Here is a 72,089-nt window from a genome sequence, read left to right as displayed (position 1 = left end):
CACCCTGTATACCACCTGAGAAACTTTCTCAAAATGTCTTTAATTTGTACATTGATTTTGGGGTTTTTTCCCTAATGGGATATAAAGCATTTTCCAAATTACCCTATTGATTTTTTGGTTTTTTTTTCCCCACAGAAACACAGCTGGCTCTGGAGATGTAAAACAGTTATTTTGGCAGCAGGTAACAGGAGTTGGACAAGAAGTAGGGACAATGTCCAGTCTACAATAAGAAAAGAAGAATAAGCACTAAGATGTAAATTTGGTCAAGGTCTTTGGACTAGTGTACTACTAATAAGCAAAATGCTTTGAACTTTTGGGGGACCAAGTGGATAGTAGCACTTATTCACAAATACCTTCCAGATGTGCTTCTGCAGAAAAGACTAACTGGCTTTCTTGCCAGTCAAGTTTTAGTACAAAAGAAGATACAAAATCATGCTTGAATCATCTTTGCTGGCTTGAGTAAAATTCAAAAGAGAGATGAAGTTTGATTGGTTTACAATTAAAAAAAAACCAAACAAACAAAAAACAACCAAACTATGCTTCAAAATAAACTATTCAGCCTAGAACTGATAAAGGCAAATTTGTATATGTGAGAAATACATTTTTATTATTCTGTGTTTTGTTGACATCAGGTGAGACTGTTTGAGAACTGTTAGTTCCCGTAAAAAATGTGGAATCGAAACTAGACTGATGGGACTATTTCATTGAAAACATACTAGGAGAGAAAAAAATGTAATTCTATAGACTTTAATCTGGTCAAGGAATATTTTTAAGGCTTCTATCTAAAGTAGAAATGTGTGAAGTTCAATAGCTGAATTTAAAATTCCTGTGAGGACTCAGAATAAAAAAATTTTTCTGAAGTCACTATAGTCTCTAGATCCATCAACTACATATGTTTTAATGTATATATATAATATTATATACAGAATACATTACACGTAAATATATATCATTAATATCATCAACATTAGATATTCTGATTAAACTATTTAAATGTACTTAATTAAAATTATTTTATTATACTTTTTTTTATATTACTACCTTTTGAGGACAAATTACTACAAAATAATTTCAAAATTAGCATTTTTGGCAGAATAGAAAGGTGCACACTTGTTGTGTTCTGTTGCATATCTTTCTGCTGAGACACTGTGGCTTGATGGAGGATCTAAACTATGGAGGTGGGATTTTTTTTAAAGTAGACTTGGACTTACACCACTTTCCACTGAATTTTGATTGCATTCTGGGTCCTTGCTCTGTATCTACCATATCAGTTTCCTGCTCATACCTCACTTCTGCAGACAGGTAGCAGAAGCACTACAGAGTTTTTGCCTATCACTGGTTTTCCATGGTGAAAACTCAAGGAGGAAAAGCATGGATGGGTCCATTTGCAGTGTACTGGTGACTCCCCATTTTTCTAGTCCCTCTCAGAGAAAGAAAGCTGTTTAAAGTGGTATGCTGGCAAATTTGACTTTGGGGTTCAGTTCCTGTCAAGGTGTTGGGAACACTGTCCAAAAAACCCAACCATGCAAGTTTGTACCGCTTAAGTGCCCCTGAATACTCTTTGTTTGAAGGAAAATTTATACACACATTAAAAAATAAGAATTTTATGCATAAAAAGCTTGGGAACCAATTTCCATATACCATCCCACTGAGCAATGTGTCATTACTGAATTCTCATAAAGATACATGCTGAGCTATTTACAGGATGAACCAAAGTAATTAGCTCTATCTGTTGTAATTAGGAGTCAGTCAGTATGTCATCTGAGATAATTATGTTTCAATACAGATAATTTTCCTGAACAGTAGATATTGCATGGAATTATTTGTCTACTAGTATGGTGATACCTCTCCGGATAAAAATTTCAATGATGGCTGGGAGAATAAGATGTTGCAATGACTGATAAAAATTTCATTAAATTGAGTTAATTTCAACATTGTTTCTATTATTCATATGATTATAATAATTCTACCGTGGTTGTGGAGGCACCGGGCCCAATTGAGGTCATGGCCCTTCTCTGGAGGGAAGGCCTCTAAGCCAAAAATCTCACAGCTCTTCCCTGAATAGAAAAACACTTAGGTGAGCTCCTTTGTGGTTATGGCAAGAGAAAATCTCACCCATAATGCTTTTCAGTTATATGTAAATACTTTGTACCCCATTGGCCCTTTCCCTTTGTTCCACCCCTGAACCCTCAGATCATTGGCCCTGGTGCTCTACCCCATCCCCTGCTTTCCCTATATAATCCCTGCTCCCTCACCCCATTTTTGGAGCTTTTGACCCTGATATCCATCTCAGAGTAACCCCTTACAATGAGGACTCCAGCCTCTGTGGAATGCTAAGGCTCCCGTCCCTTCTTCTGCAGTGCCCAGGAGCAAGACTCTCAGACAAGCTGAAGTCACTCCAAAGTCACCCCAGCGAGGGTGAGACGTGCCAGTGTGCCCAGGAGTGTCTTTCTCAAGGTGCTTCCCTGGGAAGATTGTGGCACCTTGACCACCACTCGCTGTGACACTTGGTTTTACGTTTTTATGGTTTTGTTAAAGAAACACAGTTGCAGTATTTTAGCAAGATGAATGAAAATTCATCTTTTTGTAGAATTTCACTGAAGTCAGCAGAAATACAAGCTTGACTTTTTTCAAATTTATTACTTCAAGTATGGGATCCTAGATACACCTTGTTTGTTGTAGTACTAGGAAACATCATCAAGGAAAAATCAATTTGAAAACACAAATTATTTGCATGGCAATAACACTTAATAGTTTTCATAGGTTCTTATTGAAGGACCAATGAAGATTTTGCATGTAATATGACTTGATTAGATCTCTCCTGCACTAAAACATTTATTTGCATGAAAATCAGATAAATTATAAATGATTGTAGTGGGTTGACCCTGGTTGGATGCCAGACATGCACCAAAGCCTCTCCATCACTGCCCTCCACAGCTGGACAAAGGAGAGAAGAAAATATAATGAAGAGCTTATGGGTTGAGATTAAGACAGAGAGAGATCACTCACTACATGCCATCTCAGGCAGAACAGACTCAAACTAGAGATATTAATTGAATTTATTGCTAAAAAAATCAGAGCAGAATAATGAGAAGTAAAAATAGACCTTCCCCCCACGCCTCCCTCCTGCCCAGCTCTATGCCCTACCCCAGTGATGCAGGGGGATAGAATGAAGGTTTTGGTTAGTTCATCACCCCTGGTTTCTCCCCTGCTTAGGGAGAGAAGTCCATCCCCCGATTCAGCACAGGGTCCTTCCAATGGGATATAGTTCTCCAGGAACTTCTTCCAGTGTGAGTCCATCCCACAAGTAACAGTACTCTGCAAATTGCTGCCATATGATTTCATCCTCAGGGCAACAATTCTCCGCAAACTTCTGCAATGTGGGTCACTTTTCCACAGGGTACAGTCCTTCAGGGACAGGATGCTCCAGTGTGGGTCCCCCATGGGTTTACATGTCCTACCAGGAATCCTGCCCCAGTGTGAGCTTCTCTCCCCATGGGTCTGCAGGCCCTGTCAGCAGCCTGCTCCAGCACAGACCTCCCACACATCACAGCCTCCTCCCAGGCATCCCCCTGCTCCAGTGTGGGTCTCCTTCCTGGGCTCCAGGTGGATCTCTGCATTCCCGTGGTCCTTCCCATGGGCTGCAGGGGCCCAGCTGCATCACCATGGTCTGCACCACAAGCTGCAGAGGACTCTCAACTCTGGCACCCAAAGCACCTCCTGCCCTGCCTTCTCCACTGACCTGGGTGTCCCCAGAGCTGTTCCTCTCCTATGTTCTCACCCTGCTTTTCTTTGGCCACAGTTACAACTGTTCAATAACATCTTTTTTCTTCTTAAATCTGTTATCACAGAGGTGTTACCACCATTTTTAATCGTCCCAGCCTTGACCAGCAGCACATTCATGTTGAAGCCACAGGGACTGATTCTGCTGGATATGGGCATCATGAGGACACTGTGAGCTGGCAGAAGGATTGTCTCTTGAGAAAATTCTCATCTGTGGGCTCTGCTGTGGGCCTTGACTTAGGCTCAGCCTACTAACAGAGTTAATGCAGAAATAGTTCTGCTTTTATTCATCTGGGCTGTCAAATCCCTGGCTGATGGTGGCAGCTTTGTTTGGAACATGGTTTATTTTCATGGAGGCTCTCCCTGGCTACTCTGAATTAGGAGTTCCTGGTTCCAAAGCCAAAAGGCTTTTCCTCCTGCCATCAATCACTACTTTAAATAAAACATTTCAGGGTTGATTTCCAGCTAGTGAAGACAGACACCTGTGGCAGAATTCAGCATTTAAAAGTAAGACAATTATTGCAGCAGCAGGGTGTCACAGCCCAGCTGAATTAGATGCCTGTGTCTGTGGCAAAAATGAGGCCCTTCTTACAGGGGGTTGAGGAAACTCAAGGTCTGGACAAGAAAATGCCAAGGTCTCCAATGAATTCATGAAGAACCAAGCTAAAAGTTATGTACCTTTGTATACTTCTGGATGTTCAGTGATGAGATCTGCAACCAACAGCTCAGCAAGGAAGAAGGCAAAAACTGGCACCTCCTATTTAAATAGTCAAGCAATGGCCAATGTATGATGGTACATAACAGGAGGTTCTCCTTCCAAAGTGTTCTCTTTTGGGCTAGGAAAGCATGAGTCTTCATCTTAACTTCTATATCCTAAATATTAGACTGGCCCAAACAAGCAAAATTATTGTTTTCTTTTAAGACAATTATACAGAGAAGAGATTCCAATAGGAGCTACCTCCCTTTAGTTTTAACCATTCATCTTTCACCAATAAGGAGACACAACTGAGAAAAGACCTAAGTGAAAAAAAAGAGTTTACTAAGAAACAAAAAGGCAACAAGAAAGATGACAGTAATGAGCACCAGATACAAAGGTGCTGAATCTCATGGACTCCCTGGGAAAGAAGAACATAAGATGTTGGCTGCTGTAGAAGCCAAACACATGATGGTGGAGAAGCCTTCTCCAATCTATGTGGTGCACAGAGAAGGTAAAGGAAAAATGACACAGAAACCAAGCCTCCACAATGAGAGAGCCCCTTCATCACCTAGAAAACGACAGGGACAAAACTGAAAGTCTGGAAGAACTACTTTTTTGTCCAAAAACAAGAGTCAATGCTGCTGGGCTGCCTACTCCATGCCACCTGACAAGGGCTCTCCCAGTGGTGGCGGTCCCATTGGCAATGGTGGCTGCAACTAGGGAAACAGCTAAAAAACACGTGGAGCTGTCCCGAGTGGCAGTAGCGAAAAGGTCCAGAGAAAATATCTTCCTCTAGTCCAGGAACAGAGTTGCCATGGCAACAGTGGCCAAAAAGGTGTTTAGAAATTCTCCAAAGCCCAAAAGAGAGCCTCTGCCTCTCACTGCCTGGGCTCGAAGAACCTGCCCCAGGCAAATATCTTGGCAGCCCAGAGAGAATCTAAAGAGACTGCCTTCACTCTGAAGCCAGGAGGAAATAAAAAGAGGGCTCTGTGTGAGTATTCCCTGTCTCACAAATGGACTCCGGACCAGTCAGTATGAAAAGCCCCAGATCTGCTTCCAGACCCTGGATCTCAATGGGACAGTGATAATCTTGAGCAGGTTGGCACAAAGATGTGGAATACAATACCTATTTTTGATGGGTTATCCAGGACAGAGATTCAAAAGACTAGAAGAAGCCAGACAGGAAGATGTATATCTCTCCCTTTTGGGCAGGGACTTTTCTTTTGACTCAATTTGTCTCTGTGCATTTTTATCCAGTTTCTGTATCATTTGACATAGGCTTCCCCTATTCACTGACGGTTCACCCTATAGCTTGGTAATTGTGACACTTCTCTATGGTAAGAGTGGTTTGGATCCAAAACTAATATGCTTTGGATACTGAAGACTATTGTGAAATAAGGTGAGAAACTTTCTGTGTTTCATCACTCATGGTTTGCATCTTATGGGAAATTAGCATTTAGGTGTGTTTCTGCACAACACTGAATTGCCACAAAGCTTAAAACCAGTCAAACTTGAAAAATTCTATGCAACAGAACCAAGCTCTAATAAACAATCTTTATGTTGATGAACTCAGCCAGGAGTAGCAGAGCATGAATGGGGATGTTGAGTACCTAGTAGAATGATAATATTGCCTCTAAGTAGAATTATTTCTGTAGCAGGAAAAAGTTTTAAAAAACTTGTTCCATTAACAAAAAGGCACATATGGTGGGGAATTTTATCTGTCTTCTAGAATGGCATTTTTGCAATGTGATATTAATGGACACATAAGCATGTATCCCATAGGCCTGCTTTTAGCTTTTAAATGCACTTCTCTAATACCATGAAGAATTAAAACTACATAGAATAGGTTATAAATCACATAGCATCCTTATTACATTGTTTGGCTGTTAGACTTTATGGATATGCTGCTCTTATTTTGGCCTACAATAAAGGCTGATAAGTATTTTGGTTAAAAAAAAAAAAAAAAAAAAAAGGTGGGGAGATTATATGTAACATATTGTTAGGTCTGACAGATGGTTCCCAGCTATTCAGCTATATCCTGCCACTCTGACAGGACTGTATTTTGTATTAGCCTTGAATTTTTCTCTATGAACCCAGTGAGAATTTCCAGTAAGATCACAGCCTACTAGAGAGCAGAATAACATTTATCATGTCATCTGTGCTTTATGTGACCTTTGAGGAAATTTACTGACCTTGCCTGGATTTCTTCTGGGTTCAGTTTGTAACAAAATAAGCTCTAATTTGTTTAGGATCCTCATAACGAACTGCACCCCATACTGTTATTGTTTTCTTTCTGTCACCTTCGAATGTGGTGCTTGATACTGATTAATTGCCTCTCTTTTCTTTCTACCAGGTGCATTTGCCAGGTCTCATCTCTGATAACAGATGCCACTATCTGTGTTTTTTCAATTTTTGTGATGCTGAGTTAACTGTTTCTTCTCTATCCCCCTCATAACCTAAATCTTAACTCAGAATTTAACAGACCCTGTGCTGCACATCTGACTGGGGGGCTGGGCATATAGCCATTAAGGCCCATTTAAGCCACTCCCTATATAGCATGTCACTTTTCACCCCACAGGAGTGGGATTAACTTAGTAAATTACAAAAATGTTGTATTGATGCAGGCAGTGTATGGATCAAACTTAAAAAATATGGTGAAATTGTAGCTGCATTGGCGTGATCCTCATCTATTCACTCAATCCTCATAAATTCACACCACGAACATTTACAGTACATGCATGGTATTTTTACTTCCACCTGCTTCCCTCAATGTTATGCTGAGAGTAGGTCTGAAATTGATTTCTGTCAACTTACAGTGTTTCTAGGGGAAAAAAAATCTAAATATTTATCAAATATGTACTATTTTTTTCAATTACTTAATAATCTTCATTACTTTGACTCTACAAAATATGCATAAAATTGAAAATTAATCTTCAGATATATTATCATCATGTCAAGATTCCTTTTAGCACAGAAACTTGAACTGGAAAATTATGTACCTTTATTATAAAAATAAATAAATCCGAGATTACAGATTGCAATGGACATACAAGGAAAATAATCTGCATTCTCCAAATCCTATCTGTAGCATGTTCTAATGGGATTTTCTCTCTTATTTCTCCTTTTCTTTGTTTAAATGAATGCAATACACTATATTATTGAAAACAATAATTGTAAAGGATGCCATTTTTTTCCCCCACCTAGTGTGGTTTCTTTTACTGTGTCACTGGCACCAATTTCTCTATTAATGACTCTCAATTGTTGACCTTGATAAAGTTATTGATCAGAAAAGGTTTTTTCAGGTGTCTAATTTTGTGGCACTAACAGACTGGAACTTAGTAACCATGTTTTTCCCTTTCCTTTTGTGAAACATTAGGTAGTTTAAAAATAAAAGTACTGATCCCCCAAATAATTATATTTCATACGTATTCTGTCCTGAAAAGTGGGATTAGAAATACCCTGTTTATCCTTTTGACAACTTCTAGGCAAATCTACCCTATTTACAGGGAAGTAGGTTTCAGTTATTATTTGTAAATGTGATGCCTGGAAATTTGCCTGCAGTTTGAATCCAGGCTCAGGAACGAAAGACATTTTTCCATGGAAGCTTAAAACAGTGTCTCAGTCCTTTGATATTCACCCCTCCAAACTTCTGCAAGATTTGCATGCCCAATTCATTTTGGCTATTTGAAAACCACCAGGCTATAATAATTAAACTAATTACATGAATGATGTGGGTACCAAAGTAGCTTTCTCCCAGAGATACCTTGTCTATTCAGTGCTAAGAGAAATAATATTTAGTATGCTCAGTCACATCAGCTGGGCCACGATTAAAAAAAAATTACGAAGATGCCATTTTGATAAAGAGACTCTTTGGTTCTTTTGGGGTTTAGGTTTCATTTGGGGTTTTTGGGGGGAGGAGTGTGTTGTTGCTTTCTTGCTTGTGTTTTTTTTTTTCTTTTTTGTTTTGTGTTATATTGTTTTATTTTTTTTTCTTAGTCAAGAGACCCCTATCACTGGAATTATTAATTGGAAATAGTGTTAGAGGTGGCTCTGTGGTATTTCCCCTGAGTGAGGAATCAAGATAAATTTATCAAGCTTTATCAAGAACAGGATTTGGGGATAGTGGCTGCTTCAAATATGAGTTACTTTCTTGTTTCTTCTGGGAGAATGGGGAGAGCCTTTGAAATCCTACTTGGTTTAAAAAACAATTTTTAAAATTATATTATCTCAAACATTGAATGTATTTTCTGAGAACAAAGTGTCATCACTGTCTCACTTGTGGTTACAGCATTTACCCCTATGTATCCCCAAGGCTTATTTTAAACCTTTCTTCACTTCAGTCAAGTGAGGCTACAAAAAATTAAGAATGGAATTTACCCCATTCTGATGTTGGTAAACACTAGACATCTTTTTTTCTACGTCTCTTTGTGACCGTATGTGTGTTTCTGTTCAAATAGAATAAATTATTTAAACTCTGTAGATGCTCTGGGAACAGTCAGATGCAGGGAGAAGACAATGGAGGGGATGGAGATATTTGTATTGAACATCAGGAAATGTCAGCTTTTCTACTGAAAATGGCAATATGAGAGGGTAGAATTTCCCATCCCAGGAGTCACTTATGACTTTACCTAAATTTTATGGTTAGATTTGGTTGAAAATTCATCAGAAAGTAAAGACCAAAAATTACTGCTTTAGCAAAGCCACCACAAAGATTCAGAAATATAAAACTTTTGGAAAATATGTCAGGGATCCAGTATTCAGAGTTCAAATCCAAATTCAAATCCAGCATAAACTGGGAGTCCCTTGTGGCTCTGTCAAGAGGGGACTTGGCATTTTTTGGCCTGCAAAGAGAGTTATGACATTAGTTGCTTGAATGGATGCCCCTGTGAGGCTTAGCTAAACTGTTTGTTAACAAGGTTAAACTGTACAGTTTATGACTAAACATTTGGAGATATGGTTTGGGTTTTTTTCCCTCAAAAGCTGAAGAATCCAGGCAAGTCTAAAAAGAATATTTTCTTGCTCTAGAAGCACTATCATTTTCCCTTAGAAGTGAAATTACCTGCTGTCTCATTAGGAGTTAGGTGTCTCTGGAAGCTATGCAAATGTATTCCTCATCTACAACAGGAAACTTACAGTATAAAACCATACCTTGCAACTGCTTTCTTTCAAGAGTCTGAATCAAAAGTCTGAGCACCCAAATTTGCACTTGATCTCCATAAATCAGAATTACATCTGTCTCTGACCTTTGCTAGTTGCCAGCAGGGTAACTTACTTGAGGTCTGACACAGTAAGATTTGAATTAGCTAAACTTCTTGGTGTCTCTCCACTGTAGTTTGTCGTTCCTGCATGGCTCTGATATCTCCTGGGGAATGTCAAAATCCAATGGACCTTAGACAGAGACAGTTCTGAATCCACATACATTTTTCTCAATATAGGTTTTAAGTTCTGAAGAAAAATTCCAACCCAACAGCTTCTGACCAGAGCGAATAGAAAACATTAGAAGTAATTAGCATATTTTACTTATTTAAATCAAAGCTTTTTTAAAGAAAAAGAAAGTTGTAGAAATTCTCTGCAATAGAATTAATAAATATGATAAATATAAGAAAGTTGAGGCTGTTGTGGGAACAGAAATAGAGGCCAACAGAAGGAGAAACATATAGACATTGAGGTGAAAGAATGAAGAAACAAACTCCTAGGCACATTTTGAAGTACTTATATTTGTAACAGATACTCCCCAGCTATACTGCATGTTATATGATTGAACAGCTTTAATTTTGACTGCTGATCAGTGCAGTGGCATGTTCAGTTTTATACAACAATCAGGTAATCCTAAGTCAGAAGCACTAGCATGAATAATGATGTATAAAGCCTGTTAATATATTAATTATTATAGTGCCTCAAACTGTGAAACTTTACACAGAGTTGATTATCACCATGTTAATGAGTGGTGCAATGATAAATACAAAGTGGGTAATTTCATTTGTTCAATGCATTTGAGGAGTTAGGTATTCATTATAGTGTTAAAATTAGGAGTGAATAACCTCAATTCTCCCACAGTTTCTAACATCCACACTATTAATGCTAGTGTCTGCACTGCACTGCGGATACAAACAAGCTGCTCATTAACAGAAATTAGCTCTGTCTCTCTTCCATTTTGTCTTAAGGTGTCTGAGAATAGTGCCATTATTTTCTATCATTTCTATATAGGGGAAGAAATTTTTCATTGCCTAAATATTTGAGAAAACCACCCAGAGTGAAAAAGTCAAGAAACTTTACAGTTACTTGTCCCCCTTCAGTCTTTGATGCTTACAAACCATCACACCTAGGAAAATAATAGCAACCTGGATCTAGAAATACCTTATATTCAGTAGCCATGGGCCTGCTGCTCTAATTATTGTTTTCAGTACCCAAGATCCAGTTTACAAAATCAGCTCCAGCAGATTACAGGCAGTAGAGCCTCAGTAATGAGAAGGTAAAACACCATTTCATGGCAACCCAAAGATAAATCTGGCTTCATATTCATACACTGACTTTTGAACACCATGTTTGTTATTTAGCAAGGCCAGACCAAGAAAATAAAGGCTAGAACTGCTGGGGTTGGGAGGTGAGAGTCCCATTGGGAGTGAGCACCTTAGGTGACATAAAGGAAGGGATAATCTGAAAAAAGATTCGTTCTTTGAAAACAAAGTGCGATTGCAGCTCTCCCTGAGCTGGTTTCTTGACCCTTGCCCAGGTTTTCTGCTCCATCTAGAGTCTCCCTGTTTTCTCAAATTATTTAATTCCCATGATTTGTACCTTGTTTCACAACCTGTTTTGTATGTGTATTCTATGTTTACTATGTATCTAATTTTGGTGACTGAATGCAAAATTAAATGCACAGATGTAAATGTTGCATAAGCTGCTCCTCAGGAAAAAAAACTTTTTCAGCATGTCAACTGCTTCCTCTCAATACAAACTTTTATTGCTTGTTTTTATATATTTTATAAACTCTCATGCATTCCCACACTGGCTTACTATCTGTATTCCACTCTGCGGAGCCTTTTCTGGAACTTTTTATGAATAACACTAACTTGGCTGTTGTGTCTACTTTTGCATACAGCTCTGATTTGCTTACTGTTACCAACCAGACTCCAGCCCTTTGTGTATTGTGTTACTTAATTTTGTTTCACACTGAGACATTTTGAGAGTCTTTAAATCATGAATGTTTTGCATGATCCCCTTTCAGGATGACTTAGGACAATGAAACTTTTCAGTCATTACCAGAACTTTAGAAAGCAGATTTTGCTGTAATTTCACTGCAGTCCTTTAAATGATTATGCAACTGATAACCTGTCACTGTCAACAGGTCATTTCCTTAAAGAGATTTATGACATATAAAATCAAATGCCACATTTCATTCATTTTTCTGCCTGATTGATGTTTCCCATGCAGCTTGAATATGTACACCTGGATGGTGGTGCTTAAGCCTGTTCTTGATAGCAACTGAGATATTTTATATATATGACTTGTAAGGACTTTATTAAGAATATTTCAGCATTACCTTAAGAATAAGGGAAACAGGAACTCCAGGAATGGCAGGGCCAGTGAGTACAATTTTTGTGTTTAATTAACCTGAGCTTGATATGAACTTCAAGTAGCAGGAGGAAAATCCTGTGATAATACTGAATCAGGAAGAGCTGGTGACTCCCTCAAAGGCAGAAAGACCCCACAGAGAGACAGGACAAATCAGAGGACTGGGCAACCACCACTCATATTACGTTTAACAAAGACAAGTACTGGATTCTGCATCTGGGATGGGGCAACCCTGGATATTCAGACTGGGGAATGAGAGGCTGGAGAGCTATACTCTGGAGAGGGACCTGAGGGTCCTGGTTGATGGCAAGTTGAACATGAGTCAGCAGTGCCCTGGTAGCCAGGAGAGCCAAAGATGCTCTGGAGGGCATCAGGCACAGCATGGCCAGCCAGGCAAGCGAAGGATTATTCTGCTCTGGTCTGAGCTGGGGCAGCCTCACCTTAAATATTGTGTGCAGTGTTGGGCACCAAATTATAGAAAAGATATTATGCCATTAGAACACTGAAGGTGAAGGGTCTGGAGAGGACACATGACTAGAGGCTGGGGTCACGTGGCTTGTCCAGCCTGGAGAAGGGGAGATTGAGGGGAGACCTTATAGCAGCTTCCTCATGAGGAGAAGTGGAAGATCATGTCTTCCTTTTGGTGACCAGTGAGAGGACCCAACAGAACAACACAGAACTGTCAGGGGAGATTTAGAGGTTGGACATTAGGAAAGGCTCTTCACCCAGAGCGTGGTTGGGCACTGGAACAGGCTCCCCATTGTCACAGCACTGTCTAAGTACAAGAAGTGTTGAGACAAGGCTCTCAGGAACATGGTGTGACTCTTGGGATATCCAGTGACAGTCCATGAGCTAGACTCCAATGATCCCGGTGAGTGCCTTCCAACTCAGGATATTCTATGATTCCATGGTTACACAGGATAGTTTTATCTGAACTGTCAATCATAAAAGAAAGGAATCAATGGCTCCACTTAAATATTCTCAAATGAAGTCTCTTGTGTTTATCAAAATTAGTTTTATATGCCTTCACCTTCAAAGCAGCAGAGAAAAACAGAGTAAGGAGCACTGAAGCTGACAATGGTTTTGTCAGATGACTGTTTGTTGGGGAGCATTATCACCTTCTCCGTGTCCCACTCAAACCACCTTTCAGCCCAGATGTACTCAGTTTAATTCTTTGGGAGTAGGTTGTAGCATTATGTGAAAAGGGGTATGTAACTATTTCCTCAAGGGTTATGAGAAGTAAACACATGGCTGATTGTCTAAACTCAAGGATGGTGTTGCCTTGATATTAATACAATATTAATGAAATGAGCAATTTATAACCTTTGAGAAATGGTTTTTCAACTTCACCTATCTGTACATCTTTCTATATCTATCTATTGAGATATACATATTAAAAAACATATCCAACGAAGGTTTTCCTATGTCATATAAATATACACCATAACTTTTTTTAAAAACTGGGTTGAGACAGAAGAGCTTAATGGTTAATGAGCAATTATCTTCTTTTTATGGCTCATGTCCAGCATTGTGCTCAGTTTATCATGTTCAGCCCTTTTTTGGTGGACTGGATGAATAAAACACTCCCTGCTTCTTTGGAGGACAATGCTACTGGATGAGGTTTTTTATTAAACTAGCTTGAATACATTGATAAGAGAGTCTGTCACTCTTAAGTCTACAATTAGAAGCATGGCAGAACTCTGATGAAAGACAAACAAGTTACTGAAAAATGTGAAAAAAGAAGAAAGACAGAACAAGACAAGTCCACACATGGTCTACGCACATGGAAATGCACTTATTTTTGAGATGCACACAACAAGGACATTAATAGCAACTATTTGGGAAAATGGACTGTAGAACCAAACAGCAGAGAAAGAAACTTTTTTCCTAGAAATCACTGATGTAACACAGTTCATTTGTTGGGACAGAAGAAATATTATATGTGTATGAGATATTATATGTATGTGAGTTTTCTGAAGCCTTCAGAATGGGCTTCATATTAATCAAAACTCCAGATACTGGTCCACGCTACCTGTGCTCCTAACAGTGCATAGCCAAGGCAATTTGAAATCACATCTGGCCCAACTATAGCAACACTGTATTTTACCACAAGATTTTAAGGCATGATGCAGATTCCTTTAATCAAATCTGGCACTTTTCTGACTTTTTGTTTCCAAATTTAAATCACTATAACATTGTAGAGAAAAAAGAATTTAAGATAATTCATTAAAAACCAAAAGAAGGGCTTTTCTGCAGACAGAAATGATAAAAAAAACCCCTGTTCTGATAATGTAAAGGAGGCATTGAACATTTGTTTCTTTGCAGTCCAGTATCAGTGTATGGAAGACAGAATGACTACCAGAGAACCCAATAGCTGAAATAACTGTTCAAGAAGAATAACGTTGCTAATGACTTGAGATATTACACACTAGGAAGTTCAGACAGGATCAGGTGCAGAAATGAACCACAAAAATTTTAAAGGAATGGAGATGATTTTGTTAGAGGAGTCCAAGAGAACCAGGCTCTGGCAGTTGAGCCCAGAGCTGGCAGAAGAGATAAGTCAGCCCTCCAAGGATGCCTGTGGAAGAAAAGAGAAGGAAAAAAACCAGTTCTGAACCACTGCACAATATTGGCATGAAACCAAAACTGTGCAAACTACTCACAAATACATCACAGCTATAAATCAGAGAGGCTGTGAATTACCCAACCACTTTTGCTCCTTAGGGTTTCTATCACAAAGCAAGAGCAAGGAACAGGTCTAATCCTTCAAACCAATTTCTTCCTTCTGTGTGTGTTTCCTAGCATTTAGTAATTAAGATCCTGACCCCTACTCTGTTTTTTTTTTAGTATATTGACACCACTAAATGGCACAATGTGGTGGTTCTGCTGTAATACCATCATTAAGTCATTGCAATCCTGAAAGATCCAAGGAGAAACTACACTCCATTGCATATATCATCAGTCAGGATGTTTTAGTCCAGCACAAGACTGAAGTTACAGGCATAATTCTAAAAGCTGGCCCACAATTTAAAAAACACAGAGTAGATATAACGTACACATCAGACTGTCCCACTGCCTATATTACCAAAGCACTAAGAAAGATAATTCAGTGATTTTTTTACACCATTAGTCTCAACAATAAATCTGCAGGATATCTTTTTATTAGAAGTAATATATTTCAGATAGATATTCAGAAAACACTTAAGGCTTTCATTATGTGTGTACAAGAAGCTGGGTGCTTTTGTCAACAGTGATAAGTCAAACAGCTTACAGTGAAGCAGCATGGCAACAACACATTTTGGCTGTACAAAACATTTTGCTGAATGGGAATTGTAACACTTCATAAGCAAAAAATAATGGGACTATTTACAAGAAAAACACTCAAATCCTGGATTGACGAGGCAGCACAGAGGGAAAAATAAAATGCCATTGAAGTAGTAGACAGTCTGGAAAATGAAGCTGTGTTCTCTGAAGAAAGACTCTGTGTGCGGGGTGGGGGTGTGTGTGTGTGTGCACATCAATTTCTGAGTGATAGAATTTTCAAATGTCCATCACTGTCTTGCAAACTAAGCTAAATATATTACTTTGTTCTAAATTTCTGGACTTAGTGGTCTTAGTACAGGAGAAAAAATACTCTTCAAGTGTGTCCATTCTCTTACAAAAAAACATATATCCTTCCTGCATGATAAATAGAAGTCTTACATGAAGACATTCTTAAGCAACACATGTTTATCAGAATATATTGTTGATGTTATTACTTACAGATGAAACATTTATTTTCCTTCATCAGTTTCATCAATGTATTCATCTCTTCCACAACTACTTGGACTGCAAGATCTTTGGTACAGAAACTTGATTTTCTTTATTTTACTGCTGCCAAAGCCAGCAAGACTCCACCTCTGAAAATCTTACACGGCACAAAACATACTGGTATCTTTAAGGTTTTCATACATTTTAGGTAACTCATGTCTCCATCAAGTCCTTGACTTTAATATAAAATGTATTCTCAAAAATATTATTTTCTTTCCAGCGTCTCAGAACAAACATGAATTATTTTAACTTAGTTCTTCCCACATTTTTGCCCACAACTGATAACCTCACCAACCAGCATTAGCATTTTCTGTGGAATAAAGCCAGTAAGCTACGTGTTTGGTAAAAGGAAAATTTGTTCTTCAGCTCATTAAAGTAATTTAGTTTGGATCTGCACCAGAAATAGCATGATCAGAATTTAGCCTGATATACTTATTTGTCAAGGGTATTGTACATTTGAGAACAGGCTATTACAATGCAAAAATAACACAGCCAATACCATTTGGTTTATTTGGCGTCTTCCCAGTTAGCATTGACTTTCATGCAGCAGTGGCCAGGTGAAATTGCTGATGCAATTTCAGATTGTGATAATTTTCTTGATGTGGGATGAATAGGACATGTTAAATTTAGCACTAAAGTAGAGAATTATTTAGTATCTGTTATGGAAGAAAATGTTAAAATAAAGTGAAAAAAATCCCAGTTAATGAAGAATTAACTTGTCAGAGCTGTAGCTGCCTATGAATCATGAAAAGGGAATATGATCAATTCATATCAATTAATATCATATGTCATGTCTAGATGAAGCAATTGAAAAACAACATTTTTGCAAAGGCCTGTGGCAAGCTTACAAAATATTCCTCTTCCCTTTCTGATGTCTTTGCCCAGGTATGTTTTGCAGTTTTCTTCTTAATTTGATGGTGCTTGCCCTGGATTCTGACTCACGATTCAAACACACCCATTGCCTGAGTAGTTTGTTGGTTTATCTCTAAGTTTGTCTATATAAAGCTGAAGAAATGAGGACCAAATTATAGTTTCTGCATGGAGATGTTGCTTTGCTCTCATCTCACCCAACCATCATCTCATCTTGTCCTGGCATTGCAGCTCTACTTTGCATATATTTCATTTCATCCTTTAAATCATTCATCCCTAACCCTACACGGTATGTCCTCTTTATTTAATTTTGTTTCTAATGCATGAGAGAGATCACTTGAGTTTCTATTTCCTACACTGGTATTTCTGGTCCTGCTGAGTGCTTTCATATTAATGGCAACCCATGGTTCCACAGTGACAGCAAGATCCCTGGCAAATACAACAAAAGAAATCAGCACGTGCTTTATGCTGTCTGAATCTTCAGAGCTGATTGCAGGTGCTCTGCAAAACTCAGCACTCTCTGGGACTTGCCTTTTCACAGCCAAGAACCTGCATTCTTTTCCTTAACTCTCAATGCCCCCAAAGCTTCTTATAAAAGTAATACCTTTTCCTTCCTCAAATACTGAAATATAACCATCTTTATTCAAACTACAGTGTAAGCCTAGGGGTGCAATGATTATAATCTTTATGTTTTTTAAATCCTGTATATGCTAACTTATACTGTTAATCCAAATGCAGTTTACAGAGCTGTATCTACCTGAACTACACATAGAGCATGAAACAAATAATCTATAAATAAGAAATCTAGTTCTTCTGTGGAGCAAGAAGGTGTAACTGACTTCATTTTGAGATACTTCTGTATTATCTTCAAATTCACCCAGTGCAGAGAACCACCTGACTTAGGAAAATTTGGAGTATAAACCAGGCAAGGCAGTTTGACATCAGATGGCAATGTATGTTTTTCATTAATTAACAGTTGCAGTTGCAGATGCTTCCCCAGAGCAGCGGTCACAGCACCAAGCCTGACAGAGTTCTAAAAGCTTTTGGACAATGCTCTCAGGCACATGGAGTGACTCCTGGGGTGTTCTGTGCAAGGCCAGGAGCTGGACCCGATGACTCAGACAGGTCCTTTCCAATTCAGCATAATCTGTGAAGAGATGTGAAACAGGACTTTTAGGACAGTCACTTCCCCAAACTCATGCTACTCAAAATAAAAGCAAATAGAAACCATATGACAGAATATTTCAAGCTGCTATGTAGTGACAGGGAAAGATTCCTCTAGTGATCTACTGTTTAAAACTAAATTCTCCAGCTAATTTTCATAGATCAGAAAAATGTTCTGTTCCTTGGCTTCCCCATCTGGAATAGCAGTGCAAACCTTTCTTGCTGGGAAACTATGCACTTTAATTAATCAACAATTGTAGATTGCTATATAGAGCGGAGCAAACAATCTGGAGTGAACAGTTTATTCAATGAATTCAGTCTGCTTGCAGAAAATCCTCGAGCAGATGGTGTTGCCATCAACTGCAGAGGAAAAGAGTGAAATATCACCCTAGTCTGACTATTTCTGATTTGTTTTATTTCACTTACATAATCTTTAGCCCCAGGGAAATGTTTCTCAAGGATGAGGAACCCCTTCTTTACAACAGTCTAAGAGCTGCCTCCAAAAATCCAGTGCCCATGGGACCACTGGAGCTCCCCCTGCACAACTCCCAAGGATGTAGGTGGAGGGGCCTTCCATATGCAGTTTGACTGATGGAAGACCACAGGGAACTGTTCCCACTTCAGGGAAAATTTTTACCATATCTGGAAAGCATATTTATCCATCTTGTCTTGGCTGAAGTCTTCTGATAATTGGATAGCCTTGCCTTGACATCAGGAACTAAAATGTGTATTTTCAAGGATAACAGAAAGATAGCAATCCAGAAAAATTTTTAACTTTGAAATATTAAAAAATTCTATCATGCAGTTTAACAGTGATGCACCACAAAAAAATCACTTATTCAAGAGAACAGGATTTTTTTATTGTAGGATTCAACTAATTTCAAAATGCGGTGCCTAAATTTATTTTGCTTTAGTTTTTATATGTATTCCCCTGGAGACTAAATTAAGGTGAATTTTCAGAAAGAAATTTTATAAAATACAATGCTGTGCTATCCACATAACAGCCAATATAACAAAATTATGACTGTGTATTAGATTATTAGCCTTGCAAGGGCCCACTCACACAGTATTTGACAGCCAATGGTCAGTGTGATGATGTGGACTGCTACTCAATCTCTAGTCACACACAGAAAGTGGACAAAATATTAGCTTAAAACTAGACGTTATAAAGGATTTTTCTGCTGAGTCAGAACTCAGATGGCTTTAGTTTTCTAAGTGCCAAGCTGAATTTCCTGTACCTTTTTTTGTTTTTTTTCTTTCTTTTTCTGTTTACAGTTTAAGAAGTATCTAAAACCCACAGAAGTCCTTATGTTTGATATATGAAGCCTGGGAAACTGCTGCTTTTGGGGCTTGTTTTTTCTTCAGCAGCACAGAGCTCCCCAGATCTTTTTTAAAGCAAATCCTGAGCCTCTTTGCATGTCAGCTCCTGATAATAAAGTAGAAACATCCTTTACTGTTCCTACTTGACTGGAAGTAATATCAGAGATCATGGCATACTTAGTGTCTATGGTGATACATGTTACATTGAGACATAACTGAGATTAAGAGTGAATGTTCCTACAAATGGCAAGGCAAATATGCTTATTTGGATTGTAGATGGGAGAAGGAGTTACTTAAGGACAGGTCAGTGAAAAATAAGACTTGGAAATGTGTTTGGACCTGAAGTTCTTCCTCATAAATCAACTGTAAAGGAAAGGTTTATTAGTAATAAACATAATTAACAATTATGAGTGAAAGTAAACAGATGTTTTTTTCCACAGATTGCTTGAAAATAAAGGCCTCATGGCCAAAAACCATCGTTTATTTAAAGAAAGCTTAATGAATGTAGGTATGCTGTCTTTCCTGATCAATGCCACATATCTTACCAGAGCTTTATGTAGCACATGTTTAAAATACAGTCTGATAAAAATTTTACTTATAGGAGTAAGATGCCATGGAGCTGGGTTTCTTTAAAGTAACTTATATTTTTATATTGAAAATTATACTGTAGTAGGTCACAGCTTTCCAAAGCGAGGCTCTTTTCTGCAGAAATTACCTGAATTCTGACAGACTATGAATCCATTGGGACTATGTTATAGAAGGCTTTAAAATGTGCCTTGATTTGCCCCTTAAAACTCCTGATGAAGTACATTTGATTAGTCTAAATGAAGCAAAAAGAAAACTTTTTTATTTATTGATTTTTGAAAGATTTATCCTACCACCACTCTCTAGGAAAAAACAAAAACCAGTAGAAGAGATTAGGACATCTTTGGTTTTCTGCATAGTCACATAATACTAGACAAGAATTAATTCTTTGCAACCACAGTCTACCGATTTGTCCTCATTTTGGCCAAGACAGGGTTAATGTTTTGCAGTAGCTGGGAACAGTTTCAGCATTTTCCCTCACACTGCTGGCAATGGTGGCAAATACACCAGACACAGAGGTGAAAGCTGATTTAACAGGAAACTCTGCACAATATCCAATTGTTCGCTCCTGTCCACGAGAAACAGAGAAAACAATCTTTAATTGAGCCTTCTATCATGACCCATAGGAGATGAAGCCCTGCTCCCCGAAGGAAAAGTCATGACTCTATCCTGCAGCTGACAGCAGTCATCAAGATTTTTCACCAAGGTGCCTTTTATTTTCTTTTCTTCTCCTTAAGCTTCTTTTTTTTGTCCCAGTTTTTCACCATAGAATTTGACAAGGTATGTCTTTCATCCTAATTTAATCTTAAGACCATTTTTTCTGCATTTTAAAAGATGCTCAGAAAAAAAAAAAAAGGTGTTCTGTATCACAATGAGAAAAGCTAAAAATAAAGGTAATTGAGGTATTGAGGTAATTGAGGCACCTTCTAATGGAGTGGTCACTTCTTTAATTGCTAAATATACATATACCAAATAGACACTGTCTCTTCATGCACCTTAATTAAGATAATTATTCCTTGGATTCCAGATGTTCAAAGAAAGGCTCAAAGCAAATTTCTGGGTTTGGAGAACTTAATAACATTAAAATTTTGTTTGAATCTGCGATTTAGTCATCTTTGCATAACTAAATTCAAGTTCAGCAATCCAACTGTCAGTCTTTGACCTTTTTTAAGTTACTGTTATTTTATATAATAAGACACAATTTTCCAAATGGAGGCCCTTTTCTGCAGAAACTCTAGATTCTGACTGACTGCAAATCATTGAAATGCTTTCCTCTTGTGAACACAGATCACTTACAAAAGCAAAATAGTATTGCCTAAAAATTGCAGGAGTATTTTAAAGTATCAACATGCACTTAAAGTGTGCTAGATTTCAGACTATGGCTAGAGAAGGCCTTGCTTCACACACGTTTTCACTGGAGATGGAACTTACCAAACAAACTTGGCAACTGAACTTTGTAAAATATTTGCTTGCAGCATACAAGTCACCTTTTGCTTTCATTTTGAATTTTACCTTTTGAAATAATATGGAATATTCTTCTTTCAAGTGAGAATTAATAAGGCTATATAAAACATCTATCTGTGGGTTCTTTCTGCATGCTTCTAACATTTCATGGATAGATAAGTAAGAATGAAGAAGCACATTTTGCAAGCTTGTTCTATGACAAGATTGTATGTCAAATGAGAAGACATTTAGTGCTTTGATGTTGAATGAGTTTTGTCTGGATTTTATGAATCATGGTTTGGTTTTCTGAATGACAGTTAAAAGGGCTGTGAAGGGAGAAGGGAAATAGCAGACAGAGAGTAATTTTCTCATTATTAGATTTTCAAACATGAGCATAAAAGCCCATAGTGATCCATGAAGGTTTATTGTTGTGGGAATCTATTTATCCTGGAAGTTTTGCAGTTTTAGGCATTCAGTAAGAAACAAGCTAAGAAAAAAACTTAAAGGCATGAATAAAATTGGTAAGGAAAAAATGTTTATCATCAATCTACTTTGTCCTGAGATTTGAAAGAAAAAGAGCTATTGTTCGAACAATACCCAGAAATTTTGTTGGAATTGCATTTCTGCTCAATTTCAGTTCTGCTCACTTTGAGAAACATTTCCCAGTCCTCAGTGTGACAATAGCTCAGTTTCTCAGGTGAGGTAATCAGGCTCGGTCTCACCAACATAAAGTGCTAGACTTTTAATTACTAGGAGATGATAGAATATATTCTGACAGAATCCAGTGTGCTTATCAGAAGACAAAAACATATCTACATTGCTAGCTAACAGTCAGCTGGCATGTGGCACTGGTGCTGCCAAGGAGTTCCTGCTGGCATCATGCTTTCTATAAGCAAGTTTATTATTTAAAGATCTATCAGAGAAGAAAGAACTTATTCCTAAAGGGAAGTAGGACTTTGCCTTCTGTCTCACCAGGGCTCCTTGAGGAGGATGCCAGCCTGTCCTCTTCCATGACGAAGAGGGATTAGTCCATTACAGCCTAAAAAAACTACATAAAAGAATCAAGTTTACAGTTTTCTTAGTGTTTGTCGTACTCAGGAAGATTAACACTGTGCAAATATGTTCTTTCTTCATAAATAATGTCTTTTAAGTACTCAGTCCAATTTAAACTTTGATTGTTTCTTTTTGCTTCTGCTGCTTGTAACTCAAAAGATAAATACAGTCATGCAGTACCCAAAGTGTCAAGCCCATATTGAAGAGTGTGTGGAGTGCTACTCTCAGATCATTAAAAACTCCCTTCTTTACAAATTGCTTCAGTTTATTTTCTGAGGAAAATAATAGCTGTAATAAAGGAAGTGGTAAGGAAACCAATGTTACCAGAACCATACTTTCATTATTATCTGATATACAGACAATCTCATAATAACAACAGTTCACCTCTGTATTTAGCCACACTCATTCTATATTAATAGGGTTTGCACAGATATTATTTGCAAATAAGAATTCACGCAAGTTTTACTTCCCTTTCTAGTCATGCCCATACACCTAAACATAATGTGTGTGGAAAGACAGTGATTGTTTAAATTCATGGTTGTGCTACAAAATTGCATGAATCTCGAAGCCTCCCAAAATCTCCGTCTGCTGAGACTTTGGAGCAAATACTCACCAAGGATTTTCAGGCATTTATGAAAAAAAAGATATTTAGAAGGGCAATGTTGCATTGTAAGGATCAGTAGGGTGCACAAGCATCAGCAGCATATATAAAGAATGGAAAACACCCATGAGAAGTAACAGAACTCATAAATTATAGATGAAGGAGAGTTCAGTTAATTTTTAGTTGGACAGGTGTGAGTGTATATTAGAGAAATTACGTTAAAAACAGCAAAATTAATACCAAAGTCTGTCTCAAATATCTTTAATTTGCAAGCCGGGGTTTTTTTGTTGTTGTTGTTGTTCTCTAATATTTCTTGCTAAATAGTAATTTATGTCCCACATATAAATTACCCATTTATCTCTCTGGACTGTATACGCTTAAAACTGTTCTCTATTCTATTATTTCTCATACAAATGTCAACAAATTCTGTGTTATCTGCAGCTTCTGTGTCAATTCCCAGGGGTCAGTTAAGCCAACACAAGCTCTGTTACACTAAAGCAGTCGTAAAGAGGTGTAGTAGAAGCATGATCTGTTTTACTGGTTAGCACCATCCTTCTCACACTTCTCCTCACAAGGAATTCCCCTTTGCTCCCATCTGTGGGCTAACCTGGAAATTCAATGCAAGACCTTTAAAAGAGAAGCAAATGAGATGCTTTGGCAGATTACAATTGTGCCTGCCATGGTTCTGATGTGGGTAACAGACAATATGAATTTCATGCTAGTACAGGCAATTGATGGCCTTGCAGTGAATCACAACGAACACTCAGAGAGGGAATGTGAGGACTCTTTCCAACAGTTTCTTAGCAGAAGAGCTCACCCAGCTCTAATACGCTCAGTTTAAAACAAAAATGTATTTTCATTATAGAATGGGAAATGCCTGTCACTTCCCAGGTATAATGCTGGAAAACTCTTGTTCCTGGTTCTTCCATTTTCAGTGCCTTTAAAAAAACTCACCAAATAAATAAGTAAATAAATTGAAATTCCTCAAGAGGTCTTTTAGAAATTGAAAGATAGATGCATTAATGTTTTGGTAAGAAGTAGATGAAACTAATGTATACTTGATTGCTAAAAGCATACTGGGAAATTGAAACAAGTGATCTGCACAGAGGTGAGAGGCTGATGATACAAACAACTAAATTGCAGGGAGATTAAGCAGTTTGTGTATCAGTGAGCACTGAATATGTGAAAGACTGCACAGAGATTAGGACCACATAGTGAAGTGGCATAAGGGAGGCATCAATAAGGCCAACAAAGGCACCTCACTGATAAACTCTGGCCTTGACGCTAGTTCCACATAGTAAATGGATGTTGGCTTCCTCTCCAGTACAAGGATAGTGTCTCTGTGAGGACCAATAAATGCATTTATGAGTAACTTTTAGCATTTACTCATTGGATTGCTTACAAATGGGATTCTGTCTCTTACTGCCATTGGCATTCATGTGAGCCACACAAATTAATCAGCTTAATGGCTAGGGATGACAATTAACTTTTGGATCAAACCTTAATGAAGGCAACACCACATCCACCGAAGTAAAAGCCAAAACTGCCATTTTTTTCAGTGGTGACAGGTGTTTCTCTCAGCAGGCATCTCTGTGCTGCACTGGGATCATGCTGAACTGCCTGCACCAAGGAAAATATCTCCTTATGTCCTCCACTCCCTTTGCATGGAAGTGAATGATGTGGGAGAGCATCCATTCACTTGATTAATAAAGGAGATTGTACAGTACAGACTCCAAAAGCTAAAACCAGATAACAAAAGATGCTACATGGACGAGTGAAAAGACTGCAGAGCTCAGCAGAACCCATGTCCTTTATTCAACAGAAACTGCGGCAAAATAATTGACACCAAACATTCACTCTTGAGGAGGTTGTGGAGTCATGGGCTGGAGAAAACTGAGGAAAGACTTGAATTCTTTCAAGCTTGTCAAATGTTTGGAAGAGACAGCAATAAATCCAACAAAAATATCTTCTGACTTATGTACAATTTCAACCTCATCAGAAAGAGAAGAGGAAAGCATTATTCTGTAATGTAGTAGCAGAATAACAAATGGAATTTTAAAAAGGAAAACTTTAATTAAAACAAAAAAAACCCAACATCTTAATTTTAAGTTATGTAACGTAATTATTTGATTTGATTTTGTTCTGGTTTTGATATTAAAAGCTTCTTTAAAATGTACCCTTTTCTTAAAATAACTTCAAATACTTTGATTTTTTTTCCTATAAAAGGAAATTTTATTGGTAAAAAAAAAAAGATATTATTCTAGACAGAGATAAAGAACCTACAACAATTGGAAGAACAGTAAAAATCAAGAGAATATAACAGTATTGACTTGTACAGCCAATGTGGCTAAAAATAAGGAACAGAAAACACAAAAAATCAAGGCAATATGAAAATCTGTTAATTAAGCATTGTCATATGACATTATGAAATGAAAATCATTTTCTTTATGTCAACCACTGTAGTAAAGAGAAAGAAAATCTGAAGATGAAAAATATGAAGTTGGCCTTTCAAAGAATCACCGGAAGATGCACACAAAGCTCCCTATCCCTTTTGCCATTAAGGATGTGGAACTCCTAACATTTAATTCACATTTTATCTGATTTTTATTTTGGAATACATCTTAATTAGATGAATCTGTTCTGCTTTGCATGAGAGCTGAGGAGAGGCCTGGGCGTCCCTGGTGGATGCCCAGACTAGAGAATAGTTCTCATTTCTGTTTAACTCTCTAAATATTTGAACAGCTTGAGCGAAAATAACAGAAGGGTGAACCCCAGAATAATAATTGTCTTTGAGTAGTCATTGTAGCTGGGCAGTTCTTTGGGCATTTGTTTAGGATGGAGAAGACCCAGATATTTATGTTATCAGTCATGAGGCAAGGTGAGAAAAAAAGTTGTCTTCCCCACCAGTGAACTTTATCTGCCTTCAAGTTTGTGACACTCTGAAGACCCAGAGCAGTACCTAAATATTGAAATTAGTGAATTTAACCCAACAAGGTATTTAGGAATATCCAAACTACATGACAGGATACTCCGGTCAAGATCTTTCAAAAAAATCATCTGTGGCAGCTGTTCTCTCACACACACATACATGTAATGTGAAAATATGTCCTTCTGAAACTAGCAGAATGTAGTAATAGAGAGCTTTTCCATAGTTATAATATTTAAGCACATACTTATTCACAAAATAAAGGCCACAAATATAACTTTAAAATCACATAAAGGAGAAAAAAAAGCTGCAATGATTTCAGGAGAAGGGAGAATTTTAAGGTGCTGAATTAGAAAAAATTAATAATTCTTCATAATTATGGATACTCCTTTTTAGGCAAATTTAGAGAATTTTTTTAAGATGGAGTTACTCTGTTCATATTCTTACCCATTAAAAAATTGTGTGAAGTTTTCATAATTTTGTTATTCATCTCTGGCAATTACAAGTTTTCTTAATGCTCCAGCTGCTGAAGCCATTATAAGAAAATATGGCTTTCATAAAGCAGTAAGTTTTGTGCTTTGTGGCTTTGCTGGAAAGAACTGAAAATTTATCCAAGCAGTGTAACATAGGGTAATTTTTCTTTCTTTTTTCTTTTTAGCTGTTTCTTTTAGTGGCTTCAAGTAACGGCGTTTTAATACAAGGTAGTAGGTGCCATAAGCAAGAGAAGCATCACATAGAATGACAATCCAAAACACACTGAGGCAGATTACACAGGCCAAAAACAATTCAAACTCCAATTAAATTCTTACAAGGCCAAGAAATCATGCAGCTGCTTACTGCTCATCATGTGGCTGTTTCTGTTGACATCAGACTCCTTTTCCTTGATCTCAGCCTTTCTAACCTGGGTCAGTTTAACCACTGCAATGTTTCACATCCCTGGTTCTTCTCAAAAAAACATTTGATGTAACCCTGCAGAAGATGGAGTTAACTCAGTCATAACAAGCTTAAAACCCATGTTTAAAAACCTGTGCTGATTGCACAGGAATTCAGAGGTCTCTATGCTCCCAGAGTGCAAACTTTCTGCTGATACAGATTTAGGAGTTGAAGTAAGTACTTTGCTGACGCGGCGCGCCTTCTCCACCGCGCACCGGCTCGCCCAGCGCCGAGAGCGGCCCACTGCCAGCATTCAGGGGACCCGGAACGTGGGAAGGGCTCTGAACCCTTCCGGAACGTGTCCGGGCAGGAGCAAGGGATCGAGACAGAGTCCTTCTGAGGTTCCGGGGAAGCAGGAGTTATTGAGGGAGGAACGACAACCGGGATCGAGAGAAGGGAACCACAAAAGGCAGGGAACACAGCTGTGCAGCAACTTAAATAGGGGCCCTCCCCCAAGGGCGGGTACAATACAGAACCAATCGCTACAGTTTGGGGTGTAACATAAGGCAGGGCTGATTATACACACAACCTATAGGGGAAACACAGGCGGGGAAATACAGGTAACATCAAATCATATGCTAAGAAGGGGATGACTGATACAGAAGATACTAGAAGGATAGGAGGGGCTAGGAGGGATTGACAATCTCCGGGGCAGGGACTAGAGTGAGGGACAGGGAAGGTTCTGGAAGGTGGGTTGGGACTTGGGTTGATTGATCAAGGGAAGGCGGGAATTAGAGCAACTGAATTATAACGGGGGGGGGGGGGGGGGGGTACAAACAATGGAACAAACCATCTAATAACAATAAAATACAACACTTTGCCTTCTGAGCACAATGAGATTTGAAGACCTCGTGGGTTCCAGCGCACTAGTCAAAATCCCCTGCAGCATCCTGCTTTTTTCAGAGGCTTGGAGGCCTTGCCAGCAACCAGATTTCCTCAGCTCTGCTTCCATCAGCCACAGGACTTCCCTACTGGAATCTACCACAGTTCCAAGCAATAACAGAAGGACAGCAGGATATAATTTCATCAGCTACTGAACAGATTTCAGGATGATTCTTCACACATTCTGGGCTCTCAAGTTAAATGTAAACTCAGTGTAACAAAACCTCAACCACACAAGACACCTGATGGGAATTACAGCCTTCTCAATGAGCTTTTAGGATATAACCATATCTATTCCATTTTACACTACACGTGTATAAAAACTATTGTCCTTTAAAAATGTATTTCTATTGTGGCTAAGATCCTCATCTTGCATCTTCCTCTTTGTGGGATAAGAACTAAAAAGGATCACACATGGCTGCAAAGGATTTTCTGCTGAATGTTGTATATTGTCATGAACATTGTGGATACATATTGCAGTCAAACCAATGGTGTGAAAAAAAGTTTTGTCTCAGGATGATGCTGAACTGTAGCCTGAGTCTGGTTTTTTTAATGAGAGATCCTAGGTTCGTACATTTAAAACTTACACATCAGAGTTGCTGAACAAAATAAACAGGACCATATTTTACTATCTCAAATGCAAGAGTTAAAAAGATGTTCTATTTGGGAAGGCTGGACTCAGAGTAGTGAGTTATACTAGTACATTACATTTTCCTTATTTTGTAAAAGCTATTGCCCCTGTCACTACTAGGGCATTATTAGCAGAATTCTCATTAACAGTTGGATTGGCATTAAATCCATGATTTCATTTAGGCGCCTGTAGTATGACCTAATCACATATGCAAAGATCTGCATGATCACTTCATTGATCTGTCTACCTATTTGTTTTTCATTCAGCTTTGACTGAAATCTGTTAAACCTGCATTGATTGCAATGGCAGCTGATGCTGCAGAGTTTTATAAAAAGCCAAGGAGACAGATAAAAAACCAAAACAGCTGAGCCCCATAATTTCACACACGCATGTAGACTTCCCAAGCTTCATTCCAGAAGCTTCTAGACTTACATGCAGTCTCCCACAGGCTCGAAGTAACAGTGACTCTGAAAATCATGCCATTATCTTACCTGGGAAATTTAAACCACCTAAAGCACACAATCGAAGGGAACTGTTGATGATGTACCCAATGCTTCACATTTAGAAATAAATTAGTGTGCCATGACAGTCCCCCACTGGAATATGATTTTTGTAAATATTTTTAAATTTGGGGTAAACACATGAGAAACATCAAAGAGTCTGAATCACAAAGGAAAGTGAAATTAATGCACTTTTTACATTAGTAACTACCAAAGCAAAATGTCTACTTGTACATCTCTAGAACCAAACACTAGCTTGCACAGAGTAATGTCATGCAGAGCAGGCATTAAAACAATGGAGAAGGAGCCAGCTGAGTGTGCAGTGAAAGCTGAGAAAGATCCCTCAGACACATCAGCAAATATAGAGTTCCAGGTAAAGAGATTCTTCCTTTGTTTAATGAAAGGAAGTTGGAATAATGTTTAGCTCTAGTGGAACTAGTCTAGCAGTTTAGTTCTAGTATTCTATTTTACAGAAAAAAAAACAAAACAAAACAAAACAAAACCCATGGGTTGCTTTAGCTGTCAGTTAGTCACAGACTTTAGCTACCCTAGATTTATTCCCTTATATTAGATCCTGGTTTTCATTCATCTACTGCTCTGTAACACCAGCAGAGGTATTATGCCATGCCTCCAGCAAAGTAACATGCCTGCTTTGACATCAGGCTGTGCTGGATGTGTGCAGTATTGAATGGAAGCTTGTTCAAGCTGTACACGTTTTTTTGGGGGGAAAAATACTTACCTAAGTGTTTCCTATTTAGGTTTACTTTTCACAGACAGGTTTCAAACACCACTAAGTGAGGAGCCAGGATCATCATTCTGAACTCCTTTCCTGCACATTAGCATATCAGTGTGTAGACACTGAGCACTGCCATCTGGAAGAATTAGACTCTTCTCAAATCAGACTTCCCTTTAAGATATTTATATGAGATATGTACAACAAGTGGGAATGCAAATCATTGCTTTTAGCTTGCTTTATTTCAGTCTTATCAAGTGCCTAAGAGTTGTTAGTCTCATAACTGAAATATTTTTAGTGTTAGTTATACAAAACATATTTTGTATTTTGGCTCTCCAGGATTGCATGAAGTACCATCAACTTGATGGGGTATTATTCAGCCAGAATGCAGTTATAATGTTTGCTTTTAGCTTACATGCCCACATTTCTTTTCAGGGACAAGACAAATAAAATGAGTTAAAATCAAGACATGGAGAGAGAAAATTAATTTATTGGAATCTCACCAAAAGTCTCACCATGGATATTAATTTTGGGAATATGAATGAATAGGAAGAAAAACCCATTTATTATTTTGGAATTTATATTTTAAAGATCAAAGGATTTCCGTAAATAATATTGCAACATGACTTGGAAATCGTCTTTAAGTTTTATGGTATAATACTTAAAAGTATTCAAAATGCTTTGCAAGAGACTAATAATAATGGTACAATGCTTATCACAGAAGTCTGAGTCAGCAAAATATACTTGGTCAGATAAGTTATTGTTTTAACAGCACACAAATCTCAGAAGATTTTACCATCTCTGGATTCACTTTCAGCCCTGCTCAACTCCAAAACTCTACCCTGCCTAAGTATCCATAAACTGGACCTTTGTACCAGGCTGATTTAACATGCAAGGATTATGACAGTTGTCTACACATCGCATCTCTAATGGAACTTCAAAACTTTTTCATGCCTGTTACTTTAAATCAGAAGGTCACATATTTTTCTCCATTTTTCGGGGCATGAGATTATAATAAAAAATTATTTTGACAGAGGTTGTTAGAGATTTCTGATGATTTTGTACAGACTTTGTTAGATACCATTTGACAGCTCTTAACCCAAGTATTTCATCTGCTGGTGGGTCTCAGATATGAATGAACAGGATTCTCTTCAGAAAACACACTGTAATTCAAATGCCTGGTTTTGGTTGCAACACATATGAGTTGTACTCATGCCAAGATTGTTGTACAATGCCTGGGGGTTTCCTGACTTCTGTTGTTTATTTCATGCCAAAAGGGTGCTAGAGATAAACATCTCCAAACTCAGTTATTACCTGAGAGCTTTAAGGTTGGGGGTTCTTTGCTTTGTTATGCTGGTTTTGGATTTGTTTTGTCAAATTAGGACAGATGATGAGTTCATTCAGTTTTGTCTGTGTAATACTCTAACAGCTCCACCACCTGAGCATTGAAAAGTGCAATTTGGTCTTTCTCTCCCACTCTGTCTGACCCTGTCACACATGCACACACACACACACACACACACACACACACTTAAAACTACTTTATTAAAGCTTGTAAGCACTTGCATTGACAGTTTTGGCAGAAGTGCACTGCTGGCAATCAGTCTGATAAGCAATGACTTGTGATTGCGCTAACACCAGTGACATGTGAAGGTAGTGACAGCTTGGGACTCTAAAGTGTTGATTGAAAATATGCATCTAAAAGATGCAAATTTCCAAAACAAGTGACAGTTGCTGCCTTGGAAGTAATTGATACAGCACTGCTTACTATTAGAGCTGGTTAAACAGCAGGACTGCCAGTTCATTGGGAAATTATTTTTTTCTAAGCTCCCCAGTAAATGACCCTTTCTTTCAGTTGGTGACAAGCAGTGTTTATCAATTTTATTGCTAACAGCAACAGTAGAGTGCATTTTAAAAATTTACTGAAGCTTATCAGGGACAGACAGGGTAGTTTGAGAGACATAGCCTCTTTTGGAGCCCAGCTGGCTGAGCCCTCCCCTGAAAATTGTGCTTCTTGTTAGTGCCTAGCAGGACAATGGCCACAAACTCCTTTCCTGCTCCTCACTTAAATCTCTTCTGCCTTATGTCTCTTCCTGGCTCTCCTTGCCCTTTGCATTTTTCCATCAGTGTTGCTCAAAGTAGAAATTACAGGTTATTGGAGCTACACATTCCTGCAAACATCTATGGACTATTTGGTGTCTCTCTCCACTACCACAGCTTAAAATTCCTTCAGATTCTCAGTGAACTAAAGGTGTGTCACTCCACAATTCTGGCCCAGGTAAATAGCAAAGGTAACAAATTTCCCAAGCAGTCTGGCTTGTTTCTTTTCTCCAGGTCATCCTTTCCATCAGAGGGTCTGTCATGTGCAGGCTGTGGAGACTCTTATGACATCAGAGATATTCCTGGATTTCCCTTATATAAATATCATTGATTTTCACACTCTGCCCTCCCTAGAAATGGGTTTTCTTCCTTCTTACTCAAGTATATGTCTTACCAATGCTTTTCCTATATGAATGTTGACAACAAACAACACTGAAAATCATTTCTGGCCATTATATGATGTATGAAATCAGTTCTGGAACTGGAGACACCTCAAAGGGCACCTTTTAACCCAGCTGGAAGGCTCTCAAAGCATCTGCTACACCTTACACATAAGTTATGCTTTCTTGTATTTCTCTGTGCAATTATAGGCAGTAAGTGTTGGTTTTTGGAAGGGCAGCCACTCTCATTTGTCTTCTCACTCAGAACCTTCAGGTTCTGGTGACACTGTGATTTCTTAGCCCCAGCAGAGTGCAGAGCCTCTCGTCCATCTGAGGTACCGGAATCAGCAAGGGTATAGCGGTAGAAATGGAAGGTACAAGATGCCCTTTCCTTCCACTAAAACCCCCAATCAATGTGTCACTGACAGACTGTAGCTGGTTTCTCATGGCCTCGGGAAGGCAGTGTCACAACCATCCTTAGCGTGTTGATGAACAAGAGTGGCTCCTCCTGAAAATGCCAATCAATCAATTTCCCTGATTTATTTCAGTCTCCTTCAGCCTTGGCAGCATTTTAGACACGGGGAGCAGAAATGGCTGGAGATGATTTAGTGTGATAAAGAGAAATAGTAGATGTGATTGGTATAGGAAGCATTCCCAGGCACTTTCTGCAGCCACATCAGAGGAAGTAACTGCACAGGTGGAAATGTTCCCTTCTGCCTTGCACATGAGTTAAAGTCGAATGAAATAATGAAGCTGAATGTATGTCTGAGGTGTCTGTCAATTCAGATTAACTATTAATTATATTATAAATTTTATATAATATATATTATTCTGTGTTATATGTAATATATATACATGTAATATAGGTATATATTATATTATATTCTCATTTTTAGTAATTACTGATTTTATTAGTGTTCCAGTGGTTCTCCCACTATGGTCCAGGCTGATTTCCTGGGTTAAACCACCTTCTTTTAGCTATAAGAGAGTTTAAGCAGTGCCAGACAGCATGTCTATTCATATATTAGGATTTAAGTTTGCTGAATAGAAAAAACTATAAGGAGGACAAAATTAACTAACAAAGTAACATGTCCTGAGAGTATTTAGGTGTTCCACAATTGAATTGGTACAGGTATAATGCTCACAAGATATGATCTCTGTCTAGTGTATATATTAAGATAGGTTTCCCTCCTTTATCTTAGATTATTACCACCATCACATACTCTTCATAAAAGACATTCATGTGAACACAACTGAATCCAATAACCTTTTAATATAGCTAAAAAAATATCAACTTCAGATACAATTATATATACATCCATATACCTCCTGTATAGATCTCTAGCTGGCTCCTTGGGACACGTAGCAATGCAAGCCACTTCCTTCATCAGTGAAATGCCCTTTGAGTTTGGTCACTAAATGAAGTATCAGAGACTAAACAATACACAGTGATTCCCTGTACTGAGCAGGCTTTGAATCACTATATTCAGATGCAAAACTGCATACAGTTTGCCTTTAGTCACAGAAAAGAATCTCAGGATACGCTGCAGATGTTCTTAGAAAAGCTGGGTAACAGTGTGGACTGTGTCTGTCCCTTCCAGGACAAACTCTGCTCTCATTTGCATGCATATGTGCACTTGCAAAGAAAAACAGGTCAGTGTTTTCAGAAGTGAATTTGAGCATCAAATTGTTTTCAAATGGGTAAAGTGTTCTGCAGTGTCCCTGAAGGCTACATATTGCATGTGAACTGCAGGAAGAAGTCACCCTATGAAAATTCCTTGTCTTTCATTTTTTAAACTACTTATTTGCTAAGTAGTTCCAGGATGTAATCACACCTTTATGGTAGTTACCAAACAAATAATTCCAGCTGTGTAATCTTGCCTCTTAATTTTGCCAGTCTGTTTAAATACAACTGTACAGTGATATATTCTTGTAACCTGCTCTACCAAACGCAAGGGAACGCACTGAAAGCTGCAACACACCCTTGGAAATGAAGCTGTTTCAAATGTTCTTCTTCAGTATGAATGCATAAATAATCCCATATCTGCAACTTTGGAGGCCATGCATAACCTCCTACCTCCATGGAGATGCAGAGGAGAAATGGGCTCATACAGACAAACCTTGTGGCAGCTGTGATTTGCAGTCAAGTTTTCAAGGTGTGTTTTGCACCTTCGCAATAGGCCTTGATGGAAATTATTATCCATGTACTCCTAATTCCTTCTGAGATTTATATACACACACGGGTGTGTCGAATGTGCACCTCAAAGGTCTGTGGGTATGTCAAAGTCCTAAGAATGTACCTGCTTGAACATGTGCACACCAATATCTGCTGTTGAAGAAGATTTCAAAAAGAATACGTATGAATTCTCAGATTAATAGCTCATCTTCATTTCTAATGCTACTTAGAAAGAAAATCAGAAATGAGATCCACTGGGCTGTTGAACAAATTCAGTTGAAAATGCCTATACTTGCTTTATGTGCTTAGCATTATAAACAGTGGGCAATCGTGAAATAAAGCAGTATGTTTATGAATGAAAGAACAAGTGAAAAATTTTCTTCATAAAACACCTTTCCTCTCAAAATGCACATTTGATTAAATTGTATTTTGCAGAAATGTATTGCTTTTGGTGCAATCCAATAAAATTGTCAAGACTTAATTTTAATTGTGTTGAAAAGATATCATTTTTTTCTCAGAGTGATATCAAACTTCTCAAGTCAGTTATCATGGATTCCTCCATGCACCTGTGCAAGCCTAATGTCTCAAGAGAAGGCAGTCTTCTCACAGTTTGGATTCCTACTCCTATTCTGCTTTTCACATGGGAGGCACACCCTGCAGCAGTAACCAGCCTCCATGAGTGTTCTGATGCACATCCCAGAGGACAGATTTTCTGGAAGGTTGGCTTAAGTAGGAATACTGTAGGGACTTTATCAATAAAGCTTGACGAGATATCTCAGTAGCTCAGAAGTCGGAATGTCATGGTTTACCTCAATCAATATTAAATATTTTATTTCCCATTGTCATCCATGAGTGAAGCCTTTCAAATGACAACCCATGAAGCACCATGAGCATCCCAACATATCAGATATAGCTTCCTGACAAAAAAAAAGGCCAGGTGAAAGGAAGGGGAAGTTCATGAATATTGCAACAGTTGTTTGTGAATCAGCTTTAACTCTTCATGTAAGTCCAGGTGATACTGAGGTAAAATTAACTTGATAGACATTGTGTTCTCTTACAGTGGTGAACTCATCAAGGTGCTAAGTAAAATGTTGCTAGGTATTCTGGTAGTTTTGCTGGCAGGATTTCTCAAAGACATGATCATTGTTACACTTTTACTGATGTTCTTCACTTCAAGTGTGAAGTTTAAAACCTATGAGAGTGTTATTTTTTATGCAAAGCCATGCCTTATGAACTAAAGCATAATTTGTTATATAGTGTTCTCAGGCTGCCCAAACTTTGCCAGTGTAGAATTCCAGAAATACTAGTAGAAACTTTCTATTATTTTTAAGCAAGTCACAATTTTCCCAAAACTCTTCACCCAGAAGTGGTTGATGCAATATAATGAAGCTATTTCTACTGGTATAAGTAGATTTGCCTAAATGCTTTTAAGTCTATAGAGCCCATATAGGATAAATAGGAACAAGTGCAAATATAATGTGCAGATATAAAATTGTTTGCCTCTTATATAGAGGCAATATCTTTTTTTCCTTTAGCAGCTATTGAGAATCATGCATACATCAGTCAGTCTGTGTCTAACCTCTGTTCATCATCATTAAATGTTCTACCTTCTATATATTATTGTAATGGAGACTGTAATACATGCATCAGTATGTAGAAGTTTCTGCAGTGTTGACTTTGTATCCCAATGCATTTTATAAGTGGATTTATGTATAATAAATCTATGAAACAAATGCATGCAGAAACACATTTCTGAATTTATTACTTCATTAAGTTAAGCTTCAGTAAGGTTGCTGAGGTAAAGCTAATATCAGGGCATACTGTATTGTACGGGCTTTCTAGATTTTTCTAAGCAATAGAAATAAATCATAGAAACATTTCTTGCTGTGCTGTGAAGGCTTATGGGTAATTACCAATGTGGCCATTCTCCCAAACCCCAGTGTTTTAGGATTACTCCTATATTTCATTTTTAGCACTAAAAATCTTTCTATTAGCGATAAAAATGTTGAATTTGAAGAAAAATGTAACAGTCCATAAAAAGAAACGGATGGGGTTGGGTTTTGTTGAAGCAGTAATTTTTACTTATCATTTTGCATCTCTAAATATGCCTTTTTCCTTATAAGCACTATGGAGATTGGCCCAGTCTGAAAGCTCTGAAATCTGCAGAGAGCTTCTTCCTCACAGGACAGAAGACAGGGGTCAAAATATACAGAGAAAGTCATAAGTCCTAGTGAGAAACCTAACTTTTATTACAATCCTACAGATTTTAAAAAAAAAAAAAAAAAAAAAAAAGACATTGCTATGTCATTGTTCTAAGTTCTTGATTTTTATAAATGGATAGTGCCTTGAGGAGAAAACTTCCTTTATTTGAATTTGCTAACTGTGAACACCATCTGCAGAAGCTGATGATCATGTTGCTGTGCCTGCCACTACACATCAGGCCTTGCAGGCAGGGTTATCAGCACAGACCAAACATTACTGGCACATATTTGTCCAGCTCAGAGAAGAGGCAGAGCTCCCCAAGAACTCTACCCTTATAGACATACAACCTATGGAATATCTCCTCATGGCCAGCTATAGCAGTATGCTCCAATGCTGAGTAGAATGGAAAGATTACCTGCTTTGGCCTGCTGGCAGTGCTCTGTCTAATGTAGGCTATTGGACTTTGCCTCAAGGGCATATTTCTGACTTCTCTCCAACCTGGTGTCCACTCGGACCCCTGTGTTATTTTCTGCAAAAAATTGTTTTCTACTCTCCAACCAGTCTGGCACCAGCCTGCCCAAGTGCATGGGATTATTTATCCACAACAGCAGGATTCTTTTATTTCCCTCTGCTGAAGTTCTGAACCTTTACTGAAGGTTCTGATCAGCCCATTTCTCCAGACTGTTCACACCCCTCTGCATGGCAGTGAATCCATCTGGACACTGACCATTCCTCCTGATTTTATACCATCTGCAAATTTGTTGAGAGTGCTCTGCCCAAGGTATTTATGACAACATTAAATAGTACTGGCCTTAATGTATTCCCTGGGGCACGCCACTGGTTACTGACATTACCTGGATTTCATGCCACACATCACCATCCTGTGACCCTGAAAGTTTAGCTGGCTTTTAGTTCATCCCACTGACCACTTATGTAGTCTGCACTGCATCAGTGAGTCTAGAAGGGTGTGCTAAAATCTGGTTGGATCTCTTGATTTTACAGGATAGCATATTCTGTGAAATTAATCTTTATTTTATGAGTTCATTAGGAAAGAAAGCAAACACCAAACAAGGCCTGAATCCCACCAGTAAAGATTAGTATGTGGATTAACTAGTTCCTCTCCTTGCTAATTCATTAATGTACTTTTAATTTCTGAGTTCTCTAATCCTAAACTCGGAACTCGCAATTCATGACTTGTGCACCTATGAGCAAAATAATTACCCAGTCAACAGAGAGACTGCTCATCCTTCTTCCTCCATCACACTGCAGGGTGAAGAAGAACCAGTAGGACACTGCAGAAATCCACGTGATAGTGATAACATTCCATGTGCCACATGGACCATTAGGCTGTGGTGCAGAGTGGATCTCCTACTACATTAGTTAGGAGGATGATCCCACAATCTTATTCATGGAGTTCACGGCTTGAATACTTTTTTTGTTTGTTTTTTATTACCCCTTCTTCCCTTTTTCAGATAAAACATTAATTATGTTTTATGACTTTTGTGTATGGGGTCTTACAACACGGCATGATTCAAGTTTTAAATATTGTGTGGAAATATGATTGACAGCTACTTGAAGCTTTTAGCTCACTATTAGAGATTATCTGCATTTCTAATGCTAGATCTGTTTCAAGAACAATTAATCGGCTTTTTTCTTGTTCCTATGCTTCTAAACACCCATCGTAATATATTGTTGCATTTTCAAGATCAAGAAGATTAAAACTATTCATGGAAACCCTATTTATCTTTCTGTCCTTGAAGACAAAGTTATCAGAAGTTATGGATGTTTGTGAATTATCAAAAAGAAAAATGCCTATAATGAAAGTTACAGGAAAGACATGTAATGAGTAAGAAAAAGTAATTTAAATTCAAAAGAGTGAAATTAGATCCCATAATGAAAGATGCTGTCATATTATAGGGCAATACTGTAAGTCACATAATGACAATATATTCTTATTGCAACAGAGTGATCTGAATTGTGAAGAAATGGAAAATATTTAAAGAAAAGAACTGTGTAAATGTGATGATTCATCATGTTTCTTTTTAGATAAAGACAACTTAGAGCTTTGAGAAGGAACTGATGGTTCTCTGCTTATCTTTCAGCTGGGTTTTTCTGACAGTTACAAATTTGACAACTTATAAATCCAGTTTTTTTTTTTTTTAAATCAGAAGATGCTTCCCACAAACTGCTTATTAACCTGCAAGAGATTTCTGCAGTAAAAAATATTTTTTTTGCTCATTTGTTTCATATCCTATGCTATTACTTGTCTACTTTAAATGGGATATAACATTAGGAAGATTAATTACATGCAGGGTTTGCACAGCATCTCAACACAGTGTTGCATTTGGGGGGGGTAATGTATATTTAAGCACAACATTGCATCTAAATGTGTCCCACCTATGAAACTGTGCATCCACTGAAAGCTGAAGAAAGATGGAAACAGGAAGTCAGAACCTTACTGTTCAATTTGGGCCACTCTTTCCCAGGGCAAATTCACTGCCAATACAAAATCAGTGGTTTAGGTAAAAGACGTTAGATTTCTGATAATTCAAAATTCTCATGTTTACAGAGGTTTTTATTTAAAAACTGTTCAAATAAGCATTTTATTAGGGCATGCAAAGAACCAAAGAAGTTGAGTGTATCTTATCTCTCAGCATCTAAATTCTAACTGTTTGGGCCAAGCAAAATTCCCATGCTTTTTGGAGAGAATTCCATTGATGTATATAACTTGATACATGTAGAATTATGCATTTTTAAAAGCAACATTAACATTCTTCAGCAAGAAACTCATGGGTGACATGCCATCACCATGCCTTCGCGTCTAGGTTAATGCTGATTATATTAAAATACTTCACCTAGCACAAGCTGATGAAACCCACACACATGCACTTATTTGCATGAGGAGAATGTAGCACTTTTAACTGCAAAGCTGCGTGTTCAATATGTGTTTTCCCAGCACTACTGAAACGGAAGCTAATTGAGTTGGAAAACAGTTCAGGAAAAGGAGGAAGCTGAGACCTCATGCACTCCACAATCCTGATGGAGCTCCAGATGACACCCAAGTATGATTTGGAGGTGAAATGGGGCACGAAGAACCTGATAAAAGAATATAAAATCAGACCCCTCAGGGATATTTTAATTAGGGTTTATTCAGTGTCATGTGATTTGTGAGAAAGCAGCTCCTTCAGAATATGATTGTGTTTGCTTGCATTTCTTTCTCTATCCTCTTTTTCAAAACAGTAGATAAAACAGTCCTAAAGTAGAAAATGAAGGAGCAAGGGGAGGACAAGGATTTAGTTCCATCATTATTGTAATTATGTTTCAAGTATTCATCACATTAGCTGTTCAAAAATATTAATAATGCTGACAAGAAAAATAGCGATACACTGCAGTGTTCCTAAGGCCATTGAGTTTGCAGTGAGCATTGCATATGAAATGTTATGGACTGTGTCATGCTCAAGAGGTGGTCTGACTTGAAGATCAGCTTCATCCCACAGCCTTAGAAAGCAGGATTTTCATGAATAAACAGACTGTTTTGATGCTAGTCACCTGTCTCATTCATCTGCAAAGGAAAACTACAGTTTGATCCCAGATGTAACCAGCTATGTTGAAGCTAAGTGCTGAGTTGCTGAGTTTACAGAAACAATTTTAAATATTTTTGTTTGTTTAGCAAAATAGTCAGCAAATAAATAATTTGAGCTCTAGCTCTAAATAGAAGTGTAAGAGTCTGAGTTCTGTTGCCTGCTGTATTTTCAGTTAAGGAACTAGTAGTGAAATTTGCCTCCGTAATCAATTATTTCACTTACTTTTTTCCTGTTTTAGCGAATGACTATGAAACTAAGATATTTATTGACTAATTTGATGTGGAAGTAATATCACTATACTGCGATAATTTGAACTAAGATGCATATAGCAGCAGAACATATGCCCCAGTATAAAAGTCAGCTGATATATTAGTGCAGCCAACTTCCTACATTAATAAAGGAAACATGTATTATATTTAGGCACTTCTTTGCCAAATGGGACCTGATACTGATTTTTTTATAGTAATTTATTTCTTTATATAGTACAGCAGTTTTATTTATTTACAAACATCATAGCTATCAATACCAATAATTTTTCTAAACATTAACAAACTGTGATTACAGACACAGACATTTTGTAGGTGTTTACTGTAATCTAAGCAGCTGATCTAAACCAGCAGGCTAACCTGCAAAAACATGCTTAGTTTCATGTGTTAGTCATCAGTGCCTAAAGATTTTGCTTTCTATCCCACAGTAAAGAGTCTTAGATTTGCCCAATATAATTTACTAAGGGTAAGATGAAGCGTCTTTTAAATTTCACCACATGATCTAAAGCTGGTGATGAGAAAGAAATATGGAGGCTCCACAATTCTTAAGAATCTATAAAACACTGTGCTGGCTTTAGCATTTATCAATTTTTAACTACTGCTACAAGGCTTCAAGCAATCAATTATTTCCCAGCTCAGTGAGAGACTCAGAGCTACACCAGATAAACCAGAAATCAATTTTACTGCCCTGGTAGCTGGTTGCTAAATATGTTTCTTCATACCACACTTAAAAACAAACAAAGCTAGACTTTTAAATTCTTTTTTATTACAGACATGGCTGAATATTCTTAATACTTCACTTGACATTTCAAATTCAAAAAGGGACAAACCTTATCTTTTTTTGGGATATAGATACATCGTCCTTTTATTATTGCTTTCTGAAGAAACAGAGGAACAAATTATTATTTTTCATTTTTGAGTCTGGCAACATATCTGGGAACTATTTTTCATAGTGAAGGGTCTCTTGGCTGTTCTTGTATATCACCCTTCTGGGGCTGTCTGCCATATGGGAAAGACTGGATTGTCATAAAGGGCACAGTATTCTGCTAAGGAACCATGAGAAGTATGATGGAAATTACCAGCATGATTGTGAAAAGCATAGTCTCCCCCAAAGAATGAGCAAAACATTTCATGATATCCAAACAAAAATTTTTATGGATGCTATCAAAGGTAGAATGAACAACTCTTCATTTAGGGGAAATCTAGGACACACAAAGGCCCTGTTCCTCCTCTGCTGTGTTTATCAGTTTACATGTATGATGTACCTTAGCTTTAATATGAACTTTAACTCCATGGAGATTGGTTTTGCATTAAAAAAAACCAAACCAAAACAAAACAAAAATAAACCCACAAAAACAACCAGCTATTTCTACTTTTGAAAGATTTGAAACGTAGACAACTTCTAAGGAGAATTCTTTCTTTTCTTTTCCTGTTATGTGAAATGGAAGACACTTGTGTATGTGGCCGTACTCAGGTTCTGGTGGATTGTTTTCACTCCTGCATCACAGAAAAACTTTGAATGGTTGAGGTTGGCAGGAACTTGTGGTCCAACCCCCTACAAAAGCAGTTGTACAAGACAATGTCAAAACAGATTTTGAGTATGTCCACAGATGGAGGCTCCACACCCTCTCTGGATAACCTGTGCATGAGTTCAGCAGCCCTCACAGTAAAAGATTGTTTCCTGATATTCAGATGAAACTTCCTGCGTTTCTGTTTTAGTCCATTGCCTCTGGTCCTTTCCCTAGGCACAACAAGCAAGCCTGAGTTCATAGTCTCTGCATACCCTCTTGTAATATTTGTATATGTTAATAAGATTCCCACTCAGATACTATTTTAGCTTCTCTGTGAGGATCTTATGGCAAACAGCATCGAAAACTTTTCTGAATTCCAGGTAGCCAATATCTGTTGTTCTCCTCCCTTCATCTAGTAGGCCAAACATTTTATTGTTGCTGGTTACATAGGAATAGATCCTCTGCATGTATATGCTAGATAGAAACCTGGAAAAGTAGAACATATTCTACTTTTCCAGTCTTTTGCGGCAACTGCTTTTTGCCTATATCCAAATAAAAATGTTAAAACATTCACTTACTTAGATGTTAACCTGTACAACATGTCTCCTTTTCTTAAAAAGTATTCCTAATTTATTTTAAATTATGCAAATATGAAGGCTGGAAAAAAGACAGCTCAATTTCAAAACCTGTGAAAGTCAAATTCCTTGATATATATAATTTCCTATTGAATCCTTTCCTGTTCTGAGCAGCTCAACCTGGACAATGTCTAAAGGCCAATGAAATTTTGACCACCAGTGAAAGCATAGGTGAACAGTGGAGAAGACCGTGTACAATTGTTGGAAACGGTTTCATTGGAAATGAGTCAAATGTTCAAAGCAATAGTGCACTGAACCCATTTCAAATATAAACTAGGCTATGCTCAACTGTTTGGGCCTGTCTTATCAGGAGATTTATGGCTACTAGAGGGTCATTATCTACCTCAGGATTGGCATCAAGCACATGTTGTTTGCCTGCAAGTGTTCCTACAGCATTTTGCATTGAGAACAATTCTGCTTTTACCTTTTTACAAGCTGAGCCATTTGCCTATCAGCAATAACTCATTTGTATGTTCTTTCCACTCAGCATATACATAAACAATCCCCCTCTGGTCTGACTTGTAAAGATATGTTTTGAGGCTTTGCCATCTTATTCCAAAATAAGTTTATTTTCCTGAATAAATTTTTACCTATGAAATCTTTATTCAATAACTAAAATACAGAGAGAGAGACAGTAAAGACATATCTATTTATACTTTTCCAAATGTACAGAGAAATGGTTTAAAGAGCTTTATGCAGTCTGTACCCTATTGGATTTCATTAAAATTTAAAGTAAATGCTGGTGATTTACAATTTCATATATAAATCCTTTGTTTTCTCCGAGAGAAATGTATATACTCCTTTATCAGATTTCACACTATATGAAAAATAAAATCTTTCAGTACATTGTAAGCTCACAGTGACAGCAGCTGTAGCTGCACCATAGTTAGACTGCATTGTACCGCACTGCAACCTGAACAGGGCCACCAAGGACAGAGGTTTCAGTTCAAGAAAAGATTATATCTCTGACAGCATTTTGCAACCTGGTTATTCCCATAAAGTTACAGGTGCATAAACAAAAAAAAAAAAAAAAAGTATATGTCAGCTCAATATTTTTATAGATTCGTAGACTGGTTTGGGTTGGAAGGGGACCTAGAAGATCACCTTGTTCTAGTCCCCACTGCCATAGGCAAGGACACCTTCCACTAGACCAGACTGCTCAGAGCCCCAGGGATGGGACATCCACAACTTCTCTGGGCAACCTGTTCTAATGCCTAAAAATCTTCACAGTAAAGAATTTTTCCCTAATATCCAATCTAAACCTACCCTCTTTCAATTTGAATTCCTTCCCCTTTTCCTGTCACTACATGCTCTTAACAGTCATTCTCTATCTTGCTCTAAGTTCCCTTCAGGTACTGGAAGGCCACAACTAGACTTCCAGTAAAAAACCAAAGCCTTCTCCTTTCCAGACTGAACAATCCCAATTCTCTCACCCTTTCCTTGCAGGAGAAGGATCTCCAGCCCTCGGATCATCTTGGTGTCCCTCCTCTGGACTCACTCCTGCAGCTCCACGTCCTTCCTGTGCTGGGGATCCCAGAGCTGGGGCACTTCACGTGGGGTCTTAGTGTTTTTTGGTTGTTGGTTTGGGTTTTTTTGTTTTTTTGCCATGCCTACATAGTACATAGTGTGCACATTTTTCTGTCAAAAAAGACTGAATATTTTACATGATATGTAACATGATAATAATTGCTTTTCATGCCTGTTAAGGAGAACTTCCTATCACAAACTTTGTTGACTTGTTTAAATCACACTAACAGAACATAAAACAAAGAGTTATTCTATTAAAATTAGTTATTTCTATATATATTACATATATATAGTGTATAATATAATATTATGTATTATTTATTAGATGAATATGCAGACCTACCACCTATAATGATATTTTACACCATGCATAACCTGCATAAACCAGAACCTGGGAATGTATGTTATACATACACAAGAACAGTCAATGGAGAAGGAAGAGACTGCATAACCAAAACCAAAAAAAATAATGATGATCCCAATCTATTTAATCTCCTTTAATGGATTACATATATAAATAAAATCTATTTTTAAATATATATATGCATATATATAATTGGTTTGGGTTGTTGTTTTTTTTTTAAAAAGTGGGCCAAAATCTGTTCTCATATGAGTGCAAACTAATTTCAGAGAACTAGCATTGTGTGAGAGTAAATGAAGGCCTAATTTCACCCAAAATGAACACATTGGATCAGATCTTAGGGAGATGGAAACTTTGCACAAGCTTTAATACCATCCAAATAGTTTTAACTAATATATGGTATTTATCTCAAAGTTTAACTTTGCTTCTCTTTTGAGCAGTTGACATGATACTCTTGTTGAGAGAAGACTTCATGAAAAGTTATTAAATTCAGAAAAAAGAAATGCTTTTCCATCAGGAAACATTAAGCTTGGTAGTGATGCATAGAAAAGGTAAGAGCTTGTCAACTCAGCTTTAAATCCCCTCTGGTCTGTGAGTATCCACTACATAGGTCCATGAACACTGCACACATGGACATTGTTTGGATTACATTGTCACCTCCTATTTCTTTCCAAGAACTCTAAATGGGATAAGAGGCAACAGGCAGGAACTGATGCACAGGAAGTTCCACCTGAACATAAAGAAGAGGTTCCTTATTGTGACAGTGCCTGAGCACTGAATTCAAAAGAGTTCCCAGAGAAGGTGTGGAGTCTCCCTCACTGGAGATATCCAAGAATTATTTGGACACTCTCCTGTGCCATGTGCTCTGGCATGACCCTGCTCAGGCAGGGAGATTGGAGCAGATGACACACTGAGGTCCCTTCCAATCTGAACCATTTTCTGATTCTGTGATTCAAATCAACTCAGGGGGCAGAGTTTTTTCACCCAATGAGAAGACACCCACCTCCGGTTTTATCTCCTTTACTAAATATGAAATCCTATGTTTTCTTCTCTTTCCAGGATTAAAATCCTGTTACAGAATTATTAATTTCCTCAAGGACTTTCCACTATATTAGTTGCTATTACTAGTTCATAAATACACATTTACTTTGCAACACCAGACCATTGCACTATTTTATAGAAACAGTGAAGCACAAAAATACCACATTACTTTCAAAAATGGAACTAATCCAAAATTCATAAGGCCCGAGTTTGGGAAAAAAAAAATTAATGTTAAAGTGTAAAATACAGTTTTTATATTTTATTGGCTTGGATAAAAAGGAGTTTATCTTCCATCACAAAGTCTTATCACATCTGCAATTCAGGACCATGTGTCCATCTAACCTCACATTAAATGAACTAGACTGCTTTGGAAAAATCAACTTGTCTCAAGATATGACCATATAATAAAGTGATAATTCAGGTTGGAAGAACCTGTCTGATACATCCTTCGGTTCAGAGCACAACAAAAAATGTTGTGACTTGCTCAGGATCATACAGAAACATTGTACAAGGGGTATAAAAAGTGATCTTGGGCAAACATCATATTATGTTAATGTTCCTATATGGAAATCTTGCGTATTTACTACATGGGACCTACAACACTGGAAAATATTCTTGGAAATAACACTTTGGAAATCAGCTTATATTCAGTCTCAGATAAAAACCACTGTGTCCCATAATATAGATAAAGTGTAGAGGAAAATAAAGCAACATAAAATCTATTAAGACTATTGTAAATTTTTATAATCTTCTTTTAAAAGCTTTTCTGTGTGTTTCTTTTCTGTTTTTTTAAAAAGCTAAATTTCCATTATATTCATTTCTGTATGGTTTATCAGCCACTCAGGACCTCAAAACCTCTTGAGAGAATTCTGCTTCTTTTTGGACAATATTAACTACAAAAATACTGATCTCTGTCATTCAGCCTTTTTCTAGAATTATATGGAAAAATACATGTCCAGTAAGGAGAGGTAAAATGCTTTAGTTGTTATTGCCTACAATCTCAGCCCCTCTAAACAGGAAGATCAAGACTAAGAATCTCTTTTTAGGCTCCCAGATTTGAACTGGCTAGCATTGACATTAAAGAAAAAATAGCTTTGCTGAGAGCAGTAGCATCCTGTGTTCATTTTAGGACGCTGAAAAATCAGGACAACTATGAGGAAGCGAGATTATTTTTCAAGGCGGGCAGTGGCCTTGGCCTAAAGCCTAAAAGGTAAGGATGGCATTGTAATTTGCATGTTTTATTTGGAAGCTCTACATTGGGCTACTTTTTAATTAAGCAGTACATTCTTTTACCTGACAAGGGTGAAATTAGTTCTGTACTGCAGCAACAGTGTCTGGTCTGTGGCAAGAAAAATGCATAAAAAAGCTGATTTTTCTGGTGGGGACAGACTCAGCCTTACCTGCATATGCAGGAGGGGAGAATGCAGAAAGTGTAAAGAAGAGGAACTTTTGGGCATTTTCCCTTAAAAAGGAACAAAGACAAGGTCAAATATCAATTTGAAGAACTGACAGCTTCAATAGGAGAGTAAAAAAGGAAATATTACCCAATTTCATATAGGAACCCTCAAACTAAGTTGCTGTCACATTTCTGCATCAAGAGATTGGGATTTGAGGCAGCTCAATGCTGTGCCCAGGAGGTCTCAGGAATTTGAGCAACTTCCACACACTGTCCTTGATGAGTAACAGTTCAAATTACCTTCCTCACCTGTTGGGGAATATCCTTCCAGCACAAGATGTAGAGACCAGCCTTAGGTACTACCTAAAATAAGAGGTAGGCAGAAGCAGAAAGAAGACATAATAGATTCATTAGAGCTAATTTGCAGCATAGTTCTTGGAGTTCAAGGCAATGAAAAAGATTTTGATTTTTATTACATATATATATAAATATATGTCATTATTTTGGTAGGAGAGATCTAAAAAACTCTTATTTCTTGAAAAGAAAGAATGCACATGTAGGTAGTTGTGTATATTAGTGCTAATAAGCCTACACCAGTTTGCTACTGCTATCATGTAACAGAACTTGAAAAGAGAGTATATACAGTCACCCACATATCTATTTTTGATCTTTCTGTCTGCTTTTAGCTCTTCCGATATTCTACAACTCAAAAAGAAGAAAATGCATTCAAGAAAGGACAAGATTCTTTTCTGGCATTTTTAGGCGCGAAATCATTTTTTCTCTGTCAGCCACTGAAGCAATGAAGCTTCCACCATTAACCCACATGTTCTCAGGTGGTAGCTGCCCAGGCCCTGTAACACAGGGACTTGGACTTTTCTGGCTGAGCTCTTTCTGATCATCACCACTTCATGCCCTTGATTCATGGCAGTGATATCATGGTGCTGACAGGAAATAAAAATGTGCAGGAATGTTGACAGTTGAAAATACCCTGTAGGGTGGAAAAAACAATTTTATGAAACAAACTTCAAAGAAACTTCCAAATTCAGACATATCAGTTTCATTTATAGTGCTTTTCGTGGCTTTGTGGAAACTAATCTCTTTGCCTAACTAGATTTATATGAGCCTTTTCTGCTCCATGTGTTCAAACATACCCCCAAGTCAAGAAGTATCTGTACTCTTTGATTGCTTTTAATCTCAGTTCTCCAAGAGCTGTTAAAAAGATGCTTTGCTTCAGCCTATAGTGTTTATAAGAGTTAGTGGTTAAACCAAATTTTTGTCACACTGATCAGTTGAACTGTCAGTGAATTAAAGAACTTACAAGGAAAAAAAGCAGGAAGACTGAGAAAAAAAATCCATGCTGTTTTGATAGGCAGAGCAAAATGATCCCATGGTATCAACATCCCAGTAAGATAACTCTAAGAATTTCTTATCTACCGCAGTCCATCCAGTAATACTGAAGCTTGCAAAACGGTTTGAAAACGGCCAGTTCTTTGAAAAATAAGCAAGTTTGAGCACTAAGAAGTTTAGCAATAAAATGGATGGAAAAACCCACACAATGTCATGAAAAGTGCATACTCTGAAGGTAAATTTCTGGATCTCAAACAGAATAGAAATTGAACAGAATTGATAAAACACTGGGGAGGAATGGTGTTCTTCACTCATAAAAAATGGGTATTGAGACAATACTCTGCACAGTGACACCAGTGCAGTGACAGCGCGTGGAAGAGCTTCCCAGGTGTTCTGACACATTCCTTGAACCCAAAACTTTGTAACAGCAGTATGTAAATTTACTTTGCAAATTTCTCCTCAATCTCATGAACAGTGACAGAACTCGAGGAAATGGCAGGAAGCTGAGTCGGGGGAGGTTTTGGTTGGATATCAGGAAAAGGTTTTTCACTCAGAGAGTGACTGGGCACTGGAACAGGCTCCCCAGGGCAGTGGTCACAGCCTGACAGAGTTCAAGAAGCATTTGGACAACAATCTCAGGCACGTGGTGTGACCCCTGGGATGTTCAGTGCACGGCCAGGAGCTGGACTCAATGATCCTGATGGGCCCCTTCCAACTCAGCCCATTCTATGATTCTGTAATAATTTAAAACTTCCTGAATCTTTATGGCTGTCCAGGTGTTTTCATATAAAATATAAAGAACAAAGTAAGACTAATTTATGCCAACATTCAGTGGTCAGACAAATCCCCTGAATAATTATTCCCAGAAAAACCACTGAAGGGGTCAGTCCAACAGTGCCAGAAAGTAACATCTCTGAACTCTTTTAATAGGGATAACGTCTTGTCTGAAGGCAGGACACCACATAAACAGACAATGATGCTAAATACAGGCTGAAAATCTAAGGCACGCTACAAGAAGGTGACAAGACAGCCTCATTCCATAGATTATTACTTCCCATTTCTCTTTGTTAAAGAAAATGGGGTTAATTTCACCAACATAATTGATGGCTGTAGTGGGTTTAATGCAGGCCAAATGCCAGTGCACCCACTAGAAATTATTTACTCATTTCCTGCTGTGAGATATGGATTAGGAGGTGGAGGGCAAAACAGACTCAAAACTTTAAAGGGTATAAAGAAAAAACTTTATTAACGAAATTAAAAGAAAAATTATAAGAAAATCAGAATAAACCTTCAGAACACATCTCCTCCTTCCCCCATCCTCTTTTCTTTCCCACTGATAACACAAAGAGGCAAAAACCTGGGACTTGGAATCAGTTTGCCATCTCTAGAATAGTCTTTCTTCAGTTCTTTTAGGGAGAAGAGTCTCTCTTGCCATGCTAGGGAGACTTCTCCACAAGAAACAGTTGTCTCGTGGCTTCCATGTCATAGCAAATCAGCTGCCCAGGAAAGGAAAATCTGTTCGCTGTGTGAAAAGTCCTTCCCATGCCTTGATGCTTTCCCACAGCTGCTTTCATGGGCCATGCTAACTTATTGGGGTGCAATTTTAAGGATGAGTTGTTCTAGTATAGAAACAAAAGTTCTCTTCTTTCATCTCTGGGAACAGGTTTTCTGCTTCCATCCCTGGTGGCAAAGTTTCTCATCTCTCTCTGTTCAAGCTTCTCATTGGATTAGAGCTACTGCAACATCTGGTATTTCAGTACTAGTGTTAGAACACTAGATAGCCCCAATGCATTTCTATGAGTTACAGGGAAAAAGAGTCTGATGTATCAGTTTTACCTTCTCTATAGCCTTACCAGAAAATTTCAGCCCAAGACTAAGGCATCTCCTGAAATATCCCCCATCTAGAATTTGACTCTTTCTTCACCGACAACAGAGTCCTATGTTGTTTTCTCTAGATGTCTTCACCCTTTCCTTTACCTGATTCGGAAGATAATTGGTCCATAGGTTCATTTGTTCTCAAGCTTTATCAGTTGAAACAGTTTTTATAGAGTTCTGCAGCGTTGAAATGTTGATCTTGTCCAGGCTCCGCAGCCGAGGAATTGCTGTGTCCCTCGCTGCTGACCATGTGGTGGCCCTCGCCAGCACTGTGCGAGTCGCGCTTGCTGCCCGCGCCTTTCCTTCATGTGGGCTGCTGGGAAAAGAAACAGAACTGCTGCTGCTGTTTTTGTCTTTCTGTCCTCAGCATGGCTGGCTAAAAGAGGCTAAGCAAACAAAGTCCAATGCGAGTAATTCTGAGATAGGCACGGCTGTGCAGCGCTGCCCCAGTTGTGCCGGTGTTGGCCGCACAGTCCCGGCCACGTGGCCGCTCCCGGTCCAGGAGGGTGGTGGCCATTCCTGGCCCCGGCCACTCCTGGCCTCGGGGCCTTCCCCAATGCCTGCCGTGGGGCCACTCCCGATGCTGGTCCCGGAGTAAAAAAAGTTAATCTACGAGCTATGCCGACAATAGCCGCGGCCGCACGGACCTCGGCCGTGTCCCGGCAGTGCAGGGACATCCCGGCGGCCTGGCCCGGCGGAGGCAGAAGCCCCGGCCCAACCGCGGGCCGAGCCGAGCCGGCTGCGTGGGGCCGGCCCAGGCCTGTCCAGCCATCTCCTCAAAGGCCGGAAGCCAAGAAGCTTTCCGGGATTTGTTCATCTTTAAAAGTGCTTTTCCACAGAGGCGTAACGAGTTCTTTTGAGTGGTCCAGCCGGGTGTCAATCTTCCAAACGAGACAGTTCTGCCCGGTCCCCACAGGGAACCCCTTCCGCAGGTAGTGGACTCCCTCCCCGGCCAAAAACCAAACCTACGTTAAACCTGGACAATGTCTTACCTGGCTGCTGCATTAAGCCAATGCTGAGTACTTTTAAAGCTAGAGATTTTCTGGAACATTTTAGTTTTGCACTAGGAAGAAAAGCAAATGAGGGAAGGACTAGACTCACAAAACAAGAGAAAAGTAGAGGATAAAGCCAGCGGTTAGAGAAGACATAAGAGGGGAATTTTCAACAGTTTTTCATTTTACTTAATATATTCAGAGATCTCCAATGAGACAGAAAATCCTTAATCAGTCAAGCAGAGTATTTTAATCCTTACCTTGCTATAAACATCAATAGATCAATCCATTCTTTAAAATGATCTAGCATTAAATAGTAAAGTAGCTACATACACTGTGGAATTATCACAGCCTAAGGGGATCAAACAAATGGACAAAATGGTCACATTTAATTGTTTTAATCAACCAGTCTTCATTAAACATGTTTCTTCTGATTTGTTTCACCATTTATACGTTTTAGCAAACAAAGGAATTAATGATCATTGGCTGCACACTTCTCGTACTCTGTTGGTTAAATTAAATTAAGGGGATGGTTTTGGTGGTCATAGATGAGCTGTTCCTTCTTTACAAAGTTTGCCACAGTGGGAATTTTTTTCTGGATGCATTACCCAGGATGTGATAGCCAGAACCTCACCAGACCTGGAGTCAGTACTATCCCGTCACTCCATTTTTTGCCCATCTTGTGGCAAAGTCCCTCAGTGGTAACTGTGTTTGAGACAGGCAAGCATGATCTTTAAGTCTTTACAGCCTCTCAAAGTGCTTCTAATGTAGATTTAAGATGGAGAGGGAAAGAAACATCCAAAGACAATGAAAACCCCTCCAGAATTTTTGGCCCGTCTGTATTTTGGCAGAGCCACATCACAGTACAGGATCTTGCAGAAATTAAGCCACTGGTCACACTCCTCTCAGTGCTGTGAGCTGTTTGCAAGATCCCTGTCACTAATCATCTTCTTGCTCACAGTTAATACACAATTCAAAAATAAAAAGAGAGCTTAAAAAATATCGAGTCTAGTTCAAATTAGGAGACTACTTTTTACACTGCTATTTTGATTGCAGCTGTGATAGGAATAGGAGTTTAATGACATAAAGGCTTAGCAGAAGGGAGGTTGGCAGATCTAGGACAAATGAAAATGATACTTGTGAATTGCATTCACTAGTCTTTATGAAACAGTAAAATACTGCTGTCTCAGAGGTTTCAATAGTGTCAGAATTCATCTTATTTTTTGAATTAAATATTTCAGCAAAGTTTAAGGAAAACTCCCTCCACAGCCATATTCACCCTATGGTTCTGCATCCATTTTTCACAGAGGGCTATATTTTGGGCCTGTCTCAGTCATTTGTGACATTTAAAGAAAATAATTTTAGGTAAAGCTGGGTTTTACTGCATAAAATGGTACTGACAACAGAATGTGGGGCTCTAATGGCTTTCAATCTTTGTTATATATATCACACCCCTTTGGAGCTAACAAAGCAGAACCAAGACCCTGAAATACAGCATTAAACCTCTCCCAATCCTGTGCAGACGCCATTCCTGGAGACAAAGAAAACAGGAAGTAAATTTGGAATTGACATTAAGCCAATTTTATTTAAGGCTGCATCTAATCCACAACCCACTTTTGTACGTTGGAGATTGCTGGTGGGGGCTGGAATGTAACAGGATTTTTTATTGGAAATCAAAAGACAAAGAGAAAGCACAGAACACTGTCCTGTTACTGTATAACATGGGCACACACGAACCAAATAAGTATATGGCATCAGTCTGCAGCTGCTAAAGACAGGCTGGTGAGAAGCAGTGCAGTGCTAGAGAAGTGCATGTAGCAATAAACATTTGTATAAACTAAAGACATATCGCCTAGAATGTGAAAAGCCAGAGGCCATGGCATGTGCAGAGTTATGATACTCTCCCATATATAAGAAAATAAGTACTTTTTTTTTTTTTTTTTTTTTTTTTTTTTTTTTTTTTTTTGGTCTTGTTGCACTGGAGTCAAAAAACAAGCTTGATGGAAAAGTTTCTTGAAATAAAGACTATACCCCTAGTACTTCCCATGGACAAATTCATTTAGGAAATCCTTCAATTGACAACAGCAACAGAGAGGCATTTACTTAGACAACAAAGTTTTTAGCAAGTAGTTGGCCTTTTTGTCATTTTTTTATCTATAGGTCGTAAATGTAACGGAGATTGCATTTCTGCTTTTATTTTCTGCAATAATATATTTAGCACCTCACATCAAGAGGCAACAGGCCCAACCTGAAACACAGAGGGGCCTGTCTGACCATGAAGGAACACTGTTTCCCTGTAAAAGTGACTGACCATTGTCCCAGATTGTCCTGGGAGGTTGTGGCTCTCCCTCCCTGGAGATACTCAAGAGCCATGTGGACCTGATACTGAGTAACTAGCTCTAAGGAACCCTGCTTGAGCAGGGGGATTGGACCAGAGTGGGTCCAGGGTATATTCCTATTTTTTAATCTGATATGCCAAGACAGGGTCTCATTTACAAATTAAGTGTATCACTCAAAGATGGTAATGTGCCATGAACAACCTGCGCATGTGCATGTTTAAATTGAAAATGAGCAGTCTGACAGAAATTTCAAATTAAAAGGTACTTAGAGTATATATATAAGATTTTATTGAATGAAAGACAGAAAATGTGCAAGATAAAGATATTTCTTATAAACACAGTTATTCTGATGCAAAATCCTGGGACTGAGCTATCACTTCATATATCTTATAAAAAATAAGAAAAACTCAATAAAAGTCTAATGGAATTGTTTGGCAAGTAAATTAGTGTGTTTTTAATCTTTCTTTACAATCACATTTCAAACCATTATGTAAATATCTGAAAATGCCACAATGAAATCCCCATTATTTATTGTCAAATGTACAGTGAACAGTGAAAGAAAAATTTCTTCCTTTTCAAATTGAGATAATCTCTTAGCATGTGTCCCTCCCACTGAGAGTACTTATGGAAGTTTCTAAAGACAGGTCGGTTCCAAAGTATTTGTCACACGTAATTATGGCTTCTCTCTGAAACTGCAACAAAGAAAAGCTGATTATTATTTCAACATCAGTCATCCTGACAATTACAAATATTTGCTTCATTGGGGAAGTGGATGCATCATGTCATATTTATACATAGCTTCATGCTATTGGAAATATAAGGTGTTATCATTCTCTCTAAGTTTCTTGTTTAGTCTTCCTGTATGAAAATTTTACTAATTAAAAAAAGAGAAGAATCCCAAATGTAATGCACATTCAACACAAGTTAAGTCTGGGAATGTGGCTGCTAATTTGTCAACTGTGAAATCACTGCAGTAATATTTCAATGACTTCAGTAAAAATTGCATTCCTGGAAAATTCAGAAATACTGCAGTGTCTTACTGCATGTACTAAGGTATGACAATGGAAAAATTAAGTCACTGAAAGAACCTTAGCTCTATCTGGGATAAGAAACATTAAAATTTCCAGTTGAGAAAAAATTGTCCTTACTATTTGTCCTGGTTTCAACTAGGACAGAGTTAATTTCTTCTGAGTAGAGATTACAGGGCTGTGTTTTGGATTCAGAATGCGAATGGTGTTGATAACACATTGATGTTTTGGGTTTTGCTAAGTTGTGTTTCTCCTAATTCAAGGACCTTTTTTCTTGTCTCATGCTCTGCCATTGAGGATCCAAAAAAGTCTGGGAGGGATCACAGCCAGGACAGGTGACCCAAACTGACCAAAGGGCCATTCCACACCATAAAAGGACATGCACCGTATATAAATTGAGGAGAGTTACCTGGAAGGGGGGACAATTTGGGTTTGGGAAGGCAAGTCTGGTATTGGTCAGCAATTTCATTGTGCATCACTTGGTTTTGCTTCTTACTGTCACCATTATTATTCTAATTTACCATTATTGCTGTATTTTATTTTCAATTATTAAACTGTTCTTGTCTCATCTTACAAGTTTTACTTAGATTCTCCTCATCATCCCTTCTCCTTTCTCTGGGGGGAGGGCTTAGGGAGGACAGAAGAGAATTGGGAGCATTGAGTAAGTTGCTAAATTTCCAGCAAAGTTTAAACCTCAACACCATTGTTGAATTTTTTTTAAAATCTGATTTTTTTTTAATATATATTGCTATAGAAAGTACTACATCCATATTGCATAATGTCAAAGTAAATTTGTTAGGTGTTTCAAAAATGTGTTTCCATCTGTTTGAAACTTATTTTCCTATTTTTTTTTTGTATGGTTTGGCTTGGGACTAATGAAAGGGACCCATAAGTTATTGAGCATATCATAATGGCACTGCACTAGAAACAAGTGTCCACTGTACTTTTTGTTTGCTTGTATTAAAATACTTACATTACCTGAGTTATTCTTTTAATCTAATCTGCGAAAATTTCATTTTCTAACTTCTGAAAGTTCAGATAGCTGAACTTTGACTTGCCCAAATTCACATTATTTATGATGAAAAACCCAATGTACAAACCTCAGTAAGAATGCAATATTAGATTGCCCTTCTCAGCCTCTTTAGCAACCCTGCACACACAGCTTAACTAAATCTAGTACAGAACTGAATTTTAAGCATATTTTCTGTTTTGAGAAAGTAAAACTTTTTAACTTTTCGCTTTTCTATCACAGTCATTCATGGGCTGTAACTCCAGCTCTTCTAGAACTGCTGTAGTCCGTTTTTTTACTGTGGCTCCCTCACCAGGGTTCTCCTAGACTGGTACAGACAAATCAAACCAGGTTATTTGGCATTAATTCTGATCTTCCAGACTATCTGAATATTCTTTAGAGCTATGAAATACAGTTAGAGTTTTGCTGTGATTATAAACTAAGGGACTAAAAAAACATAATATTTTCCATCCAGCTAACACTGTCATAAAATACTTTAATATAACCAGGTAACCTTTTTTTATGTACCAAGCAAGCAAAAAGGAAATAACACACCATTTTTGCATGTTATTTTTTCTAATAATAAAGCAGACTTTTATTATTTCCAATAGATGCTATACATTACTTCAAATATGTAACACTGAATGCCTTCAAATACTATGCTAAAAGCAATATTCATGGTAGAATTTCTGTTCCTTCAAAAGATTTCATTGAGGCAAGTTTAATAAGAAATTCTTCTTGTTAATGCTGTCATGTGAAAATATTCCCAAAATACATGCAATGTAAAAAAACTAAAAATAAACAGGTTATTTTAAATTCTACTTGGTACATAAATATTTTTAAAGTTTAAAAACATTTGTGTTAAACTGCTTGTCCTACCCTCCTCTCTTTCCCTGGCTGTTTCCTCACACACCAAAGAAAACATCTGCCATCTGTGATACGAAGACATTTAGGCACATCAAGATGTTTATTTTCTTTTGAGACATTCTCCTTATAAAAGGCTGCAGATTGTCCTAAATCTCCAGGTATCTGAACTGATATTTCTAAAGCAAAAACCAAGTAAACATAAACACAAAGATTTTAGATGGTGTCAGAGATCTCCTGTGTTGGCATAGAAACATTTTTATACCACAGCATCAGTCTCAGGTGAGTCATGAACTCTGCATCAGCTTCAGTCTCATTTTCCTATCTTTCAGATGAGGGGAGATGTCAGAGACAAATCTGTTTAGGACTTGAACTTCAGGATTTTCATGTTGCCACAGGTATTACAAAACTGTATACATTTTGGGGGTTTTTTTGTTTTTTTGGGGTTTTTTGGGGGGTTTTTTTGGGTTTTTTTTGCTACTGTTTTAAATTTGTGTTTAATTTAAACTTTGCTGAATTCAGGGGAATGGGGGAAAACCAAGCTCAAGCTCAAACCCATGTATTCAGAACTTTATAAAAGATGGAAAATATATTGTCCATGAGAATAAAATAGTTTTCTGAGAAATTTAAAATCAGACCAAACTGCCAGAAGAGTGAAAATCTCTTTTAAGAATGGAAAAAAATCCCAAAACCCCAGCAGAATAAAGGAAAGAGGGAGTGGGGAAATAGGAGCAGTTCCAGGGACACACAGTGTTCTGTTATCTTAATTGTTCTGCCTATTATTCTGTAAACACTCCATCAAATACTCTCCATGGTTATCAAGCATATGTTTTGAATTGATTATGTGAAAGAATTAGAAGCACGTGCTTCCTTTTCTATTCAGAGAAAGATGCCAATATTCATCTTATTGTCACAGCCTTGCCAGAGTTCTCCTTTGGCTGGGCACTCAGCCATGCAGCTGTCTTGGACCCCAGTCCATTTGACCTCTTCCTATTATGTTCTCCTCTGCTTTTTACAGGCACTTCTTTAAGCCTTCCTTGCAATCTTTCTCTGCCCACTTTCTTTCCCATTACCACATTATACAGGAGCCCTGACCCTTGCAACTCCAGCACTTCATCTCTTTCTTCTGCATGTCCAGCAGTGATTAATGATCGTCTGGGTTGCAGGTCCAGGACAGGTCTAACATCAGGGACAGTGAGGTCCATCTACACCCAAACTTGAACAAGAATTACCTTGGTAAGATCCTGCCTGAGTTATTTCCCTCCTGCTCTAAGACGGGATGGCAGCACCATTTCTGCCACAGAAAATCTTGGAGTGCACATCAGACCTAAAAGCACCTCCTGCCTGCAAAGAAACGCTCTGATGGGGCAGAAAGTCCTACCTGCTAAAAGGCATTGGAACAGATACTGACATGGGTTAACAAAGCAGGAAAAAAAATGTGGACAAAACTTAATTTGCTGTTTATTGGGTATTCCATTTTGTTTTTTTCTGTGGGCACAACCAACCACTAGCAGCAGATTTTTTCATAGAAAACCTCATAAAGAAAAGGATTTAGGACAAAATCCTAAAACCCACTTACATCTGACCCAAAATTCATTTAGTCTTTGTGCTCTTTATGCTCCAACATTTGCTGTTCCAAAGTACTCTGTGGAAAGGCCATCTAGAACAAATGTTCCTTTCAATACTAATCTGATGTGGAAATATGAAATGTCCATGCATAGAAAATCCATCCTTGAAGAGAATTTTAAATAGCTTCTCCAGACCACCCCTTGTCCAGAATTAAAATATCTCAGTCACTCTTTTTTTGTCGAAGGTATGAAAATCTGTTGTTTCTGATGATAGAAAATAGGAAAAAAAATAGTTCCTGATTTTCACAAGGGTGAAAAAGCTTTAGATATATCTTGAAGCATAGAAAATAACACTGTAGGGAAGAAAACATCCAAAGTAGGTAAAATACTCTTCTTGCTTCTGTAATTATCAGTTGTTTGCCAGACTACTGTGCAACTACTGGAGTATTGGACAGCTCAGCTCCCATCCGTGGGCAGCTGCACAAACTGGTAAGGAAAGAGGGAAATGAGACCCTGAGCAGGGTTATTCTTTTGCAATGCATTAGCTTTTAACACAAATTTAAGCTATATTTCTATTTTTCATGCTTCTAAGTTATGATCTAAACAACAGAAATTTAGAAAAGAATATAAAACTGTAGTATCTCCCTAGAATTTACTGGTTTTGCACTATATGCTTCTCAATGCTACAGTCAGTGACAGGAAAACAGTGAGCTCTGGTCACGCTAATTTTGTTAATGTCTTAATAGCTTGGAAATTCCTTCCTTAGTGCCACCTTTCCTTTTTGAGTAAAAATTATATCAGTTCCATTAAAAAAAAAAGCAAAAGCAAAAACAAACAACAAAAAAACTCCCCAACAAATAAAACAAACTTAAAGTGCAATAACTTTGGATCTTAGTTAAAACTTTCAAATTAAAAAAAAAAAGAGAATGTGTTGTCCCTAAGAAAGAAAAAACATTTTTTTCTTAGAAGAAAAGAATGAAAGTGGAATAAAGGACAGTTAAAAGACAAATCTGAATTAGTACACTGAACTTTTAGGTCCTTACCTTTTTCTACAAACAAATACTATCTTCTGTCAAAACCAAGTACTGTGCTAATATGAATATTATTTAAGAGGTAATTTTTTGATTATTTAACATTAGAAATTATTTATGAAGTACTTATTTTAAAATTAGTTTCTCAAAATAATGGATTTTTACTGATGAATATTATGATTGGTTATGTTATTTATAGTTTCAGAATTGTTGGAGGGTTTAAATAGTATGGTCAAAACTATTTTATGATTCTATCAATCAAGAGCCTGAAAGATAAAGAATTTTATTTTTTTTTAAATAATGTATATTTTGTTGTTGATTTAGTTTTCCCTTTAAACTTTATACAGTAAATTGAACAATAATTTTATAATTTTGGCAAATCCTTTAGCAAAATTTCTGTGGCTGATGTGGATACCGGAGTCAGGGAAAACAGCAATGTGAGTTTGTCCAGGCTGTTAGAAGAAAAAGAGAAAGGAAAGAATTAATAACAAAAGTTGCACCTGGTGTTGTTGACAGGATGTGTTCGTGTGAGACGTGGTATTTTGGTAAAAGCATGTTTGCAAGAGGTGTTGCCTTCCTTGGACCAATGAGCTGACCCTATTCTCGGTTCAGCGAAGTAGTCTATAAAGGGTGTGTACTTCTGCAATAAATCGCTCCTTCCCTTTCCTGAGAGAAAATCGTGTCACTGTCTTCCTTGGCTGCTCTCGAGCAGACAGCCACAGACTGAGACTAGGCCTTGCAGAGATCATCAGCAATTATGGGAAAATAAACCTCTTAAAGGAAGAAATAAATTCTAACATTCTAACATTGTAGCAGGACAACAGCACATGTCCTAGTTTCTGGGACAAGAGAACAATGATTTAAAAAGTCTTCTCTTCCACACATGGTAGTATGACAGTACAAAAAAGGTTTGACACAAATAGGAGACACAGAAAAATTCCTTCCACCAGAGCATGAATATCCATATACCTCATTGATTATATTTTCATTTTTTCCTCCTCTCTCTGAATGGAAATATAAAACTCATGGCTAAAACAGCCTCCCCACTAAGCTAAGCCAGCATACACATCAGAGCCTGGCTGTTGAGTTTTTTAGGAGGCTCTGGCAGCCCTCTCCCAGCAATGCTTGAGGCTCTCACTGTAATACAGGAGCTTTATAATCCAATCTAAAAAGAAACACCATCAAATCAAATATTTAAAGATGAATGATTTGCAATGTTTACAAGTAGGGAAAACAGTTACGGGAGGAAAGATACAATTCCTGGGCTTTTCCTAGAATCTCTCTGTGTCAAATGCCCCTTCCAACACTGACATGGGAAACAGTTTTTTGACAACTACACTGGATGATTCACATAGGTCAAAAATAGCACTTCTGTTTTCAAAATAAATAAAACCATACACCAAAATAGACACAAATGCAGACTTTTATTTTTCTGGAAGCATCAGCTCTTACTTTACACTGAAGATAACATCACAATTAAATCCAAGTCTGTAGCTCATATGGACACAATGGAAGTTAAAGGTGCTTAGTACCTGGTAGGACACTACTGTATGATGAACAAAACATGAATTTTTGCTTTAATTCGTATAACAATTTACATCAATGTCAGCATCACAAAGTTGCCTGTTCTAAAATGAAAAGTTGTTTCCATGGTACACAAAGCACATAAACTCTCTATATATCTTATTACATCAATCGAAGGAAATTTTTCTGCTTCTTTCGATCAATTCAAAGTCATATTGAGACACACTGGTTTGGTGACAAGATTTTTTTCTGAAAAGGCCCAGAATGAGTAATGCAATTGCAGAGCTCATCCTGTACTGGCAAGCACTTAACTAACACTGCACGACTGATGTGCAAATCTCATCACAAAGGAAGAGAAGTTTGCACATCCTAGTCTGAATACTTTCGTGGGCATTAATCTGGAGCTTCTCCTTCCAGAACTATCAAAGACTGCAATTTTTTTTCAGTTTAGTTTTTTGCACTGTAATAATGGAAAAGAAATACCAGATGTAAGGTAATAAGATCGTTATAATGATAAAACACCTGTAAATAACTTATTATTCCCTTAGTTCTGTTCCCAAATCACCTGCTTTCATAAAAAAAGAACGGAAAAGAAGCGATAGAAATGCCCTTGCAGCTGGTGGCAGTGAACTTAACAGAAGCAGCTACATCAGCTGCTATGACCTTCTCAGAGTAAGCAGTGAAAAGGGCATCCAAAAGCAGCATAAACCATCTGCTAATCCACCAGATTACTGCAGTATTAACAAAAAGGCTCACCAGATTTCTTGATTCTTTTTTGTTGCAGGGAGAAAATAAATCCCATGATACTGAATTGTGACTATGTCATCTGTGGAGCAGAATACTGTGAAAGACTGTGTGGCCCCTATATCGCATGGAAAACACTGCAAGAGGAGTTACCCCAACCTTAAGGCACTGATTTTGGAACTGCACAGCCCTCCAAGCATGATTCCACCTTCAGTATGACTGCAGAGTGCTGGTTGATCAGTGTCCATCTGCATACTGCAAAACACTGCTGGAGCAAATAAAGAGATGATTAAGCCAATATTTACACATACAACAGAAAGAGATCGCTGTATATATGCCCTAGTATATTCTGCAGGTAGATCTGTGAAATAAATTTAGACTGCATATCACATGTTGTCACTCAGGTTAATGCTGTAGTCACAATGAGGAAAAATAACCCAAGTTGGTTGGAAAGTTGTTTGGAATGCAGGAATTGGTAGCTTGTAAATAATTAGAGAATATGGGGTTAGCAGAGTTGTTCTAGATCTGTGCCATGTAAATAAGATCAAAATGCACTAGCATTCATTTTCTTGTGGTAGAAGGCGGTGGAGAAGCTGACTATGCAATACTTATAACAAATAACAAAATATTCAAAGATGTGGAAAAGGCCAAAATGTGTCAATTATATCAATGGTTATGACATGGCTGACTTAAAAAACAATTTGCCCCCTCATTCTGAGCCCACCTGGCTCACATGAAAGTCACAGGAACTTATTGGAGACTCATGAAAGCAAAAGTGCAATGTGTATATCTAAAATATTACACATTCTGAGTGACATATATAGTACTGTGTAATGCTTTCAGGAGGCCATTGTCATTTAAAGTCCTCGCAGAGGATGTCTATCACATTTTACCAAGAATGGCATTCATCCCCAGAAGTTCCTGTGGTTGAACAGGGAGTATTTTATGCCCTTTGAAATGTCCTATAAAAGTATTTAGGTAAGAAAACAAGGCAACAATTACCCACTCCCATCAGATCTGTTTCCTCTTGTTCCCAGCAGCCAGCTCCAGATAGACAGAAATATTTAAGAAAAACGTTCAGAAAACAGATTTTCATCCTAGGAATTAGCCATCAGCATTCTCCATTTAAAACCCTCATGCTCAGGGGGAGCTCAGATTTGGTGTCTCCTCATGGCTTTAAAACTGCTGCTGGAAAATGCAAGTGGAAGGGAATACCCTGTGCTTTTTGTAGGTTGTGATCTCAACAAGCTCATTAACACGTCTAGGGCTGACTATAATTTATCCTGATTTAGCAAGTCAACGAGGATAAAGTGTTTAAAATAACTGCTGGGTTGTCCTCCAATTTTCAAATGTCAATTTTGGTTCCAAAAAAGTAGTGGAAATTTTAAAGAAATATTAGCAGAATAGGTTTTTCACCGGAAATTATGAGTTTTAGTGGCAAAAAAAGTTTGTAATACATATGCAATTCAACACTGATATGATAGATTTACATGCAGATCATAGAAAAAAACTAATTCAAAAACTTTTAACCTTCACTTCTATCATACTATATCTTGTTTGTAGTAAAATTCACAAATATATTACCGTTTCTGCAACTCTAAACAATAAAACATCTGAAGTCAGGCACTAAAAACAATCATTTTATTTTTCTAGGTATTTTAAAAGTATATTTTCATTCCTTTATATTTTCTTTCTGACTTTTGAACCTGCATGACACACATTTTTCCAAAGGTTCTTTGGTAGCCACAAGAGATTTTCAGATGTCTTCAAATAAAAATTGAAAGGCTTTCATATTCCCATGCCTCCAGGAACTCATGCTTTAACAAACACATCAAATAGTCTGATGCTCATTATGGCAAGGCAAGTTTGTTATACAGATCATAAAACACCTGCAAGAAGCATCTACATCATGTTAATATCTTGCTTAGATTAAAAAAATACAAGTAGATGTGGCAAAATTTCTCTTCTTTGGTGTATATCCAAGTATTGTAAATCATACTGCATTGAGATTAGCAATATTTTGGCTCTGCAGGATATCTTCTCATTACAAAATATATTTCCAGGTTAGTATCACTGAGACAGTAAAATCTGGTCTTGCAGATTGTGAGAAACAAGCTGTCATTGAACATTTGTTTAATTGTGAAAATTTTAAGAACATATTAAGTGAAGCTTTTCTTTTGAAACAGCTGAAATAACATAAGAAGAGAAGGCATGAAACAATGAAAATGGATAAGCCCTTCTATGTAAATTAAATTCACACAAGACATGCTATTTAAGTGGCTGAGAATGACCTAGTCTACTCTAGGATTGTGGCAAAGTTGGCAAAACGCTTTTTTATCCATACTAATATATCATTTTTATAGCTTCAAAAGCATAAGTTGCATTGGAGTTTCAACTGGACCAAACAGCTCTAGGATAAGGCTTATGAGTATCAATTGTTGGGGAAATATGTGGAGGACGGGGGATGTGCAGAAGTGCACAATTTCCCTGAGTTTTAGGGCTGTCTAGATTTTAAAAGTGTAAAAAGAACAAAGAAAACATCCTTCTTTGTAGTTTTGAGCAAAACCTTTGTTCAAAGCTATGGAAATCTTCCAGTGGTTTCCAAAAACAGGAATTCAGCAAGTATTTGTTATTTCCTTTGCCACATTTTGCCCCACAGTGAACAGAAAAGACCCAGAATTACAGCAGAAGGTTTAGTGTACAAGGGATTTCATTGCACCTTTCCAGTCTCATTATCTCGGCTAACAGCTTCTGCTTGTTAAGAGCCTCTGTGGGTAGCAGCAGGAGCAAAGAGTGATCCTAAAGCAGAGGTACCTGCAAAGATCATGGTTCAGGCTGTCTCCTGGGCTGGAGGTGACACTGCAAACCCTGGTTAGGGAATGTTCCATTTATTTCCATTTTATTCACATTTCATTGTATTTTGATTCACCACAGGCCAACTTCACACCTCTAACGCTTGCCTTTTGTACCTCAAAGGAAACTGAAGGATTATCTGTCATATGCTGGTTCTACTCACATCCCTTTTAACACCCATTCAGGCAGGATCATAAAGCTTTGAGAGGAAAAAGATGTTAGTGTCCTTCTGTTACAGATTTTTTCATTTGCTTCTATATTTAGTTATTTGGAGCAATAACAGAAACTGAAATTTCACTTCCTGGAATACAGTGACTGAAACATTTGAGGTGCCTTTGCTGGAGGGTGCTCCTAGCACTTACGTGCTTCCCCCCCAACCCTTTCTCTCCCAATCCACTATCCATTTCCTTCTATACTGCATAATGAACATGAACTGTGTTTTTGATGTATATACAGTCAACGAGGAAAACCTCCAAGCTGAATGATGAAAGCAAGAACACATCCATAGCTGTATATACTCATGCACTGCCTTTGCTCTTGCAATGAACACAGAATCTGTTTCATTAAAGATTTCATAAGCTCCCAGTGTGGTGTGAGGTTAAGCTGAGCAGGAAAGATTTGGGGATGTAGCAGAGCCAGCTACACACATTCCACTACAATGGAGGCTCCCTTAAAGAATTAAGGAGTAAAAGAATCATAGGATGGTTTGAAAGGACCTTGAAGAGATCATCTAGTTCCACCCCTCTTCCAAGGTGACATCTCTTGCTGGACCAGGTTGCTCAAAGCCCCATCCAGCCTCGCCTTGAACACTTTTAGGGATAGATCACCCACAACTTCTTTTGGCTACTGATTTCGATGCCTCAATCAAATAATGTATTTCTTCCTTATAGTTCACCTAAATCTACCTTCTTCCAGTTGGAAGTCATTCATCCTTCCTCCATCACTACATGCCCTTGTAAAAAGCCTCTCACCAGAGTCCCAATAGAAAATTAAGAGTAAGGGAACTGATCAGATTTTTCAGAACTGGATCAGTTAGCAACTTGAGCAACCTTCTACTTTGATAGTGTAAGAGGAGAAAATTTTTACCTTCCCCAGACAATGAAAGTGATAGTGCCTGGGGAATACATTTCTGTAGCAATAATTCTTGTCCTTCCTTGGGCAGCTGGGTCAGAGACAGAGAGCACAAATTTTCTGCCTTCCTTGAGCTCTTCACAGAAGCCCATCCAGAAGCTGCAAAGCAGATAAAACGTCAGACATTAACAAAGTCTCCCCCACATTACTTCCACATACTTTCTCCATATTCACAGGATTAGCTGGCATGGAGAAATTTAGGTTGCTTCCCCTCATGGAGGGGTCATTACAAATATCCTGTGCTACAAGAAGTGCATGTTCTCCCCATGTAACAGCTGCCAGCAGGCAAGGTGTCACAGCTTGAGGGACAGTGCCACAATTTCATGTCAGTTTGTATAATGTGAAATAGCTATGCATGACACAGTAAGAAGTGTACCACTTAGACAAAAATCTTTTAATGTGAAAACAAGAGTTGGCAAACCACAGCTGCTTATATAATACAATACTCTCTTACCAACTTCCTTCTGCAAAACTGAACCTAGAACCAATGCTGTTGTTACAGGCTGCACTGCATAATCTGAATTATTGTCACTTTGCTGTGCCCGCACAAGTTTCATGTAGCAAGGCTGAGATGAAATAGTCATCATTGAATTTGATACCTAGGCACAAATCTCATAATGTGTGCAACAAGCAGTATGGCACTGATGATATACACTTTTTTAAAATGTGCCTATTTCTATGATATCTGAAAATACTGCTCCGAAATAATACTAAAACCTTCCTTTTTGCTCTCACTTTATACTTCCTTGATTGGTCACAGGAAATATTGCATCTGGTTTATATATTTTGACTTGGTTTTGTAAGCACATGTGCTGTATGAAAACACAACATAGAGACAAAACCTGCTAGTTTCACATGTTGTTTTCAGGGTGAACAGGCATATGTCCAGTCTGATCTCCCACTGCACTGAATTTTATAGTAATACTTTTGCCTCTCTGAGGTATTTGCTACTCACTTCCATGGCATTTCCTCTTGGCAGACAGGTTCAATTTTAAAACTGAAAATTCCTCTCAGGAAAAATCTCCATGGAGATTTTAATTATCAAGATAAACACCTTGAATCAATCAGTAGTTTCAAAATTTGGAGTAGTGTACATACCAGAACAATGTGGTGCTTCTTTTCCTTTTTCTTTTTTGTTATAAGAATAAACGTGTTTCTGTCCTTAAAACTACTTAGAATATTTTCAGCATGTAAATGTTCATTCCTAGGTATAAAGAGTTCACCTAATCAGTTCCTAAGGTCATGAAAATATGCATCAGTGTATGTTACACTGTGCTTCAAAGAATAACAGACAGACTTGTGTTTTGTCACCTTTTTAATTCCTTGTATTGTTGTTTGGGGCATGGGTTCCTGAATAACTCTTTCAGATTTTTTCCATGTGGTATTATAGAATCATTTAGTTGGAAAAGACCTTTAGGATCAGTGAGTCTGTTAACCAAGCATTGCCAAGTCCATCATTAAACTGTGCCATTCCAAATGATCCCTTCTCATTTGAAGAAAAAGAATATGGTTGATATTTTGTTGTAACCAACTTTCTACCAATTTGAGGCATTCCATGAAAGCAAAGACTGATTTTAACAACAAATAAATAATATTATTAGCTAAATTATTTAAAAATAGGAGGAAAATAGGAACTCTATTTTCTGGGAATTTTTGCTATTACAACCACTTGTTCTTTAGGAAAGAAACAATTCCTAAGCTGGATTTGTCTGAAAGGTAACTCACCTTATCATGTGCTTTCATTCTGATCGGCACATGGACAGTGTCTTTGATAGTGACCACAATTCTTTATACTGCACTGCTTTTAAGCTTTACATCTGCATGGGATCATTTTCAAGATGAAATAATGAACTAAGAGGCTAAATTAATTATTAAATTATCTGTTGTAAAACTGCCAATTTTTACTTCAGAAATCTACCACCCATCTCAGGCAACAGAACAGATTGAATTTGTTCTATAAATCCTAATAATTGTAGTTATTTTCTTGAACTGATGCAATCTTGGTAAGTTATTTATAGTGGGATACAGTGCCTAAAAATTTATTTTTGCATTCTTGAAGTTTTCAAATTAACAAAGAATTATGGCAATCTCATCTCTGCTTTGGTAGAATTGTAACAGTAGGTAGGGTCAAAGTCTGCCTGAGCCAAAATCTCCTTACTAATCTCTATGTGCTCTGCTTCTATTTATAGGTAGGTGGGCAATGATCCTGTCTTTCAGTATGAAAAATATCTTACATTTATCACCTTGAAATCTTTTTTAAAAAAAAGCAAGCCCTAATCAAAATGCTTATGGAATTACCACATTTGCAATATAAACATGTAAATAAATATAAAGTGTCACTAAGGGAACCTTTTCCTATGCTAATTTAAGAATGCCCAAAATTTTAACTACAAGGTTTATGTGCTCTATGGCAATAAATGGATGAGGAAATGTTAGTACAGTTGGGCAGAACGGGATTAACCCTTCTAGACCAAGGATGGGAGTCTCCCAAATGTCACAAGGAGCCTCCTACGACAACTTAGTGTGACCCTTGTGGAGTTTGGTGAGCTGGAACTGTCATTCTCTGAGGATTTTCCCATGGACTTTGTTCAGGAAGGAAAATTAGGACATTACCAACTGCAGAAATTGTCTGAAAGATCAATGAAAATATAAACTGACCTGGATTTTCAGATTGTAAGAATGAAAAGCATGAACGGCTGGAACAAAATTTAATGAGAAGCACTGATTTTTAATCAGTTGATATCTCCAGACAAAAAACTGCATACTTTTTCCCAGAATAACTTTTAGTCTGACACAAATTAGTGGTAAAATGAGCAAAATATTATATTTTATTTCAGATATTAGACTAGATATTTGATCCCGTTTTCACTGTTTTGCCATAATATAAGGATTTCTAAAGGCAGAATAACCAATGATGCCTTCTGAGATGCATCAGCTCCCATCACCGAGGCAGCACTTAGGAGCAAGTATCACATTAACACTGAAGCACAGCTTCACAATACATCCAGAAAAATTGAACTATCACTAAAATTACTCACAAGTCTGTAGAAAAATGACTGACAACCAGAATTCAGCAGCTGAAGGGCCCAGATACCTTAGAAATCTAGGTTAAGAATAAGAAGATGACTTTGGGAAGGTGCTGACTAAGAGTGAGTGGCAGTGTCTGATTCTAAAGTTGAGTCCTTTCCCTTTACAGTAAATTGATGAGATTACATTCAAGGCAAGGGAGTCAGAGGGGATATTGTTGACATGTTGTGAGGGGTTTTTTTCTTTCCTTTAACAGTCATAAAATTATTGAAATGATAATTTTCATCTTACTGTGCTTTATATTTTATCTGACAGTGTAGCAGCAGCAACTCAGGGAATCAGTGTATTACTTTTCTTTTAACACACTACTTTTTAAAGTGCAAGTTCCCTGGGATCTGATGATATTGAAAAAACAGAAAAGGAAAAGAGTCAATGGGAAAAGTGACAGAGGTCTTTACTGAAGGTGACAATTTTATCTTGTACATTAAAATGATTTGAAAGTTCTCAGTTACGGAGAATCAGCATTTGGTGCCTGCAATCCCAACAGATACACTCTATTAGATTCCAGAAGTAGCAAGAATACTAGTCCTCAGCACTGAATAAAGCAAATTCATAGGCTGTTTTTAGGGTGGCGCTGAATTTAGTTGAGAGGTAAGGCTTGATCTACCAGCCTTAACTCTGACATGTGATGGAGAGTAACATTTCTCATCATATTACTTTACTGTGCAATTCTGTCATCATCTTCCCCTCATCCATCCCCAGCCTCAACTTATATGGACTCCTCAGAAAACTGGTTAGTTTACAGACAAACACCTATAAAAATAAGATACTGGAGCACTGATTAGTGATTGCCCAGTGTAAAACCAGTCCATCATGTGCAGAAACATTTTCAAACCTGATGAATCTGTTAACTTACTGCAGAGGAGACAAATAGATTTGCTACTGCTACAGCACAAAGAAAACTCAACATGAACAGACCTGTTTTACATTGATAGGTTTAGGCTATCCACACTCTGAGTGCCAAATGTCATCCTTTTTGTCCTTTTTCTCTCTTATCTTATATATGAGAAAAATGTTCACATTTTAGTATAATAAAAACATTGTGTAGAGAGTAGAGAGTGGGCTAGAAATGATGACTTCTTTAATTAAGCCAACACCAGTTACAGGGAAATCCATCCCTTCTCTGACTGTGCTAATGGATATAGGTTGAATGGGTTTTTTACAGGCAAGCATTAAGATTTTGTTCCGTAAGATGATACACTGCATATATGGCTAATTTTCTTTGAAAGCAAGCTCAAAATTCTTTTTCATGGGTGTCTTAGGCTGCAATGCAGGATGTGGCCAAAAGTATGTAGTCACCATCTGTTGAAACCAGGTGAGGCAGTGTTCTTCATCTTTTCCACAACCTATCCTTCCTCCAGGGTGATATCATCTGTTAATGGGCCATTGAGTCCCACTGCATGACTGATAAAATTACATCATCCCATTGGGAGATGCTCCAGCCAGGGGGAGGAGCCAAACATTTCCTACCTAGACAAAATCTGAGTTTTGGAACATCAGAGCAGCCTTTTCCCATTGGATTCCAGAGGAAAACCAGACCCTTCTACGTCATTACTGGACCTTTGGAGGAAAACTGCACCCTTCTACAGGACCACTGCTTCAACAGAACCACATCTGTCATCCAGGAGGATGCAGCCACCATTTAAAGAGACTGCTACCAACACCCTGACTGACAGGGTGTCAGGTTGTATTCTGACTCTGTCAGTTTGTTTTTCTTTTTGTTTTGTATTACTCTATTTTTATTTTTATTTTCCTAATAAAGAACTGTTATTCCCATATCTTTGCCTGAGAGCTCCCTAATTTCAAAAGTATAATAATTTGGAAGGAGAAGGTTTACATTTTCCATTTCAAGAGAGGCTCCTGCCTTCCTTAGCATACACCTCTCTTTCAAACCAAGACAATGGGATAAGATTAAAGTGGCTTTGATTAAGTTTGCCATTTCAAAATTAAACTTCCTGAAAGACCCTTGTTTTATTCAGTACAATTTTAGATTTCACACAGTCATGGTAAACTCCTTCTATCACTTAAATTTAGCTAGATCCCATGCTGATATTATGAAAGCCACCTTCCATTTTCAATGTCCTGGATTTTATAAGACTATCACTGTCAAAGGTTTTGAACATCTGAGGTCTGGAAGGGAGAAAATGGATCTTAATTAATCTGTATTCTAACATTTCAGATGTCATTTGTATACTATTGATTGGAAATCTAGATATAACTATGACAGCATTATAGATGTATAATCTTGGTGACACTATTTTGAGAAATATCATCATGTATGTTTTATACTGATTATTCATTTAAATGATATGTCCTTCCTGTGGCCATTTGCAGTTTCTGAATAACTCAGACTTATATCGAGATCTGGGAAACCTGAGGTCCTCAGCATATTTTTTTGCTTGGAGTTTCCTTTTCTCCCTTCTACAACTTTATGGTTCATTGGGAAATGAGTGGCATGGCAAGTTGTTCAAATGTCCTAGCATTTGAATTAAGCAGATTAGTAAATGCTTTAACTGCCATGCCATACTATTCTTCATAGATAAAATATCTCAGTCTGTTGGAAAGGATTGCTGTTTAGGACTCCCAAACTGTTCCCTCCCTTTGGCTTCAGAGTGCTTATGTCCTGGAGGATGACTCCCCCAGCACTCAATTGTCTTCAGCATTTTTGCTAAAAATCATATTTTCGAGCTTGCCTGAGAAAGGGAGACTGCACAGTGTTCCACAGTGAGAATGAGACTTCTACTGTGGCAAGGAACACTGACAAAAAATGGGACAAGCTATCTTGCTTTTAGTAGGATGAATATTCATGCCAGGGGTTAGTTAGGGGCAGGTTCCATGCTGGAAATTCACACTCCACTATTCTGCCTGACAGACACAAGAACTCCAGAGCCCACAGCCATTGAGCAAAGACAGATTTCAACCCCACGTACATTGGTCTGGATATGGGGAATGTTCCTCCTACAAACACACCCTCTTTAACTGAAGGGTTGGCTCTTAAAGAGCTGCAGCCACGTGGCAGACAGCCTGGGCACAGTCAAAGGGACTCAGAAGAAAGAACCTGCAGTGATAAGCATAATGTGAAATCCTAAATAAAGGAGAAAACCAAAAAGCTCAAGACATGAAATAAGTCCCAGCTAAGATGAGTAGGGAATTAACTGAGTAACTCCTGAAATGTCTGTTTGAAGAAAGCATTCCAGTCTAACATTTTGGGCTAACATAGCACTTGCAACATTATCCCAAAGCACACGGAATGAACTATTATTTTTGTCTTGAAATGTTCACGAGTATTTATGTAGAACTACTATCATCACAAAAAATACCTCCCACATACCATAATATACAGAATTTTTGAAGGAGCCTGTCATTCACACCCACATATTTGTGTATAATGAAAAAACCCATCTTATCATCTTTAGAGAGCTGAAATGTTAGGTTGTTTACCCTGTAGAATGCAATTCCTGATTAAATATAAGGAATCCAAAATTTGCAATGTATTCCATCATTCAGGCAATTATGTGTGATTTTGCTATAGTTGAGACATCTATAAAAAGAGTATGGCACAGATTTAACTTCTGTGTGGTACCATGAATCATGTATCTAATATTTAAGACTCAATATTCAAGATGATTAAGCATTATTTAAGTTGAAGACTCAGTCTCTAAAATTTAATTTAAAATATTGTTTAAAATATCTAAATTAAATTTGAAAAAATCTTTTTTGGTTAAAAAAACTACCCTCTATATTTTATTAAATTCTGTATTATCTTTAAAGCACTAATCTCTAAGTTGCATTTCTGCACACTCCATGTGAATATTATTGTTTCTATATTAAAGTAAAAATTTATGTATATGCTTAAATTAAATGTAGACACTGCTGATTTCTTAGCAGAGCACTTACACGCCCAAATGAAATCCAAGCAGAACCTTATAATTCCATATTAGGAGACTGCCTGGAACTTCGTTCTTAGCAAGGAGCAGACAGAAGCCCTTTCCTCCAAGGTCCTCTATCTGACTGC

General features: G+C 37.8%; 1 long non-coding RNA gene across 1 annotated transcript; it reads left to right on the top strand.

Annotated features, from left to right (window-relative positions):
- The first annotated feature begins 20,282 nt into the window (after positions 1–20,282).
- On the top strand, positions 20,283–61,690 carry LOC148224187 (uncharacterized). The gene is made up of 3 exons (XR_015802153.1): positions 20,283–20,507; positions 56,469–56,534; positions 61,044–61,690. It is a non-coding gene; the product is annotated as an uncharacterized LOC148224187 (long non-coding RNA).
- Positions 61,691–72,089: the final 10,399 nt, after the last annotated feature.

Source organism: Sturnus vulgaris, chromosome 3 (genome assembly GCF_052056855.1).
Source record: "Sturnus vulgaris isolate bStuVul1 chromosome 3, bStuVul1.hap1, whole genome shotgun sequence".
Classification (NCBI taxonomy): Eukaryota; Metazoa; Chordata; class Aves; order Passeriformes; family Sturnidae; genus Sturnus; species Sturnus vulgaris.
Note: the sequence above shows the minus strand (reverse complement) of the source record. Positions and strands in the feature narration are given on the sequence as shown.